The 63844-nt window shown below is 29.6% G+C and overlaps 2 protein-coding genes across 13 annotated transcripts in view; one reads left to right on the top strand and one right to left on the bottom strand.

Moving 5' to 3' along the window:
* The first annotated feature begins 3289 nt into the window (after positions 1 to 3289).
* Positions 3290 to 39957, top strand: LOC107444485 (far upstream element-binding protein 1). Of its 12 annotated transcripts, none has more exons than XM_071179678.1 (19): positions 3494 to 3701; positions 8920 to 8979; positions 11625 to 11715; positions 14257 to 14307; positions 16116 to 16146; positions 16228 to 16289; positions 16801 to 16930; positions 26474 to 26675; positions 27670 to 27768; positions 27877 to 27924; positions 30645 to 30683; positions 30780 to 30986; positions 31740 to 32126; positions 33276 to 33367; positions 34511 to 34629; positions 35241 to 35390; positions 36859 to 36968; positions 37683 to 37985; positions 39469 to 39957. In XM_071179678.1, exons 3-18 carry the CDS (start codon positions 11700 to 11702, stop codon positions 37965 to 37967), a joined length of 2028 nt encoding a protein of 675 aa, XP_071035779.1. In that variant the 5' UTR covers positions 3494 to 3701; positions 8920 to 8979; positions 11625 to 11699; the 3' UTR covers positions 37968 to 37985; positions 39469 to 39957. The 12 variants fall into 12 exon arrangements, with proteins under 12 accessions (XP_042912008.1, XP_042912007.1, XP_071035778.1 ...); XM_071179681.1 differs by having other exon boundaries at positions 8902 to 8979; positions 14257 to 14295; XM_071179680.1 differs by having other exon boundaries at positions 3505 to 3701; positions 14257 to 14295.
* Positions 39958 to 44862: 4905 nt separating this feature from the next.
* LOC107444483 (nose resistant to fluoxetine protein 6-like) overlaps positions 44863 to 63844 on the bottom strand; it is a 38715-nt gene continuing 19733 nt past the window's right edge. The window contains exons 8-15 of the mRNA XM_043056079.2: positions 62143 to 62238; positions 58666 to 58834; positions 58491 to 58570; positions 56266 to 56382; positions 54655 to 54784; positions 52453 to 52639; positions 51082 to 51224; positions 44863 to 47005 (exon numbers count right to left, since the gene is read on the bottom strand). Coding sequence (XP_042912013.1) covers positions 46844 to 47005; positions 51082 to 51224; positions 52453 to 52639; positions 54655 to 54784; positions 56266 to 56382; positions 58491 to 58570; positions 58666 to 58834; positions 62143 to 62238 — 1084 coding nt within the window. The 3' untranslated portion in view covers positions 44863 to 46843. The remainder of the gene's footprint in view (positions 47006 to 51081; positions 51225 to 52452; positions 52640 to 54654; positions 54785 to 56265; positions 56383 to 58490; positions 58571 to 58665; positions 58835 to 62142; positions 62239 to 63844) is intronic.

Below are 63844 nucleotides of genomic sequence, written 5' to 3'. Positions count from 1 at the left end.
AAATTAATTAAGAATCAGCACAAATGGCACTATTTCAAGTAACTTGGATAATTTTTTATTGTTGTTTTCCGAATTATATGGATACAGAAATATATACTATTCTATAACGAAGAAGAATATGCTATAACTATTACAATTCTGTATGTTCTGAATTCATATTTATTCACTGGAATGACGAAAGCAATTATTCGATACTGATGTTCTCAGTTGAATTGAAGATAGAAGAAATGCATTTTACCTTAATACACACATCTGTAACAGAATGTGATAGCGAAATCGGAAGTTATCAGTTGCAAGTTTGTTGATAATAGACGTTAAAAATTATTGAGAAATTTTTCTTCAAATATTCGGCGTGTTCTGGGTCTGGAAGATATCCCAATATTCTGGAGAGTTTTTTCAAGTTCTTCGGCTTTTCCTTAGGGAAATTTTTATTTTTATTTGCTGCTAAGAAAATGGCGTCTGATTCTGCCGATGATTTTGATGGAACTAAATGAAAACGTGATAAATTAATGTCTGATATTTACAGGCTCCTGCTAGAGGGCATACTCGAGCGTTGCGATAGCGAATAGAAAAGGTTATTTATCTTATAGCCAGTTATTAGGGCACGTGTAAGCAATTTGATAATAGTTTTTTTCACTGAGGTTGTGTAGAAGACTTTGTCATTATCATCTTCTCTCATCCTGCTATTTATGTCAATGAATAAAGGTTTCCAGTTTCAAGAAGGATGCTGAATGCTTACGTAATAAAACAACCTTACTGATGCTATTCGAAATTTTGTGATTGTGCTTCAGTAACTTTTTTTTACTGTTCCTGTAACCATTTCTACTGAAAACCATTCATTTCTAAAACTGAAACTGATAACATATTTGAGATCAACGATGACTAATGCCCGCCTATTATCTTTGGCACTCATTTCTGTTGAGGATGGTTTATCATCTTCCATAGATTTTTCTGTTTTAATAGACAATTTTCCTGTTCAAAAAGCTAGAAAAATTGCATTATAATTAACTTATTCTTATATTTTCTTTACATTTGCTAAATTTTGGATATATTTTTCCTATTTCTTGGCTATATTATTCACAGGGGCGGATTTACTTAAGGGCTTTTTGGGCTGCAGCCCAGGGCCCCGTGGATACAAAGGGCCCCAGTCCCCACTGAAAACAATAAATGATATTTTGAATTAAAAATATTTCTAATATTAAAAAAAAAACTATTATGGGGTTGGCAACCCTGAGATCAATCAACCCATGAATGTGCGCGTCTCCGAATGGAACGCTTGCTTTGGCTTGTTTTTGGTCAGTGTATTTTTTCGCGTTTATTATGGGGGTTATTAATCGCGGTTATTAATTTTTTTTCCCTGCACATCTGTTCTCGTCGTCAAAGTAACAAACTTGTTTAGTTTACTAATAAACGATAACTTAAAAGTTATAAAGACCGGACCTTTCTCTTATTTTACTTATAATTGAAAGTACATAATCAGTATAAGAAAAGATTTCCCACTCTTAGTTGGTAAGTAAAAAGAATTATAAATCATGTTTTTTTTGTTATTAATGTATTTTTTCAATACTAAACAAGCTTTTTAATCTATTTTTAATGATAATTTTTGAATTACTGCACTCATCACAAAGCATTAAAATGTGATGTGAAGAACATCGACTGTACTGTTTTTTGTTTGACTTGCAAACTTTTTTCTAAAATACCTTCTCAATACACAACCGGATTTTCTCAATACACAACCGGAAAATCATGAAAATTCTAATGAACAGAAGAAATCAATGTTAGTGTGTTTGACACGAAAGGAAAATAGATCTGTCTTAGACAAGCAGCTTCAGAAGCAATCAAGAAAAGAAACAGAATATTATCACAATGTCCTAAAACGGGTTATTGCAGTGGTCAAATTTTTTAATATAAGGAGCTTAGCATTTAGAGGTTCCGAGGAAGTATTTGGCTCTCCACATAATGGTAATTTTATGGGTGCTCTGGAGATATTGGCAGAGTTCGATCCATTCATTCGTGAACACATTGAACAACGAGAGCTGCGACCAAAACCGATATTATCTTACTTATCAAAAAAAGTATATGAGGAAATAATTGAGATTATGGGCCGACGGATAATTAAACTCAAATAAATAACGACGACACAAAGTATTATTCAATTGTGATGGATTCTACTCCAGGTCTATCTCACAATGATCAACTTGCTATTGTATTACGATACTGTTTTCGGGGAAAAGTTTATGAAAGATGTGTATCCTTCATTAAAATTAGTTGTCATACTGCCTTACATTGATTTAATATTCTACAAGACTTTTTAGAAACAAATGGACCACTACTGGATAATTGTAAGGGACAATCTTACGACAACGCTGCTAATATGGCGGGTCACTACAATGGTGTACAAGCACTACTAAAACAAAATAATAAATCCGCGGATTATGTGCCATGTGCTGCGCATTCCCTTAACCTAATTGGTGAAGAATCTGTTAGGGTTGCAACCTTTTTTGGAGCAGTGCAAAAAATATACGTTTTCTTTTCTGTTTCGACCCAGGTGGGAACTGCTAAATAGGGAAACAAAACTAAAATTTACGTTAAAAAGTTTAAACCAGACCAGATGGTCTTCTCACTATGATGCTGTCAAAGCTTTGAAAAATAATTATTATGACATTATGAAAATTTTCGACAGTTTCAGCGAAAATTAGGATGAGAAAGATGATTTACGGACAGAGGCACGTAATTTATTCAATAAAATGGCAAAACTCGATACTGCAATTTTGATTATTTCATGGGAAGAAATTTTGGGGAGATTTAATTTAGTTAATAAAAAATACAGAGCCCTGGTTTAGATATTGGTGAAGGCAAAAAGGGCCCCAAATTCACGATCCGCCTATGATTATTCATACTAGATATTTTAAGTTATATTTCCAAAATTCCAAATGTATCTAATTCTTTAACTGTTTGGTTTTCCTCGATGTTCTGTTTCATCAGGAATGTAATTTTTAAAATAAGAGCATGTGTTTTTCACTTATCTGGTTCTCATTCGCTTGCGATTTTTTCGCAGAAAAAAAATCACTACCAGCGGGAATGGCACTCTCCCTCGATCACTCTGTGGTGCGTGAATCATTTGCAGTAAGAATGCTTATCAGTAAAAGGCCCCACCCAATTTGATTTCACTGAACCAATCAGGTTGCCAATTACTTCTGTCTCCTCCAAAAGGAGAGCCTGATTGGAGCAATGTAATCGCACAGTAGTAGTAGTAGTAGTACTTCAAATTATTTTCTATTGAGCCATTGTGGCCTAAAAATTAAACTCATAATCAGCAGAACAAATTATCAATTTTTGTTCATCAAAGGCAAAGTTTTGCTCCGATGCAATTTTTTTTAAAGGAATAATAATTATAGAGCAATTAAAAATTAAGAAAAATAAAATATTTACTGCAAAGCGACCTCTGTGCAGTTATTCGATACTGATGTTCTCAGTTCACAATGCTAACAGCACATTTGCGCCATTTTACTTCCTGCGATTATTGAATAAAGTTACCGTTGCCATTTACTTCTACTTCGACTCAATGTACCAAACCGTGCCATTTTGCAGTTTGCACTATGTCGGATTCCAGTGTCAAATCTTCAGCTCAAAAATCAAATAATTCAGGTGGAAACGAAACAAATCCAGCTTTCGCGGATGCTGTACAGAGAGCACGCCAGGTATAAATAATGTATATTTGATAGTTTTTTCAATGTTCCTTCTCGAGATTTCTTTGTTGACGATATTTTTTTTATATCGTTTTATCCTTATTGCATGGCTATTGTTGTAAGTGCTAAGTTTCGAATGCTAGTTAAGTTATCAAATTTTATATTTTCATTGATGATTTATGAAATATGATTGCTTTTATTGCTTGTTTAATGTTTGTAAACAATGATATTTTATCAAGAAAGGATATTTCGAAATAAAACATTCCTTTGTTCGGAGTTACATAATTATTTCCCTAACCGTTGATAGCTTAAAAATTCCACTTGATTAAAGCATTTTAAAATGTTTAGACGTTATTACTAGTATTATTAAACTTTTTTTATACAGATTCACAGTTATGTTTCAAATTATGGATATCATTATTGCACTGTGCATGTTGAACCGAATTTGATAATAATTACAACTTAATTATTTTCTATGGTTAATTGTAAGAGAATTTTATTGATCTAGATGATTTGGGGGGGGATTTCCTTATCGTTATTTGCCAGGCCAACTACAATTGCCAATAAACTGGAAAATTAAAAAAAAACATGTTATGTTTGGGCTGGGGTGGCTGCAAGTTATACCTTTGGAGTTGGTTCCTTTCTGTAATAGTTTTTCTCGCTGCCCAGGAGTTTCCAAGGCTTGGTAATAATTCTGCCGCAGGGATATCTCCTTGTAATTTTAAGTAAGCATGAGGAATTTGGGTTATTCCAGATCAGCAACTGTTTATTCTTAAATTTTTCTATCTGCTACTGAAATTCAGAAACTTTTTTGGGAGCTGCTGTTTTAACTCTCATACTCCGAAACAAAATTCAATGGATCTGTTTCGTAGCAACAGTTTATTTCGTTCGAATTTTATATAGTTTTTTTTTAAAATGCTATAAGAAAACTGAATATTTGTCAGAATGGCATTCCTTTACTAAACATACTTTCCTATTCCCATCCTTTAACTCTTGATTTACCAGTGTTTTCATCATAGGAAATAAATGGGTGAGAATTTCTCACCCAGTGTTTTCACTACAACGCGAGAACCTCGCATATTTTCTTCTTTTCTGGCATTATAAAGTGATTTCCGCAAGAAATTTGCGCATTTTATTAATCAATTTCAAAATTCGCAAATTTCTCGCATTTTGGAAAAATCTTCGAATTACGCTCTTTAGAATAAAATCCATTTCACTTTTCTTCATAGATCTTTCATTATTTTCACCATCTGCCCCGTTATCTAGCTTCCCGAACTACCAGTATTGTTCAGAACCTTCTCGAACAACAGGAGACAACCACAGAAACCCTTTCAGAACACATTTCTCTGCAACCACATGTTTACGGTAGGTAAGGTTTCTTCATGTAAGACGGTCAAATTTCTTATGTGCTAATGTAATGTAATGTAAGGTGGACAAATGCCTTGTAAAGGCAAAATCTTCTATGATGATGCACCAAAAATATTCAATGCTTTAAAAAATGGAAGACGTTAAAAATGTATTATAATTAAAAAAAAAGATTTTTTTTCCAAGAGTTTTTGTGTTTTTTCAGTTTATAGAAATCTCACTAAACTTTATGAAATCTCACCCTGTTTTTGAGAAAGGGTGAGAAATTCACACTCTTTGAAAGTGAAAGGGTGAAAACACTGTCACCCTTTCTCAAGAACAAGGGGAGATTTCAAAAAGATAGGTGAGATTTCTAAAAACTCAAAAATCTCAAGAACTATTCTTTAATTATAACACATTTTTAACGTCTTCTGTTTATTAAAGCATTGAATGCTTTTGGTGCATCATCATAGATTTTGTCTTTACGTCCATCTTACATTTGCATAAAAAATTTGAACGTCTTACATGAAGAAACCTTACCTATGGTAAACACAGGGTTGCAGAGAAATTTGTTCTGAGAGGGGTTCCATGGTTGTGTTCTGTGTTTCGAAAAGGTTTTGAACAAAGCTAGAAAACGGGGCAGATGTTGAAAATAATGAAAGATCTAGGACGAAAAGTGAAATTGATTTTATTCTGAATGGCGTAATGCGTAGCTTTTTCCAAAATGCGAGAAATTTGTGAATTTTGAAACTGATTTATAGAATGCTCGAATTTCTCGCTATAATAATTTTTTAATGGGAGAAAAGAAAAAAACAAGAGTCTCGCGCTGCAGTGAAAACACTGATTTACATTTCTTATCTTTTGCTAATTTAATCTTACTAGCATTACTGCTTTGTAAAGCAGATCTAAATTATGGTTATCTTTTTTCTTTTATATTGTTTTGTGACTGTGCAGATACTTAATTTTTTTTAAATCTTACTATGATAGTAACATAGAAAACTGATTTTCGGCATTTAAGTTATATTTCACAACTAAAATAAAAGGATTTTTTTCTTTTATTAACATATCTTTTAGTCAACGCTTTTAGTATGACAACAATTTTAATGAACGAAATATTGTTCTATAAAGTGTTATTCTTTTTTGGTAACTTTTTCTGAAAATACAAAATCGTGAAAATCTTTCGTTAAAAATTAAGAACTATTTTTGTTTTGAGAAGAAATAGGAACTATATTAACTTTTATCTGTCTAGCTTTATTCTTTTTCGAAAAACTGAAACAAAAGGTATAAATTTTTATTTTAAGAATTAAGAAAATGCTTTTTTTCTACTTTTTTCCCCAATTTTATTGATTTCTTTTTCATTAGCTGTAAATCAGTTTTTTTTTCTGTTAAATATTTCTAATTATCTTAATCATTTCAATTCAATTATCATTATTATTATCTTAATTCAATCATTAATTCAATTATCTCTATAGTTTATTTTAAGTTTTTTCTCTTCACTACTCACTAAAAATACAGCTACGTTTTGATTTTTTTTTTCTATAATGACTAAACTTTTTTCTGTATAAAAATATTTAATAATGATTTTATTTTTGTTATTCCGCAGATTTTTTTTTGTGGCTGAATTATTCACTTTTCCGTCAAATAGTTTGTTACATCTCTAATACACATATTTAGTAATAGAATTGCTATCTACTATGTCACCCACAGTGTGATATTACGAAAGAATTTGAGTTAGAAATTCTAAAAAACAAAGCAGAAAAATCAATAAAATAAAAGATATGTCTGTTGTCAAGACAGCACTTCATCAGGGGACACACTGCCTGCCAACACACAGGAGCCATTCCTTCGTCAGTGAAAAAACCGAAACTGACCGTGCTCCGAAGCCCCATAATGGATAGAAAAATACTGAACGAGCTAACACATCTTAAAAGTACACCTAGTAAGACTTATAAGTGAAATGCTCACTTATAAATAAAAATAGTTACAGTTAGAATAAATAACCAAATCAAATATATATTGTCAAATCAGTAAGAAAATATTATAAATAAATCAAGTGCTAACCCCAATTCTAAAATCTTGAAAAGTGAAACAAAAAGAAATTCAATGAGCAAAATTTTTTTAAAAAGTATTGACATCTGCTTTGGAAAATAAGTTCTAAAAAGGAATTTAAGCTAATTGATTGTCCTTAATAACATGTTAAAAATATCGGAATCTGAAAAACTTTGCCTAAATTGGTTAAGAAATTACTTAATAAAGCTGTTTTTAAGCAACGAGAAGTTATGACGCAATAGTCGCGAAATGAATGCATAATTTGAAAAACCAAGTGAGAGAGGACTGCAAAAAAGGATAAATTACTTTGGGGGGGGGGGTTATCCTTCGGCTATAAATCTATACCCATCAAGCACATCTAATAGTAATAATTAAGATTTGAATTAAGTACATTTTAATAACAATGTATGAAACATTCAAAATTTGTTAAACCGCATAATTAGATTTAAAAAAATTATCAATAAACTAACATCAAATGATGTAAAATTAAGTCAAAATCATCACAAATTTATTGTTCTAAAAAAATTTTAGCAGCTTAAGCTGAAAATGGGTATGTTGTAGTAAAGTATTTAGTATATCAAAATTTGAAGAGCCCCAGAGAAACCGTTGGAAAGGCGATTTACTAGGACAGAAAAACTATTTTTTTTTCGGTTAATCAATCGTAAAACCACTTTGATTTTAAAATAAATGTGTATAGCCTGTTCTTTTCCTTTTTATGTGTCACATTGCATAATCAAGTTCAAAGGGAATGCTAGGCAAAATAAAAAAATTTTTTTATCAAAGCATTTAGCTTTATAAACTCTGTCTAGAATGAACCCTGTCATCAAGTCATATAATCCAGTGCTTTCATCATAGAAAAAAAAATGGGTGAGAATTTCTCACCCTTTCTCAAAAACAGGGTGAGATTTCAAGAGATTTCTATAAACTGAAAAAACACAACACAAATAGACTGGAAAAAAAACTATTTCTTTAATTGTAATACATTTTTAACATCTTCTATTTTTTAAAGCATTGAATATTTTTGGTGCATTATCATAGAAGATTTTGCCTTTGCAAGGTATTTGTCCATCTTACTTCCGTGCGTAAAAAATTTTAACATCTTACATGAAAAAGCCTTACCTCCAGTAAACACATGGTTGCAGATAAATGTGTTCTGAAAGGGGTTCCGTGGTTCGAAGGGGTAGTGTTCTGTTGTTCGAAAAGGTTCTGAACAATACTGGTAAATAGGGAAGGTAGATAAGGGGGAGATGTTGAAAATAATGAAAGATCCAGGAAGGAAAGTGAAATGGATTTTATTCTGAATGGTATAATGCTAAGCTTTTTCCAAAATGTGAGAAATTCGCGAACTTTGAAATTAATTTTTAGAATGCGCGAATTTCTCGCGGTAATAATTTTTTAATGCGAGAAAAGAAGAAAAAAAATATTCGAGATTCTTGCGTTTTCGCGCTGTAGTGAAAACACTGTGATCTACTAACCATACTTTATTGTGAGTGTTCTAAAATTTTGTCAATGAAAGTTGAAGTACATTTGTAAATAAATTGTTTTTAAGTCATGCTAATAATCCCTTAATATATAATAAGAATATTTTATTGTGAAAATATTAATTCTCTCACGTGATTTATTTTAAACTCTTTGCCTATTTGTTTATTAAACTTATTTTAAAATAATTTAAAATGAATGAAAAATTATCGTCTTTTCTGTATTACCTGATATGACCTAGTTTCAAAATATCTATGCATATTTAATGAATTTTATTTTTTATGTGTTATCCTTAATTATTGATTTCTACAATGTTTCATTTTTTTTTGTTATGCCATAGTAATTTTGTTATGTCCAGGGCCAGATTAAGACCCATGAAGCCACTAAGCACTGAAAGGTTTTGGTGTCCTTTTTATAGGTAATTCAAAATATAGTAAATAATAAACCATGAAATGAGTTTTTATTTGAGATAAAATGTAACTAAAGCGAATGAGAGAATGTATAACTGGTAAATTTGCTTTTCAATTAAGAAGCTGGATTTCTTTTTTTTTTTTCTTTTTTTTCCATTAAAGAAGGAATTGCTACTTTTAGAAAAATTATCTAAGTATGTTTTTTTTTTATTGGTAACTGTTTAATTCTTCTGATAGCAGCAAATGTAATAATTAAATAAACCATTAATGATAATAAAATTTATTTGAAGCAAAAGTATTTTAGATATAATTAAAAGTTTTATTTGATTGATGTTACTTTTTTTTTACTGATTTTTGTTCTGAGATAGACATGTTTTTTAAAAGCAAATAACATTTTTGATTCTAACTAATAAGTAACTTAAATTTTTATTATATGTGTTCCAATTTGTAAATTATTTTTTAATGGGATTTAATTTTTTAATATTTTTTGTTATTTCTAGGAATAAAAAATTATATTCTTTCTAGAAAAAAAAGGCACTTGCTAAGCTCGACCCTAAATTTTAAAATTGTCCTTTTTTACTGTTTTATGTGTATAGTTCACCAAGTAGTTCTTTCATTTATTTAAATAACAGAAAAATTTGAAACTTTAAAAAAAAAATTAAAAAAAAATTACAGCAAGCTGCATGACAATCTCTGTATAAATTTTCTTCATATAAAGTAAATTAAAAGAGAATTAAATTAAAATAGCATTTTTAAATTAAGGTGTTTTTGAGTAAAAGGTAAATAATAGTAAGATTTAAAATCACAAAAAAATTTATTTATATCTGCATCTCTCCGCCCAAAACCAGTTGAAGTTACTCAAGAAATTATTTGTAAAAATGATCAGAATTAATATTATTTAACATTAGTAAACTTTTTTGTTATATTCAATTTTATGTGTTTAAAATTAGGCTAATATTATTGCTAAACAATTTTACTGGTCATTTTTAGATTTTAGTTTCTGCTTTTTCAGTAAAAATCTTTGTTTTTTCCTTAAGAAATCCCAGCTATGGTTAACAATCTGTTCTAATAGTTCAAATATGCTAGAATAATTTAATCAAAATTAATAATTTCATGCGATTATCTGTGGGACAGGTTAACATGCAAATTTTAACAATATGAGAAAAATCTTAGTAACGAAATTTAAATTAAATGATCATAAATAACTAAAAAATCGAAAGTGAACTCTTCATTAGAGAAAATAACCCTTTCTTGAAAATATAAAAAAGCAGTGTTTAAAGGGATGGTGGTTTATATTTACAAAAAGGCATGGAGGGCCCATTTATAAGGATCAAAAAGCATTACGAACTGTCCATTCTTCTAAAAATGCTTTTGAAGAACACCTGTTATTCTAGGAAGACTAAGATAAAAGAAAAACTTGCACATTTTTCAGAAAATTTTGATTTTTTACACAACTTTAAAGATTATACTAATACCAGCATACATTTCTTGAAATTTATCAGTTTTTGAAAATAAATTTGTTTTACCTTATACTAGATCTGTATATTTGAAGTCTGTTGCTCCGATACATTTCAATGTAAACATTTAATAAATATTTTGATACAGAAAGATTCACCAGTAAGTTCTTTTAATATTCTTATACTACTCAATTTACAATATTTATACAAAAATAAACAGTATAAAAATAAATTGTATCAACAGATTTTATCACTGAAAAATGTAATCAAATTATGTACTTGATATTATACAACTCTTCTGTTTGAATTGAAGGAGGCTCACAAAATAAGAAAAAAATCTTTGCATTTATAACGATCTCATCTATTGATAGACAAAGCAAAGAATTTCAAAACATGAGAAATTTAAGTTCAAAATTAACTAACTCTTGAATGGGACTGAATTTTTGATGGCAGTAATATGGAGAAGTAGTAACAAATTCTTTAATCAGAATTATTTTCATATTCTTTTTCTGCTATTCTAGAATTTTTTTGCTTACTTTTGGTCTAAGAGTTGGTTTAAATTTTTACAACAAAAAACTCCTTTTGTCCATTTTTTAGTCTTATGATGGTGGCAGAGGAGGTAACATAAGCAGAACCAATATGCTAATGCAATGAATAATAGGAGGTGGTGTTTTGTAGCCATTGATGTCTCGTTTTTCTGTTAATGTGTACCTGATCAAATGTTTCAGCAGATTAAATATGTTCATCACTTTTAATAGTATTAAAATAAGCTATAGAGCTGGAAAAAAATTGCTTGACAATACATACTGTTTTTTGCTAACTTTTCAATACTTTTGTTTATGATAAAGAAAATTTCTTATCAATGGCTATTAAAAAATTTTAATTGCCATTAAAAGAATTTTTCATGTAACAAGATTTAATTGGTATTTTGATTAATGCTAGCATTTTTTGACTTTTTTCTTGTAATATATTTTTAGTTTTGTTGCCAGCTTCTGAGCTATCTCAGATTTTAAATAAATGTGTACTTGGACGCTCACATATTATTGATTTTACTGGTTTTGTAAGTTTTGCTCTTGTATAATATCTATCAAATCTGTTATTGGCTCTTCTATAATTTTAATTTGTTAATTTAATATTTTTACTTAAGATTGTTTTTCTGTTATAAGATTTCTTAAACATCTTTTTTTTCTTTCTAGCTTGCAGCAAAAATACAGTCCTCTGGTAGTGAAAATAGTGTAGCAGGTGGTACAAAAAGGCCGTTGGAAGATAGTATGAATGGTGTTGCTGGTAAATACCTTTAAAATCATTATTTTTTGAGACACCAAAATTGCTCATATTTCTGTAAGTTTAAAATAAAATGACTTATTCTGTCAATCACAAACACAGTCTGTTTTTAGTACATCCTGTAATGGAGATTTCAATAAATTTAAGATTGCAGTTTTTGTTAATATTTTATCTTGATAATCAAATCCTTTTTTTTCGCAGATTTTTCCATTTTTTATGCTAATTTATTTTTCCATTTTTTATGCTAATATAGAAATAAAGTAATTATATTTATTTACGATTTTCAAAGATAAACAGAAAATTAAAACTACGTCCTAGCTGCTAACCCTTCAGCCTTCTTACTTATTTTAGCTATTTTCTAAACCGTTTTTAACCTGCTATCCGTTTTTACGCACACAAAATAAGATTTTCCGTATTTTTATTCGCCCTTGCTGGATTCATAATTTAGACGTCGCTCTTTTTGTTTTCTGGCGTGAAAGCAAACAAGAAAAAACAAAACTAGTTTTGCGATTCTTATTTAACCTATTTAAATATCGTACTTTATGATTGTTATTTACGAGATTTAAAAATCAAATATCGCATTTCGTATTTATGCATTTTTAAAATCTCGATTTTATTATCAAACATTGATATTCTTATTTACTTGATTTCAAAATTGAACGTTTCGATTCTTATTCAAGCGATTTAAGTATCGTTCATTGTGATTCTTATTTACACGCTTTTAAAACCCTGTGTAGCGATTCGTATTCTTGCGAGCTTAAAATCCAATGTGATTCGTTTTTGCGTTTGTAATATCAAACATCGATTTTCATATTTATGCGTGCTTTAAAAATTAGACATTGGTATTCGTATTCCCGCAATTTAAAAATTATGTATCGTGGTTTGTATTTTCACATTTTTTAAATTCGATATAGAGTTCCGTATTCACGTGATTTAAGAGCCTTATATCGGGATTCATATTATCTCAATTTAAAATCATGCATGTGATTCATATTCATATAATTTTAAAATTAATCATCGGTATTTATAATCACATGGGGTACAAGTTTGAAAATCGCACTTTTTTGGTCAAATTTTTGGATATACTATATATATTCATTCTTGGATTCAAAAATTTACTAATACTAACTTTGTTGACAAGAAGTAATTTTACCATAGATGGTAGTAACTCTGCTGGACCTTAAAATTTACAGATCCTTAAAACATAGTTCTTCTAGATCTTTTTCTGTTAAGCGTGCTCAACTACTAAATTGAATTGTGTTTGAACACTTCTAAATTACTAGGGAACTTTGGTATCTCAACTATATACAGTACAGAACCCGTTATCCGGAATTCGGAAAACCAAAAAACCGGAACAAGATTCGATACATTTTCCGGCCACTTTAAAAAAAAAAATTTTTTTTTTCTCATAAAATTTTAGGATTTTTCTTTCTTTTTCGAAAGATGTTTACCTTACAATCATTTTGGAAAAAATCATTAGTGTTTGTATTACTTCAACGTTTTTTCTTCTTTTTAAGATTATTACCAAATATTATTTTTTAGTTGTTTAACAATAAAAAAAACGTCTTTTTGTAGCGATTCAGAAAACCGGAAAAATCAGTTATCCGGAATAGCGATGGTCCCGATCGTTACGGATAATCGGTTCCCTACTGTATTATATAGTTGTAGTGAAATAATTCAGTAAGCCCTGTGGCAGAATTTGTTCTGGTTTTCTTTGAAAAACCTCAGTAGCAGCAATATCCTTCTGACATTTTTAAAAGTATTAAATATGTTAGTAACCAATAAACAGAAATGTATAAATGTGAAAAAAAATTAACCGTAAGTTTATAAACGGAATTCTTTTTTATCAAAAAATAAGTAAAATGACTCATGAGAAATATAAAAAATAAACACATGATAATCAAGTAATTTGAAGTAAAATAAGTAAGCAATTGGCTTTTGTATGAACTTTGTTTACTAATTAGGACGTTAAACATTTTTTCAGAATCTTATTTCGGTAAAAATCTGAAAAATATACAGCAGAGATGCAGGTTACAGATTATTATAGGAATTTCTCTCCTTCCTAGCTTGTGCGAAAAGCAATGTTTTGAAAATGGTTCTGCAGAACAACTTTTGTTTCGACCGATTATGGGCTTAAAAGATAAAGCTTTTTGTTTCCCAAATGAAAATGCTTTCTGCAACAACAACTCTGTTTTAGTGCTCTGTCCCTGTGATTCTGACACATGATCAGTATGCAATTCTTTTGAAAGTTTTACCAGCACTTAAACACTTGAATATCAAATTTATCAGATATCTTTGATTAATTTAAATGACCTGATGGACAGAGTTATGTCAATGTTAATCAATAAAATGTTAAAGTATAAATTTGCTACTGTTATCATACTGATAGATAAATTTATATATAAAGTAAAAACTTTATTTTATCATTTGTCTTTAGTCTAAGTCACTATCTGTTAGCTTAAAAAACTAGAATTTCTTGGTAAATGGATAATGCTAATAGGAATTAATGCTAATGGATGCTAATAGGAATTAATTTACTTTTAGACGGCACACCAGAAATAAAGAAAATGGCCACAAATGATGGTGAGTACGATGGTAATAAAACTTTTTGCATCTTTCAATCTATAGTTATAATATACCAATGTAACGAGTGTTATTACATTGTCGGGTTACACCGATTAAAAGCTGTGAATTCCTATTCAATGTAAAATCAAATTAATGAATTTTGTTTTACAGAGTCTAAATTTGTAACAATCCGGAAGTTTGACATATCATCTATATATAATATAGCTGTATCAGGTGTGCAAAACTAGATCCCCACTGCTTTAACCACTTACATCTTTGCTTTCTTGGTTACATTGCTGGGTTACCTACTTACATTTGAATGTGTATGGCAACCCTTTAGCAAGCATTCGTGCTGAGTATAAGCATGTACTTAAGCTCAAGAACCGTTTCTAAATACTTGAGTTGCTTTTCTAAAAATAATAAATTTATAGAATAAACAAGTAAATAATAACTACAGAATTTTCCGAAAAATGCTTTGTTCAAAATACACTCTTCTAAGCAAAATGATGGGTTTTTAATTAAATTGAATTGTTTCTCGAAAAATTAGAATTGATTCACTTACCTCAAATAAATTTTCATGGATCTATTTTAAGTTCGTAACATAAATAACTTTTAAGTACCACATATTTTATTAGGTTTTTGAGGAGAAATACATTATTCTAAATTAACCTGAAGTAATATTTCGATGAATTCTATTCATATTTCATTTCATATTATAAAGAAACCAGCAAAATATAAGAGGAAATGACTAATAAAATATAACGAGAAAAGCAGTGGTGTCAGACATAAAAACAATTATATTAATTCATAATGAAAAATAATTATTTTTCAAACATCAATGTAGACAACAACTAAGACTTAGAATCTTGCTTTGAACAGAAAAAAAAAATTATCTTATTATGTTGAATCTTAGTGGCACAGTACAATTAACTATATATTTTGGTGTCTGACATAAAATATCTAAGGTATATCTTCAGAATGTTTTTGTAAATCAAAGTGTGAAATGTTTTTACTCATTTGTGCAAGATACCTGTTTTGATACAGTTTACGTTAATTGTTACTCATTCCTTTTTCTATTAGAGTAAATTTTTCAAAATAACTGTACTTTGAGATTTACTTACCGTGATTAAAAGTTACAAATGATGTAGCCTTTATTTAATAGCTTATTGATAACTGAAATTAATAAGTTAAAAGTTAATATTTCTAAAACTTCAGTTTTTTACCTTGAAAACAATACCTAGTTTGCTTAAAAATATTGATTAAAAAATTTTTGGTCATCTGGTTGACCTTATCTTAAAATTGCCCTACTTATATTAATTATAACTGATAAATTATTAATTACGTTTCAGGTAAATGTTTTAAGAGTCCACATTTGTTAGAAGTTGTTGACTCTGTTGTGAAAGTAAAAAAAGGCTCTACCAAATAATAAGAGATATTTATTATTAAATGAAAATATGTTTTTTTAACATAAAAATAAAGTTTTTTCTTTTTAATATTAAGAGTCAAGGAATTTTTTTGTAGTTAAATTACTCCTTGACTTGTTTAGGATAAGCTATATATTAACAGTAAAGGAATTAACACAAAACCAAAGAAATATTTAATGCTAGCTACATTTGAATCAGCAATCCTTTAAAAACAGGCCTTTAATAAAATTGTGCTATATATTCATCAGATTTGCCACAATTATTGCAGTTTTAATAATTTGCTAACCTTGATCATATTACAGCAGATGAAGTTCAGTTTTAGAAGAATTTAGATTATTAGTCTCATTGTTTGATTTTTTTTAAGAATCTATACTAGTTAAACTAATGTTTTTGAAATTTTTTTTCTACCTTCAGCTTACAGTCAAATTCAAGGTATGCCTCAAAGGTAAATGTCAATTTAGAATTATTTGTCTTAATTTAAATGAATTTTTTTCTCAATAACTTATTTCTGAATCATTTTGTATAGAAATGGAGGCGGTGATTTTATTGTTGAAGAATATAGAGTTCCAGATAAAATGGTTGGACTAAGTGAGTCTTGAGTTTTCTAATAATATCTTTTTAATAAGATTATTTTGGCAAGCTTTTTTACCTTTAAAATAACCTTTGGTTCATAAATTATTTGCATAATATTATATGTTGAAGTTTAAGCAAGGAAAAAGACTGTAATTTCAGAGATAATTCCACTTTTAGAATATTAATGAAGTTTTTAAATAAAAGATAATTTTACAGAAACGAAAAACTTAGAGAATAATTGTAATGAAATAGTTTAAGTGTTGAGACAAAATTGTTTTGTTTGAAAGTGAAATTATCTAACCACAAAGTTTCTTAAAGAATTCAGATTATATCTTCGTCCAGTAGTCACATGCCTCTTTAATAATTGGCAGATAGCATATTGAATTGAAAAATTACATTTAAAATTTAATGAAGAAAAGTTTTAAGTATGTAGTTTACCATAGTTTTCTTTTTAGTTACTGTTAATTTTCTTTTTAATGGTATTTTACTCCTAAATTGATTTGATAACTTAATGTATAATTTGTAGTTATTGGACGTGGTGGTGAACAGATTATTAGGTTACAGACTGAGACTGGCTGTAAAATACAACTTGCTCCAGATAGTGGTGGAGCTCCTGATAGGCCTTGTACCCTCACTGGAAGTCGAGAGTCTGTGCAGTAAGTGGATATTTGTTGTTCGCATATTTCAAATGTTAAAGGAATTCAGCCCTGCCTTTTTATTAGTTTTGTCCATGTGAGACATTCAGATTTTGATTTTAAAATCTAAGTATCTTGTGTTAAGGTAATGTTACTCTAAATTCTTTGTTCACTGAAAATTTGAAGTGATAATTTTTTTTTAATTATATACTTTTTATCTTGTTAATTACTTTGTTAAAAATAAAATTTGAAAGATTTCTTTTCTAGGTATCTCTTTTTATAGATATTTTTAGAGAATTATTTTTACATTAGACAGTCGACTTAATGTCCAAGACACATTATTTCACATTGAAATGTCCAGGACACATTGTAGATCATCCTCATTAAAAGAAAGAGACTATTTTAAATTAAATGAGATAAATTTAAAATAAATGTCTAAAATTTCTTCATTGCAGATTATCTTAAAAGAATTTAAAAATAAATTACTTTCATTTTTTCCCCTTTTTTTGTAGCATTACTTTATTTTCTACTTCTACAGGTGCTTCATTTTAACTGTTTGATTTTGCCACAAGCTTATATTTATTGATATTAAATCATTTAACCGGATATGTTCCGTCATAGTTGGAATTTCTATAAATTCACTTGTCTATATAATTATTATGATAATAGGTCTATTTCTTAACATCCAAGGGAATTCAGCTTCAGGTAAATGCAAGTTTCGGTACCTAGGTGATCTTTTTTCTTCAATTTTATTTTTGTATCATGGGAATGACATTTGAATTCATTCTATTGAGTTGGTAAAAGTGTTTCTGTTTGGTGTTATCTCATTTTGTCAGTTAACTTTGCATTTAATCAATTCTAATTTCCCAATTTGCAAATGAAACTAGTGTTTTTTTTTATTTCTTTTACATTTTTCTGAAGTTATATGGTTGAATCATTTCTCCTTAAACATAAAATCCTTAATGATTAGTTTTACCTTTTCTGTTTTTATGGTGATTAACTGTTTTACATAATGGGTGATACAACTGTAAGTGAGTGATTAATTTTTTTCTTCTTAAAAGTATAGGTAGGCAAAAAATGATTATGAGGCTAGAAATATTTAATTTATTTATCTTCCAAAAAGAAGCTTCTGTTTCAAAAATTTATTTGAAAATGCAATGTTGCTATTATTAAAGATATGCTGTATTCAAATGCACAAAGATTAATAATGAAGTATAATTTATTTCCATTTTCTTTTTTTCCAAAAATTGTATTTGAATCTTTAACTTGAAATCTTTTTAAGGGATTTAAATTTTTTATTCCAATTTTTGAGTTTTATCAAATTAAAAAACCAGCTTTTTATTAATTTTTATTTTAACATTTAATGAACATTTTAATTAAATGAAAGTGGAATTTGTGTAAGGAAAGGGGGGAATTTAAGTAGCTTTTAAAAAATAATTAACCATTTAATGTAGTTCTATTTCTTTAAATAATTTTAGTGTGATTAATGAAAGTTTTCACTTTAGTGTGTGTCTTTTGATTTTATAAACACATTGATTTAATTACAATCTTATTGATATTCATCTTTTAAGTGATTTTTAATTTGACCTATAATCTATTGACATTTTATTTCAATTTTAGTATTTTAATACTTAAAATTTTTTTTTACCTTTTAAGTGCTTTGTGCTTCATTTTTAAAGGAATCTTGCCAGTATTCTATTCTGTGTTTGATTCTTATTGTTGCTTTATAAAATATTGATATTTAAGTGCTTTTGAAACATAAAAGTATTGATTTAATGAAGAGGTAATTACTGTGAACTTATTGTTTTTGAATCTGCATTTTCTGAAATACTATTTACGACTTCTGAATATTAGAGAGATATAAAAGATCCTGTGTGTATCTATAAAAACTCCGTAAAATATTTTTCACACCTTTTTCTTATTTCTCTCTGAAGGACCCTTCAACAATGTTGTCTGGCAGTTAAATAGTGTCACGATGCCTTGGGGCCTCTGGAAAGTACGTGCTGTATCAGCTATCTCTTCGCCATGAGCAGTTTTTAGATTTCAAAACAAGATATGAAAACATTAAAAAATGCATTATTTATCATATATACTTAAAATATTATTTTTTTGGAGCACATTAATTGTTGGGTTTATCATAATTGAAGTTCATATAAAATCTATAATTTTCTGTCGTATGAATATATATAATAAATCATCTTAATGGTCGTGGTGATGTAGTTTAGAGAAGGGCATTGTTTTCATTTTAAAAACATAAATAATTTTTACTTAGCTTTAAGTGTCAAAATGAAAAGAAAGTTTTTATTGTTTAAAACTTCTTTTTGTGTTTTTGAACTGAAGAGGTGCTCATATTATGTATAAGTACGTTATTGTTTGGATACTGGTTTCAGAACAAAAATAGATATATATAAAGCCGATTGATCTTTAATAGTAAGAAATCGTATGAAAATATTTATAGAGTTTTTTGGTCCTTTTACTATAGATAAAATTATATAGTGGAGAGAGGACTTAAGGAAAAACGGTAGTTTCGCAAAATACTTTTAAAAAAGTGAGCTCTAAGATAATTGAATTATAAATTTATTATTTTTCTTTCTCCATAAAAAACGATAAATCCCGGGTTAATGACGCATTTCTACTTGGAGCATTCCATTGGATTGCTATTATGACCTAGTAAAAGAATTCGCTTGGTTTGTAAGAAGAGTGCTTTTCCTCCCAATGTCGGGATCCTGAAACGCTGTGGGAAGAATGGAGTGTCAGTCCCTCTGTCCCTTAATTGAAAAGACAAGTTCCACAGAACCTTGTTCTCATTGCAATCTATGGGAAAAAGAGCTGTTTTTTTTTTTTTTTTTTTTTAATGAAAGGATGTTGCACTCCCTTCGTATACTGTACAGGAAGTGGAAATTGGAAATAAACATTATACATTTATTTTAAGACCTTTATATTTTTAAGGAACATATTTTATTCCCTGGATGCGAGCAGCTTTATTCTTCTTTTTTTTTTGCAGAGTTTTTTTTTATGAAACAATGAGGCTTTCCCTCTCTAAACTTTACAGGAAGTAGAAATTAGAAGTATTATCTTAAACATTAATAGAAATTTACCAGTAGTGAACTTATTTTATTTCTAGTGACAATTTTTGAAGATATTTTCTTACTTTAACATATTTTTGTGTTGATTTTATAATATAAATTTTAATTTTCACAAATTATGTCTTCATTTTTCACAAAATAGGTACCTATTACAAAAACCTAAATAGACCCCAGCTAAAATTATTCTTTTTTGTTAAAGTGAAATAAAAAATAAGTACATAAAGGCTATAAAAAATATCAGAACACTACCATTGACACTTTTAAATTTTGGTTTGTACACAACTTAAATTTTCCATTCATTGGGAAAGTTTTACTTATATATTGATGCTTTCCTTGGAATTTTTTCTTAGAAGGATAATTTTTATGCAATGATCTAATTTTAATTCTTAATATTCTTCAGTTAAGATGTGTGACAATTTCTACCTTAATATCTTTTAAAATTGCATTATTTTTCAGTCGTTATTGTTATCACAGTGGGAGTATTGGATAGATGCTGCGTGTGTTTTTTAAAAATAATTCTCTTAGGATATTCTCTAATTATTAAAACAGTATTTAACTCATAAATATATGAATATATTTTGTTTTTCATTTATTAACGTTTTTGATGACACTTTTAAAAGCTTTCTCTTCATTTTGATATAATTTTTTTTTTTACTTTTATCGTTTAACTCTGCCAGCTTGACATTTATATTAATTTGATTTCTATAGTTAAAGATTGGTACATTTGTGTTTTAATATTTAGTATCTTTATACCCCACCCGATTTATGTTTTAATTAAAAATGCTACGTATCTTAAAATGATTGATATACATGTAGGAGTGTTCAAAAAATGTTATAATTTCAAAAAGTTTTAAGTGTTGTAGCAGTATCATTTACTGCGATTAATTTCAACATTTATGTGTAATTAAGATTTTAAAAATTCTTGTGTCATTTGAATATAGAAATGAAAATGCAACAACAGCCTATTTTTGTTTTCACAGAGTAAGTAAGGGCTTAAAAATATATACAAGCTTAAAAATTAATAATTTTATCAAGGGAATTTTAAAACCTTCTTCGTATTCAGAATATTTGATTGAAAAATGAAATATTTCAGTTTGATAGATTTTCATATAGAAGATTTGTAGCTCGCTAATAATAATAATAAAAAGTTACACTACTTTGAAGACCCTATATATCAGTAGTTTCATGTATAAAGGCTTGCAGCTAATTATTTAAAATATAATAGCTGCTTTTAAATGCTGCAAAGCTTTTTAAAAACCATTATTTTCTCATATTAGGAAAAAAAGCATTTATCTTGCAAAATTTTTTATTTTTTAAGGAAGGAAATTTTAACAATTTAGTTGCATTCACAGCATGTATTTTTATACATGTAAATGCATAAAGCTTTTATAGTTACATCTGAAGATAAAGAATAAATTATTTGAAAAGCAGTTTCTTCCTTTGTACCTTGCAAAAAATTCTGAAGTTAAATTCCTGGTCCTAGGGATAAAACCATAGTCATCTTTTTGAAAATATTTAATTGATGATAGGACTTCTTATTTAAATAAGTTATAAATCTCGTAGTTCTTGTTCTTTAATATTTGTATAAGTTTTGTTTATTTCATATTAACCTTTTTTATTGCTTGTTCTTAAGTGTCTTAAAGTTTGATAAGCATGACAAAGTATTGTGTTTATGAATATGTCATTCTTTTACTTAATATTTTTGTTTGCTAAAAGTTGGCAGATGCCTATTTAAGTGATTTTTTTTTTATAAATAAAATCCGCTAATTTATGATTAAAATGGTTTTTGTGTTCCTTCAATTGTGATAATCTCAATTAGTATAGCTTGCAAAAATATATTAACTTTCAATCAATAAAATATTCCTTCACTTTCTTTTTATTTAAAGTGTCAAATTAGTTATTCTATTTATGAAAAATAACTTAAATTTTGTTTATTTTATGAAAGCAAGGAATAGTAAATTGCTGGAAATGAAGCGTTTCGTAATATCTATTTATAATTAGTTCTTTGAAACTTTTTTATTGTAGATATGTGTGTAGTGCATGACTTTTTCTTCGTTTTAAATTCAATTGAAATTTTTCTGCTATTTTCAATGTATGAAACATTGTCTTTCAATTTAATACACAATTAGGTGCAAAATAATGATTTAATTGCTTTTTATAACATTTTAACCTGTGAAATATAATATCTTACTGTTTGAAGAACTAGTTCGCCATTTGTGGACTTTTTTCTTTGACCTTTTATCGTTCAGTATTGTCTATGTTTAACTAATAAACACTTAAATTTTATATCACATATATTTTTATTCGTCAACATTGTGTGCGTTATTTATTTTTTACATGATTGTTTTATAACTTTCTCTCTTTTTTTATCAACCGTTGTTTGTTATTCCTTTCACTTTCTAATGAGATTTCTGTTCAGTAAACTAATGTATCAAATTATATTTAAGTTTTGACTATATGGATCAATTTAAATGGAATTTTAACGCAAAGTCTATATTAGTCTTACTGTATTATAGTTTTATCTAAGGGTTACCTTGCATAATTTTTCTTTGTTTAAATTTGAAGACAGTATGCAATTTCTCATACCAATGTTTTTAAATAAAAATCTTACTCATTTACTATTCTAATTTACTATTTTAGATTAGTAGTCTGAGCTTTTTGTATAGGGAAGTTTTTATTTTAGGAATAGATCATGTGATTGCAAAAAAATGAAATATATACATATAAATCTTGTTAAATTTTGGATTGTGTAAACTTTCTTTGAGTTTCATTTAATTAACATGGTGCAAGGTGATAAAATTAATTATTGCTACTTACAATTGATCGTATATACCAATTGAGCTTTAAAAACTTATTTTTTTATACACTTTTATAAAATAGTAATTATTACTTATTATTTTGAGGAGACAAATTAGTGCATTTTTAAGTAAAAGTATCTAGGGTGAAGAGGCAGAAGATTTTTATTTTATATCTTAAAATTTAATCTTTTTTTAGCTAAGAAATGATGTGTAAATTTTTTTTTTAAAGATTTATGTATTTAACTCAAAAGTAGTTCAAAAAAAGATGGTAGGAAAATTTTATTACTTCAAGATTAAAGAAAATAAGTTAAATATAATTTATTTTTTTAAGAAAAAAAAATAGTTGCTTTGAAAAAAAAATTTTTTTTCAGTGTAATCCGTAAAAATCTGAATTCTTTAATAATAATTTAAAAAAAGCAAGTTTCAATTGGAATTTTTAAACAGTCGTTGGTTTTTTAGAATTTAGTAGCTTGTTAATTCTGTTTTTGTAAAATTATATTGATAGGTTATCTTTGTTCTATTGTTTTTACATAACATAAATTAATATTTATAAATATTTTGTTATGTTTTCACATAAATGAATAAAAACTTTTAATGTGCTTGTTTAAAAACTAAGTGAATTGTTATGAAGAATATTGAATGTTTTTCAAGCATTATAAAATCCAAATATTATATTTTATTGCAATATCTATTTTCAAAGTTACAATTTTATTTTTCAAGTCAGTCTTTTTTGATTTTGAAAAGTTGATAGTGTATTAATTTGGAACTGTGCATTTCTTTCGATTCAGTGCCTTTAAAGTGTTGGTACTTTAAAGCTGTTCATAAACATATCTCATTTGACAGGGCCTAAAATTTATTAACAGGGTGATAATGTAAGAAGGAGCACTGTGTGGCTTTCGGAGGATAGCTTGGAAGGTAAGGCCACACTGTAAAAAAAATTACTTGCTGAATTACTAAAACCTTTTATTTACAATATTTTACATTTATTTAAGTTAAAAATATTTCCTTTAAATTGATATGATAAAAATGCTGCAGCACAACTCATTATTTCTCTCCAGCTTGTTTTTAAAATTATTTATATTTAAATTTTGGCTGTTAGCCATAGCCATTTAGTTATAACAAAAAAGCTTACCTTTAAATTTCTTCAAATTTTAATATTTTGAATGCCTTTTTCCATTTAATATTAGTGGTAGAGAGCTAGGAATAAATGTGAAAATTTTAATCAATATATTGCCGCTATAGTATCGCTTTTTATAATGTGTAGCAATTGACACTGCCTGTGTTGCTTAACTGAAATTAAGTTTTATAAAATTGCTTGCTGTTATTGTAAATTGTTAGCTTTTTTAAATGTCTGAAATGTCTTACATATGTCTCGGACTTTTTTAAACATTTATAGTGAAGCATTGAATTAGTTTAATTTTGTGTTGACTAGGTGGTCATTTTATCGTGAAGTCACAGTGAAAAAAGTGAATTAAAGATTAGTCTATAATTTAAATTGCTATAATGTGTAATGCTAAATTTACAATCTCTCATGAACAGGTTTTAAGTTCAGCTTCTAATATCATTGAACCTTTTTATAGTTTAAAAACTGTTAACATGTCAAATTTCACATTGCTATCAGGTTAATGTTTATTTAGAGGTTTATTAGCTCTTGTGTTATTAAACTCACTAAATCTTATTTAGTTGTAACAGGATAAATCTTATTTAGTTGTAAATTTTTTAACAAAAATTTAATGTGCATTTTAATTGTAATTTGAATTAATTTATCGGGATTCACTTGTAATTTAAACCTGAAATGTCAAGGAAGTTGGAGGTTTTTGATAAAATGCTTTTATTAAAACTAAAGTTTTTATTTTGGCATGTTTTGTATTTTTAGTCAGTTTCTGTAAACATTCATAATTAGTACATGAAGGGCACATTTTTTATAATTCTGTAAAGAAAATTGTGATTACTGATACAGGACAGTGTGGAAGGCTATATTAAATATATATTTTGATTTATAATATAAAATGCTATAAAAACGTTAATTTAGCTTAACTAAATATTTGTCTTTAAGATGAATAATTTTAAAAAATTTTGTGTAATAGAGAAAATTGTCTATTGAGTTTAGGTTTTTAATCTATTTGACATTCGAGTGTATGAAGAATAGGATCTTTTCACAGCTCATTTGATATCCCATATGTTTATTTTCTTTTTCTTTAAATTATGATTATGTAGTTAAAGCCTTTTTTAATAGAAAATAATCTAATATGAATTTTTACACTGAAGAAATGATAACATTCTAAAATTTGGCTTTTAAAATCTCCCCATTGTAAATATTCTGAATCGATCACAAGTATTGCAAATAGTAATGAATTGAATGTATTTCAATATTTTGATTCTTTTTTATCGATTGTGTGCTGGTAATTCAATCAATGTAAATGATAATCAATGTAATTTTTGTGCCTCAGACTCTAACTTTTTATTTGTTCCTAATTTAAGAATCTTAAATGCTTTGAATGGTATCTTAAAAAGTGTCACATAGCATAACTTTTTGGATTTATTATGTTAGAGATGAATAGTTTTCGAAACTGATGGCTAAATAATGTAGTTAGTGCGCTGGTCCCACAGTGTATTGATTGTAAGACACTGCTCCTAGCAGAGCACAAAACTCTAGCATCGCTGGGAATGAGAGGGTGTGTGACCGGTTTGATCTGTCTGTGATGGGTATTGTGCAATTAACTTATTTATCGTACAGTGTTCGACTTTGCACTATTGGTTAAGCTACTAGAGTGTGACCCTTTCTGCTGAGGATAAAGATTTTTCCAATAATCTATTGTGCAGATCTAGCGTGAAGTATATATTAGGTATTTCACTGGTAATGATAGAAAAAAAAACATTGGGAATTAAAGTAATGTTTTACATTATTTTAATTTTATATAATGTTTTAAATAATTCTGGCACTTTTCCCCCTTAATTTCTTTTGTGTTGAAATATTCCATTGAATTTTGTTGTACTATTGTTATTCTAGTAACTCTTCCACTAACACCTAACTATCTCTAGATTGGTGTCTCCATTGATATTTTGTTTAAGTTGGTTCTATAATTTTGCTTTCCAAATGGTTTTCGAATCAATTAAAAGTTTTTTTTCTGTATAAGGAAATTTCTGATATTTTTCAACTTTTTCTCTAAACGGAATATTTGATCAAATTATTTTGAAATAACTTTACTGTTTGAGAAAATTCATTTTTTAATGTTGTCAAATCCATTTTTAACTAAATTTTCTCGAAGCAATTTGAACGCAGACTTTTCTTATTAAAAATAATGTATCAGAATTTCTTATATTTATAAGTTTGATAATTTTAAAGAAAGAACCAATGTAATATAAATATTTTTTAAGTTACTCTTTCTCGATTGTTCCAATTTCTTAGTGAACTAAATTGTCTTCGTACTGGCAAAAGTTTGTAAATTCAGTATTATAGAGTTATATTATTTCAATCTTCTTACCTATTTTTACACTCAATGGTTAAATCAATATTTATTGCTTGCATGTTGGTATAATTATTGAGCAGTCCTTAATCTTAGGTAAGTATGTTTTTTTTTAAAATTTGTTTTTCTAAAAATAGCACACAGGCAGTTGTGTAAGTAATATATTTTATAATTTATATTTATTTCTTTTAAAATAATATTTTCTGTATTTAGAGCTGTGAAAGCAATGATTGATCAAATCATCAAAAAAGCAAATAGTCCCTACCCTCCAGATTCTAATTCTGGTGGTGGTGGTGGCGGCGGCGGTGGAGGTGGTCATATGTCCGATGGTCAATATACAGCTGAAATGATGATACCAGGTCCTAAGGTTGGTCTACTAATAGGTAAAGGAGGTGAAAACATAAGGAATTTACAAGTAAGGCACTTGTTTTGCATCAGTTTTCTTATATATTTATTTGCTTTGAACTTATTGCCAAATTAATGCATGTAACAGTATTATTTTTACAGGGTGCATAGCATTTTTAAAAAGTGCTTAAAGGTGCTTATTTTTGATATAGGGTTTTTAAAAGCCTTCAGGTTTATAAAAAATGCGTACTTTTCTATCGTTTAAAAAGTATTTTTTCTTTGCCGTGTCAGTTGTCGTTTTAAATTACAAAAATTGCATGATTTTTACATTTTTCTCTGTATCAGAAACAAGTTATTTTATCTTGATTATGTAAGTTTTTAAAAATATTTTTGAATTTTATTGATTTTTTATTTATAAATTAACAACTTTGATAAAAATAATTTTTATTGATTCACAGATCTTAATTATGAATTTTTTTTTTGGAAGGTGATTAAAATTATTTTTTGAGTGCTTAAAAAGTACTAAGAAAGTGCTTCTTTTTTGTTGAAAAATCTGGCTACTCACCCTGTTTTAAGTAAACTCAAAATCCATTGATCTTTAGTTTATCAAACTTAATGTTTTTGTTATGCTACCTTAAATATGGATAGATAAAATAATCTCTAGTATACAGTCAACTAATCATTGTTTAAGCAATTAAATTTCTCCTAATAGGAGGAAAGATGTTTATGGATATATATATATTTAAAAAAATGTGTTTTCTATAATGGGTAATAATTTAAAGTGAAAAAATGGGCAAGAAAAAAAAACATTATTAACATGTCAATTATGAAGTTTATTTTTATAATTACTTTCCACTCTTATATTCCAATTTTTATTCTTAAGGATATAACTCTCTAAGTAGTGAAGCTAACCATGTCTAGCATAATATATATTTAACTGTATTAACAAATATATATAACCTGATCCCCTATTTTCTAAGGCTTGAAATTATTTTAAAGTTTGATGGTTTTATAAAGATCCAACTCACAATTTTCATGCAAACTTTTTTCTTCATTCTTTTTAGGAAAAAGGTGGTGTCAAAATGGTACTTATTCAAGATGGACCTCAGCAAACAGTTCACGACAAGCCTTTAAGGATATCTGGTGATCCCCAGAAAGTTGAAGTAAATTCTGTTTTATAAATTTTTTATCTTAATTATAAATTTTTTAAATTTATATTTCCTAAATAATAAATATTTATATTTCCTAATGAATTTTTTATTTTTTTCTAGTTTGCCAAACAAATGGTTATTGATCTATTAGCTCAAAAAGAAATGGAGGTAAGACTTCTTAGCTGTGAATACATGGTTGGGTTTTTGACATGACAGTGGTAAAAACTGTCAAAACCTACTGTTTTCTTTTTATGGCATATAGCAGGCAATATATTATTTTCACGTAATTGCCTTTATAAATGAATGTTGTAAATGATTGCTATTGATTTTGCAACTATATATACATGTATTCTTATTGCAGGATATACATTCATATAGAAATATTGTAATATACTTAGTGAAAATAGTGATACTTACTTTTATCATTATAGCTTGATTTGCGAAGGATTCAAAATTTTGCACTTCTTAATTGTTAGAAATAAACAAACAAAAAAGCTTGGAACTATTAATAAATTCAAGAACTAAAAAGAAGAATTTAAAATTTGGCATTTCTTAAATATTAGAAATAAGCTAAACAAAACTTTCAAAGCTTGTAACTACTAACAAACTCTAAGTCAAGAATGACTTGACATTCTTCNTGGTAATTTCTTTGAGTATGTTTTGATAGAATCATGTTGGGAAAATGCAAGAATCTGTTCTTAAATATCTTTTAACTACTTTTTTTCTAATTTCATTGCCCAAAAATGAATTAATTTTATATTATAAGCAGTTAAACTCAAACATACAGTTTTACCAAAACTATGGGTTTTTGACAGAGGGGTTTATGACATGACGGTAAAAACCGTCTTGTGTCAAAAACTTGCCAACCCTGTGTGAATACCATTACATTCTTTTTGCTCTAAGACTCAGTCTTATGAGAGTGTACTTTAAACTAATGTACCCTCTTTGACAGGGTGCTTAGCGTTTTTAAAAAATGCTTATTTTTGAATTTAGTTTTTTAAAAGCCCTTGAAGGTGCTTTTTTTCATTAGGTATTTTTAAAAAGTGCTTAATTTTCTCTTTTTGAAAATTAGATATTTTTCTTTACTATTTCAATTTTCGCCTCATATTATGCAAAAGCGTGCTTTTCACATTGTTCTGTTCCAACATTTCCATAATTCATTCTACCACCATCTATTTTGATGTACCGTCTGTCCATAGCGTATGAAAGCGCCAATCATTTTACTTATTTGATGAAATACTTGCTAATCTGCATATGTGTCTGAGCTGAGTTTCAGGAATTATTCCACTTTCATGTACAACTCTGCTGCATTTTGCAAGATATTCTCAATTTCAGGCTTTATTTTCCCCTGTCTGGTATCGAACCAAAAAATCTCATTTTAAAATGGCTAATAAAACCAAGAAAATAGTTCTTTGTCAGAAACTAGTTATTTTATTATGTTCATGTTAAGTTGTAAATTAATTTGCATTTTGTTAATTTTTAAAGTATTTAATTAATACCTTAATATAGTAATTACTATATTCATCTTGTAGAGTCCATGCTGAAAACATTTTTAATCTTGTCTATAACAAATTGTCACTTTTGAAACTACTGGCTGGATCAAGATGGAGCTGTTCTAATAATAACTTATAAACTTTTTATTTTGCCCATTATAACTTACTGTTGTGAGCCTCTGATTACGGCATCTGACTCTGTTACTGAATTGCTTGATAAGGCCCTAAATTAGGCATTACGGGTCATTACAGGGGTCATAAAAATGCCGATTTAAGCAATGCTTATGATGACTGAAAACAGGCAATTGATTTCAAGAAAATCCTACTGCTGACTGTACGAATAATAAAATTACCTGGCTACCTCTTATGATCAAACTCTCCTTGAGGGAGATGTTTGAAGACTGGACTTGGTTTTGTGCAGGGTGTCGTGGAACTACTTGATATAAATTTCTGTCCCGAGCAATGAGTCCTACCTTTGGATTCGTCTATCCATAAAGGTTTCTGGTACCGCACTGAACTCACCCAGGAAGATTTAAAAAAAGAACAAGACATCTCTAGTCTCTTTTAAATACGCTTACTCTGGAAACGATATGCACCCTGTATCCCGAACCCTATTGGGTACACATCTATACTGTTGGAAGCCTTTTGAGGGATACTGATAATGCAGGGGCTTATAGCCATCTTTTCTCCTTTTATTTTAAAATTTGAGGTTGCACTACTGATTTTGATTGTGAGGTTGCAACCATTCGTGTAGCCCTGTCACAGTTACACTAGTGCCTGAACAGTTTTCAAAGGGTTATGTTTTGTGGCTTAAAACCGGCGATTTTTGCTGTGAACTCAAACTCTACTCCTGCCTCTAACGTCTCCAAATGCAAAAAACTCCTGCAGAGCCTGTTTGGTTTCTCTAAGGAAATCATTCTGCAGTGAATCCCGGGACACTGGTATAGCTGGTAACGAGTCAACTATCTCTCAAATCAGGGAGCTTCTATCCTACAAGCATTGATATAAGCTGTCCATTTTGCTTATGCTAGGCGTCTAATCGAGAAAAGGATTAAGGGTCTCTCTTTAAACCAAATCACACAGAGAAATTCTAGAAAGATCTGGTGGAATAATCTCCAAAGACCTCCCTATGCCTCCAAGACGCAAAGCAGTCACCAAGTTTCGGCTATCTACTGGACAGGACTTGCCTCCTTAAACATCTTTATTGAATTCATGCTGCACAGGCCCTTTTCTGCACTAGACTTTTTCTCACCATGCCTGTTATGTTCCCTGTAGTATTTAATTTTTATTGACTATTAGGAAAATTATAAATCTTTAAATTATTAAAAGAGAAAATATGTTTACTTTTGAGAATTAGTTTTAATTTTTAAATATCACTTTTTCCCTTTATTTTAGCGAAATTATGCTAATGGTGGTCCTTCTAGTCAAGAAGAGGTATGTATTATTTAATTACCTGTTGAAATTCTATAGGCATTTTTATTCATTATTTAATGTTTTACTTTATATCTGTGAACTTAAACTATTTTAAAGATCATGGTGCCTCGTCAAGCAGTAGGAGTTGTTATAGGAAAAAATGGAGACATGATCAAGCGGATACAACAAGATTCTGGAGCTCGTGTCCAATTTATTCAAGGAAAAGAAGATATACCCGGGGATAAAATCTGCCAAGTAACTGGTACCATGGATCAAGTTCAAAAGGCTGGAGCTATGATTAGAGATCTCATCCAGAGTGTATTGGTATGTTTTTACCTAAACCTTTTGCTTATCATACAAAACTTAAATTAAGGCACATTATTCTTAGATTTTATTAATTTCAATGAAATATTAATAGCTCAAAATATTAAATGGAATTATAATAAATTTTAAAATGTTAGAGGAAAGAATATTGATTTTAAAATCGCTTAAAATATTTCTAGTAAGTCTTTAAAAAGTCTAGAAAGAAGAGATGCTCATACTACAAAAGTCTCAATTAATTATTAATTTACAGATAATTTGAATCAGTTTTTACATTACTTGTTTCAAACAGTTAAAGATAATTGTTAGGAAAACTTAATTATATATCTAAGAAATTAGATTTATTTTCAATTTCCCTGTAAACACAATGAAGTCTTATAAGCAAAATGCAGTAAGTGTAAAATTATTGGTATTGTGCTTGTTAATATAAAAGAGGCTGTTTTTAATGCTGCTTTAATATTGAAATATTCTTTTAATAATTACGCTTTTACTTTGTTAAATGGCAATTGCGAAAACTTAAATGGAAAATTTAGATAAATTTTAAGAGTTAATGTAATAGACAGCTTAATATGTTTGTAAAATTCGACATATTTATTTTCAAAATTAACTGAAATTTCTTAAATATTAATTTAATGTGCTTGAAATTTAAGAGTAATTGGTTATTAAGTGGGTTATTTTGGGATTTTGCCGCAATGGGTGCGTGCAAATCTTAGTGCAAATGAATGTAAATTTCTGACATAGGTTCGTGATCAACAGATGGGAGGTAATTCTGGTGGAGGAATGGGCATGCCTGGAGGTGGCGGACGAGGACGTGGCAGAGGTCGAGGAGGTATGGGTGGTCCTGGCGGCATGCGGCCTGACTTTGGACCTGGTGGACCTAGAATGGGTCGTCCTGGTGGTGGCGGCGGAGGAGGTGGAGAGGGTGGTATGGAAATCCAGTTTCCTGTTCCAGCAAACAAGTGTGGCCTTGTCATTGGAAAAGGTGGCGAAACAGTTAAAAGTATTAATCAACAGTCTGGAGCTCATGTTGAAATAGCAAGAGGAGCTCCACCCAGTCCTCATGAGAAGGTATTCACCATACGAGGGAATCCTCAGCAAATTGAACATGCTAAGCAATTAATAATGGAAAGAGTTGGCGGAATGGTAAATATCTTTTTTAATGTATTTCTTGGTTAATTTCATTTTAGGACTATTATTTTTTAAACGTTCAGCTAGTGTTTTAATCAGGGTTGATTGTGCTCCGTAAAAATCCAGATTTTCGCCAACAGTAATCCGGAACTTTCCGGAGATCGAAAGTCCACACATTTAAATAAATAATCATTGATCACAGAAGCTTCCGGAAATCAAATTTTCAAAGGTGGAACTTAAAAACACAGTTTATTTTATTTGTTTGTAAGGGAGAGCCAGATACTTTATAAGCTTATATTCATGATTAATATTCATTTTTTTTTATCTGTAAATAGTTATTACACAGGTGTGTGTAAAATTTTAAATATATTTTAAATAAACTAAGAAATATTGAGAAAAAGGAAAAAACCTTGCTTAATTTTTTTTTCAATTTAAGCTGTTTCTTTTTTTTTTAACTCAATAAATTTTCCGGAATTTTGACTTAGGCTAACAATCACCCCTGTTTAATATAAAGTGTAAAGCAATTTTAATTTTGAGTTGTTTGCATTTTTTTATTTTTAAATTTAAAACTCTGGGGGGAAAAATCGCTTGCGTTTTAGTAATGAGTGCGGTTTTAACACCCTTTCTAATGTAAAAGTGAAAGTTAGTGATTCAGTTATTTTTTTCAAATCTTGTATGGCGTTTTATATTTTTACGATTATAGATTTTTTTTCCATCTGATTATAAATTGTGAATTAAGGTATTGTCCATTAAATTACTATCATGTAATAAATGTTAAATAGCATACTCTGCATTTTTATTAGTAAAACTACTTTAATGTTAATTTGATTAAGGAAGTTTTGTATTTGATTACCAATTTTAACTATTTTCTTATGAAGGAATATAAACTAAATGGTACTAGTATAATTTTTTTTATTCTGGCTACCTGGAAAAGTCAGCCAATTCTTCTAAAATAAATATCCAAGTGTTAACAACTATTATCAATTTCCTATGAGAGAGTTTGTTTCCCAATTGGGAAGGAGCTATTTTAAAGTATTGAAATTCCAATTGTCAAGATTCTGGAATCATTTGTGTATATTTTTATTTTATCTTGAATATAATTCTTAAGCGAACGTGAGAATAATGCTTTTTATAAGTGTTACAATAATTTTCTTTTCTGAACAGCCTCCTGGTCAAGGTGGTCCTCCCCCTGGCCAAGGTGGACCTCCTGGTGGTCCTCAAGGACAATATCCTGGAGCTCAGTATCAACAGCAGTAGTAAGATTTATATTTTGTCAAACTTTTCTTGTAATATTTTTATTCCAATATTTAAATTTTTTATGCAGAATATAGCTTTCATAAAATCTTACTTAGATGCTTAGGCTCTTCTAAATTCTCTCACCATTCCTTATGGTAACTCTTCCGCAATCAAATTTGTTTCTTAAGGATGAACACATTGTTACATCAAAATAAAAATTCAATTTAAAGGCAAATTATATTCATCAATTTGTTCAAAAATTATTTTATTTTATTTTTTTGTATTGTAGCTCTGGTTTCACATTTTTAGCTTTTGATCCTATTGAGGTATATCTTACATTAAGTTGAATGAACAGTTTTATTTAAAATTTATTGTAAAAGTAAGTTTTATTTATTAAAAAATTACTATATATATTGTTTAATAGTTTTAAATTGATAGTTGTAATGTGACATAATAAAGTAAAATGCAATACTCACCTGGTAAAAACTCCTTAAGCTTGTTGAGTTTATATAAATATTATGCTAGAAAGTTCATTTTGTAGAATTAGGCGTACCGTTAGAACTTTTATTTTATATTGATAATACCATGAGAGGTATGAATCTTTGTTCATTTATTAATACATGATTTTTTCCTTTTTGTAGGAATTTGCAAAATAACAAAAAATGCAATTATCTTTTTATTATATATATATAGGTATAGAGTAACTAATAATAGATTCCTTACAAAGTCACATTCAAAGGAAATTTTAATTAAAGAATGTTCTCCATTTCTAATTTTAAAGTTAGCAAAATAATAAGGTAACAAATGAACTGAATGAGACTAAGCTTGAGTATCCTCTCTTACTAGCTTGTATAAGGAATTCATTTATTCATTCTTTAGTCCATTAGTTCTAAATATGCATTAAAATTTTGACCTATCTTAATAGTAGTTATTCATGCATTATATATATTTCTTATAATTCTGGAATAATAACTTTTCTGTACGCTTCCCTAAAAAAGTAAACAAAGTTTTGATCAAAGTTCTCATTGTTAGTGAAATTAAGCTAGTATTAACAGAAATGTAGAGTAAAAGCATCTAAGTAAATTCATACTTTTTGAAAGTTCTTTTGAACCCTTTTAGTTTTACTTTGTTATATGGCTCATAAGGCATATTTTTTATTTTAGTCAACAACCTGGTCCTGGTCAACAATATGCTGCTCCAGGATGGCCCAGTGGAGGCTATCAAGCATGGCCTAATCAACAAGCCTCAAGTGGTGTACAAGTGGCAGCATCTAATGATCCAAGTAATTACAATACGTATTTATGTAGAAAAATATCTTAAAATAAAGTTAAAAATACTACGGGAAGCTATGCTTGGGGGTTGTAATGATCCATACATCTGTTTAGAATAAGTTTTTTTCTACTTTAACTACCTAGAGTTATAAAGTTTGGTTTGTAAGTAATCTACGAGAATTTTTATTTGGAATTGCTTAAATTCTCTTTTAAAGAAATATATGATAGAGAGAAAAGAAGCAAAGAAATCATAATTTTATTTTTCCAACAATCTATTCTGAAATTACTCCTCTACTTTTTTAAATAAAGAGCAATATCTGAAATCCTGTGGGTTAATATTTTAGTTCTGCGAATGAATAATAATGAAACACTAGCTCTAATTAAACCACATAGTTTTTGTATATCAAAAACATACCTTGCTGAAGTTTGTTGATGTTCATTGAAAATTAATTTTTAACTTATATTTTGGTAATAGTTTATTTATTTTAAAATTACTCATTTAAAATATTTACGTTTGCATTGCGCTGGATTTTAATAAGTCAGCATAAATTTGAATCATAATTTTTTTGCTTAAGACATTTTGGTATTTGTTTGAGAAAACACATTTTTTGATTGATTTTAGATAAAGTTGCTGCTGATGCTAATGCTGCTGCATGGGCTGCTTATTATGCACAGTTCTACAGCCAGCCAGGACAACCTCAGGCACAACCACAGCCTAATGCTATTGCTCAAGCTCAACCTCAGGCACAACCTGCCTCTCAACCTCAAGCTAGTAAGTAACATTATTACTTCACCTACTGGCGTTTTAGCAAATTGAAAAAATTTGGAGAGTGTTCCTCACTATTTCCCTAACTAATAACATTGAAAAATCAGCTTTGCTATACGGAGTAGACTTCGGATTAAGGTATGACTTTTTACACCCAGAACTGTCTGTGAGTTAAAAAAAGAATTTTTCTTATATGATTCTTTAATTACGAAGCTTCTGAATACAAATACTATGTGCAGTGTTTTCATCATAGAAAAAAAATGGGTGAGAATTTCTCACCCTTTCTCAAAAACAGGGTGAGATTTCAAAAAGTTAAGTGAAATTTCTAAAAACTAAAAAAAAAAAACAAACACGAAAACTCTTGAAAAAAATAATTTCTTTAATTATAATACATTTTTAACATCTATTTTTTAAAGCATTGAATATTTTTGGTGCATCATCATAGAAGATTTTGCCTTTACAAGGTATTTGTCCATCTTGCATAAGTGCATAAAAAATTTGAACGTCTTACATGAAGAAACCTTACCTATGGTAAACACGTGGTTACAAAGAAATGTGTTCTGAAATATGCGAGATTCTCGCGCTGTAGTGAAAACACTGATGTGATATCTATATAACATTTGCAGGCATATGATTCCTCAATTTATATTCAAACAAGAATGAAAAAATTTGAAGCCCTGCTAATTTAAAATTTGTTACTCATTAATGAGCTATTTATTCCTCCCTTGACAGCTCCCTTTATTTTTTTTCTCAATCCTCATTTACGCATCATAAGTACTTTTTTGCATAGTTGTTAGAGAAAAAGTTTTTAATCCCCTTTAGATGCGCTTGCTTTGCTTTGATACCAATGTAAATCCATGCAATGTTTTGATAATTTTATCTGTTAATCATGCACCTGAGTATTCACTATTTGACGCAATAATTCAATTTTTAAATCAAATTTTCGGCAGAAGTTGATGAGAGAAAAACATTTCTTTCTCTCATTAAGTTTTATAAATGTTATTGTGCATAAAAATTTGTCCTTTGTTCATTTTCTATGTACTGAAAGAAAACTACGCATCATTTATAGTAGGCCAGCAAATGACCATCACTATACCTTAAATTTTCAATCATTCATTGTATAAAATCTTACAAGGATTGATTGATTTATATCACATATTTTTGAGATTTTTTATTGACTTCATAGTTACGAAATATATTACTGTGTTTAAAAGTTTCTGTTAACAAAAATTTTTATAATTAATTACAACTCTTTTGAAAGAGTAAAGAACTTTAAATTCTTTTGGATTTAAGAAGGTAGATGAAGAAAGGAAACAAAAGTCAAAAAGTTCTCAGAAATTCCTCCTTTTTAAAATTTTGTACTGTTTTCTTGCTTATTATCTTTGATGTTTCAGATGTTATTATCTGAAATACCAAAACTGTGATGTAATTTTTTTGATGAATGCAATTTGTTAATTTTCTACTTTATCTGTAGGCTCTGGTCAAGCAGATTACAGTGCTGCCTGGGTTGAATATTATCGTTCTCTTGGAATGTACAGGGAGGCTGAATTGATTGAGCAACAGTCTAGGGGTGGTCAAGCTCCGGTGAGTAGTTAAATTCTTTCTGTGAGAAAACAATTATAAAGTTAAATGACAGTTTTTTTTTTTTTTTTTTTTTTAAGTATGAACACCAGAGTTTGCTTATAGTCAGCCTACTATAGCTTAGTTGATTGCTGGGTTTTTGAATGTGTGAGACCTAATATTTAGAATGTTCCAGAGAATTTAGTCACGTTTCTATAAAATCCTGTAGTATATTAAGGAATGCAATTAATTCCTTTGCGATGTTGTTAACATCTTTCTTATGCTATCTTAGTTATGCTAGTTTCTTCAATAAATTTTTTAAAAAGACTGGAAGGTAGCAATCATTCTTGTTCTCGATAAAAACTAAAGCAAATATTGGATTGCCCCAGCTCTATTATCCAAGCTTTAGCCAAAGCAGAGTTCATCGATTTGACTGATCGCAATTCAGCAGATTACGTGATGCTTCCTTCTGAATGTTAAATTTTGAAAATTTAATTACTTGAATTTGATATTATGTTCTAGTAAGTAATTGATACACTCTTACGTTTAACGTTTGAATGTTCCACTCTATTTCTGTAAATAAAATTTATAAAAATCATTCTGTTAAATTTATTTTGAAACTTATTTAAAATTATAGAATTTTTCCTTTGCCCTTTGTAGAATGTGCCCCTTAGTTATAAAACCTTGTGCAAATATATATTAAGTATAATTTATTTCTAATTTTCTTAATTTATTTAGTCTGTTCCTGCTGGACCACAAGGTCAACCTGGTGCACCAACACCACAACCTAGTATGTCACAGCCACCTAATCAACCAGCAATGCCTACCCCAGCTGGTACACCTGCAGCACAACCTGCATCTGCACCTGTTGCAGCAGCAGGCTATCCTGGAGCCTATCCAGCACCTGGTCAGCAACCTCAGCCAGCTCAGGTACCTTATGGTCAACCTGCCCCCTACCCTGGATACAGCTATGCTGCAGCATATGGAGCACAACAGCCTTTCCAAGCTGCTGTTCCTCAATAGATCTTCCATAAATAATGAGTATGTAATTGATTTATTAAATAATATTGTACATTGACATTGGAGGAATGCATACAATTTTCAATATTGTGTAGTTTCTCCTTTCAATCTAGTGATATTGGGGTTGTTCTACTGTTAATACTTTCTGTTGAAGAGGAACCTCCACTTGATTGTTATTAATATCTACTGATAGCATTAATAATCTCAAATAAGACAAACTTTTAATTTCTTAACATTTGATTTTAAGCTTTAGACTGATAAAACTGCTTGTTTGTAATCTATAAACCAAAGCTGCTGACTCACTTGTTTGGGATTATGAATTTCAAAAACTGTATGATAAAAACCACTATTACTGGAGTTTGGTCGTTATAGTGCTTTGAACAAGACCTTAAGTAATTGCTGAATTCTACAGGTATCCTCTAAAATAAACAAGTATTCTAGTAGTATTTCTTCAACATTATAACAATTTTTGTGATTAATAGTTTTACATAAAGAATTAACCTAATTAGATCTATATCTAATTATGTATAAATGCCTACAAAGTAATAGTACAGAAATTAATTATATAAAATATTTCACTACTATTGCTAACAAAATTAATGCTGTATAGAAGTGGGTGCTGTAAATTTGTTTTTGTTATAAATATTAATATCTAATCACAAGCTCTGCCGAAAAATCTTACTTTTTCATGGTGTTGTAGATCAAAACAGGTTTCTATGCTAATTTCGTCTCTTTTTTTTTTGTGGTGTATCTTACAGTTTTAAACGCTTTCTGCTTGCAAGATCATTTTAAGTAAAAAAAAAAACTGTCTGGGTGTATAGTTAGTTAATTGTAGGAAACTAACTTTTACTATTATAATTTAATTTTATTATGCTTAAACTACAAATTGCTTGTTTTTGAACAGTTCGCGCGTTTTTGAATAGTATCTGTTTTGCTTTTTAACTGAGATGAGTGCACCGTGGGAACCCGGGTTTCTTTTTTCTAGGAACGGGAAATGTGCGGAATTTCATACAATTCCATATGTCTCGAGTTTATGGACTTTCTGGCGAAATTTTTGCTAGAGCCCTTTAACCAAACGTTTACATACATATTCTTTTGTCTTTTTTTTTTCTTTCTTTTTCCGTTGGTTGGATTTTGGATTCATTGAACTGCTCAAGAATTCGCTACTATCGTCATTCATACTCATGTGATTTTAATACCAAACCTCTCTTTTTGATATCGCAATTTGTATCTACGATTTTTTAAAATCCATTATAGCATTGCAAAGAATGTGATAATTTTTGTTAGAGGTAATTCAATTATGAATCTTAGTTTTAATTTTTTTAAAATTAATGTGTTAAGCATGAAACAAATATGGTATATAAGTTTGTACCTTGATATCCAATTAGTGCAGTTAAAATTGTGTTTTTAATCACGTTTGTGTCTCATTCACTATTGTTTTAAATTCTATCTACTTGTTTTATATTTATTGCAAATAAGTCTGATTTTATTTTTTTTCTTCTAGGCTTTTAACATGTTATTTTGCAGTTAGATCGTCACGTCATTTTGCATCTTAGTGAAACTAAAATTGGAAATGCCTTCCACGTAATTAGACTTTACATGTTCCGATCAAGAAAGTGTGCAAGATTGTACAGGTTTCACTAAACAAAAACACCCTAAAAGATACTTTTGTGTATAGATTGCATTTTTTTCTCCCTTCATTGATCTTTAATTCTCATTTGTAATATTTTTTGACGAATATTCTTTCTGGAAGTGACGGAACTCTTAATTGTGTCTGCCTTAAGAAAGGAAGTTGTTTGTAAATCTTTGGTTATAATTTTTTTTGAAATTTTTCAATTGAATCATCATTGTGGGGGGTTTCACCTTTCGGGAATTTTCAATCTCAAGTGTTCACTTTTCAGTGTTATAAAGCTATTCTTAGCTTGTTGTAAAATACTTTTATGTGAATTTTAGAAGATGCTGATTGTCATAAATAAATTTTGTTTTCTTTCTAGGGTGTCTGTGATTTTTTGTTTTCAAATTTCATTTACAATTCAGGGAGATCTGGGATTGCCAGGGAATTTTATTTTAACACCAAAAATCAGGGTGTGTTGCAATTTTTTGACAAAAATATGGAACATTCCAATATCATACCTGGAAAATAAGTCTTAAAATTGTCAGTAACAGTAATCAGTTACTGAGATTAGAGTTAAATAATTCTTACATCTATTACAATTATTATTTTTTTTATAAAAATTTCAAAATTTAATCAAACTAAAATGTTCCCATCCTCATTTAATATTTTTTTACACGCAAAATCTAATATTTCACAAAACAAATAAAAGAATCTAAGTTTTCTGATGAAAATATGGTCTAAATGTTCATTGAAAATTCACCTGGTATACCTGGAACAGTCGGGGAATTTTTTTTTTCGCAAATTGAGTGGGAACTCTGCAGTATATATAAGTATAACAGGGTTGGTAGTTGTCCTGATTTTCCTGATAAAAATATTTGTCCAGATTTCCAGTGATATGTTATGGTATTTCTGGCTTATCCTTACCCATAAGATTTATTGGTTTCAACCTCTTTGGGATTCTATGAAATTGAATTCTGTTATCAATTTTGCTTAATCAAATTTTGATATGATTTTTAAGGATGATATGCTTACTTGTACTTTCAACAAATGCTGTGAAAAATCTCAAGAAAAAAGTTGTGTAATTTCACAGTTACTAATGTCCCTTCCATGTGAATTTAAAAATGATTGATTCCATTCAACAGTTCAGCAATATCATTGAATTTTTGTCTGATTAGTGATTGTCCACTATACTTTTGTTTCCAGATTATTGAAATTCTACTTTAAAAATATTTGAACTCTATTACAAAATTTAGTTTATATTATTTAGTATTAGGGAATGTGGTACTGTTTTTTTCTCCTCCTTACTGCAACAGTGCTAAAAGAAACTTTATGTATGAAATTGAAATTATTAAAAGTTGTTTAGGATTGACAAAATGATTCTGGAAACTTTCTGTTTTACACAAAGTAATTATGGAATTTGAAAATAGTAAGTTTCATTATTCTATTGTGTTAAATTTCATTTTACCTCTCTTAAGTAGACAGGGTGCGTAGCGTTTGTAAAAAGTACTTACAAGTGCTTTTTTGGTGATTTCGTTTTTAAAAGCTTTTAAAGGTGCATTTTTCAGCTGGCATTTTTAAAAAGTGCTTTTTTTTCCCCTTCAGTGACATCTGGTGGATCCCATGCATTTCACGAAAAATGGGGTGTTTGCTACGTAATCATTCCCGCGGACTTCATGTTGTACGGACGTTATGACTTGCACATGCACGCACACTTAAAACTGAAACCAGATTGCTCCAATTCGGATGGAGAATATCAGATCCTTATGAAATGTTTTTCTTTTTAATTTTATTATTGTTTATTTTATTTTACTTCTAACACTGCAACTTCTCTTCTGCAGTCACTCCTAATTATATAACCTTTTGTGGAGAAACCCCGAAACTTTCAACTAAGGTAATTCATTCTTGCATAACTTAGAAAATCCTGATCCGATCGCTTTGAAAAAGGAAAATTTTTGTCGGCAAGAATTTTGCCTACTTATTAATAAGAAATACATTGGGGGTTATTTTCTCTCAAAATAATGTTAGAATTGCACAATTTTTCTTATTGAAATAATTTTTTAGTGTCCATCTGAGAAACTTAGCCACATAAATTCAGATTAGTATTTACAAATTTGTAACAATCTTTAAGATCCACATAGATATTTTAATTTTGAAAATATATTTGAATTCCCCATTTTTCAAAGGATTCTCTTTGCTCTGGAAAACTTATATTTTTTCTGGTAGAATAATAAATGTGATTAAAAGTATACTTGTGCATAATTATTTATTTAAATTATGCTGAATATAAATTTATTTATGAAATGTGTCATTAGTGATTTTACTTGAGACATTTTCCGGATTTTTGAGTTGGGCTCACAATCACTCCCTGGTAATTATACCGGAAATAGATACATTTTCTGTTCCAAACAAATTAGTTCTTAAAATAAAAATTTTACATTTTATTCTTATGATTTAATGCAGCAAATTATACTTTTTTCAATTTGCCTTTTTTAAAAGTAGTCTTGCATAAGCATACTGCTCCTAAAATCCCCCCCACTTTTTTTTAAGTGTTCTGATTTGATTTTATTGATGATCCTTATTATTAAATTATCCTTCAATAACTTCTCTTTGTACTTGAATTACAGTCAAACCACAATAATGCATTTAATGACTATGGAGAAAAGCTACTCATTTTCTCACTGTTTTTGACAAAATAATCACCTTTTTTGAAGTTTTCATGCACTCCTTATTTTTCGAAGGAGACTTAATGCATGGATCGTTATAATGGGCTCGTAAGAGACTAGTATACTGTATAATATTTTTATGTAGTGAAATACTAACGTGATTGTTTGAATTTCAGTATTTGAGGACATGCATTGTAATATTGTTTCATATTTTTATTCAGGTTCATAGATAGACTAATTTCAGAATATAATGTCATAACCCCAGAGTATCTGCTCACCTGGAAATTCATGAATTTCAGTATTGAACAAAATTTTTAACTATTTTTTTAAAAAAAATCAGGAAAAGTCATGTATTTAGGTCGCCAAAAAAATATTATTTTTAAAATGGAGTTTACCCCCCCATATTCATGGTGTTCCGAATATCTGAATTTGTAACAAAATCCCCACTCACAGTCATATTTGATTAAAATATAAAATGTTTTTATCGTGCTCTTTAAAAATTATGGCGTTCTTTCAAGAAATGAAAGAAAAAACATTTCTAGAGCGAATCATCTTTTAAACTTCTGTGATTTCAGAATTTTATTTTATCAATTTAAAATTTTAGATGCAGCAAGCTAGTCATTGGCGAATTTTTTTATTCCGAAATGAGAACTGAAAAATCGGGAGTATTTCTTTCCTTTCCGATGAACAAGAAAAGTATCTTTAGAATGTGATTCTGCAGAAGAAAAAAATTTTTTTTTGCTCTTGTATTTTTTTCAGCTATTTTATTGCTTCAACTCTTTCTTTACTCTGTTTTTTAAATTTAAAATCTTTAAATATCAAGATGTAGAGTAAAACAGCTTTTTGGTTATACCAATCATTTCAATGAATGTTATTATTAAGGCCCGGATTTTGATGACATTTGCATTTTTGGTCCTTTAGAGCATTTTCTTTAAATTTTGGGGCGTATTTTGCATTTTAAAGCATTTTTTGATAATTTTTATTATTACACTGGCTTCCAAACAATGAAGAAAATCTCTAGGATATTAAAAGGTGAAGCAACATCTTTTCAAATTGAAGAGGAATTGTCAGTAAGTGTGACCGTCCTTTTCAAGTACGCACCAATAACATCAGTAGACGTTGAAAGAAGCTTCTCCTGGTATAAAAATTTGCTTTCAGACAAGAGACGCTCGTTTACATTTCAAAATATTAAAAAAAAAATTTAATAATCCACTGTAATTCTGATATTTAGTAATATTATGAGATGGAAGTTGTTATATTCATTTAAGTTTCTATACAAAATGAAAATGTTTTGGAGTCAATATATTTTCCTTTTTTTTTGTTGCTATTTTAGGATATAAAACATTTTTCAAACTTTAATGAACGTAGAACAAGTATTGCATTGCTTTATATTTTTGAAACGACTCATAATAATTTTAAAGAGTAAAACATTGTTTTAGTTCAATATTTTTACTTCTATTTAAGTCATGCCATTAGGCATTTTTAGCTCAATTTTTGCATTTTAAGGGCATTTTTTGCACTTTTTAAGGGCATTAATTGAGATTTTTTAGGTCATCAAAATCCGGGCTCTAGTTATTATAATGCTTTTTTAAATTTATTGTTGTGTTTTTGTCTGAGAGAATAGTAACTTCGTTAAGTCATGAAAAATTCTTGGAATTAGTCATGGAAAGTCATGAATTTGAAAATCTAAAATGTAGCAGATGCCCTGTAACCTTCAATTTAGTTAACTCATAAAATTTTAGCAAGTTATTTTAACTGTTTTATATGTGTAACAAGATCTTCTGCTGTGATGAAAGTGTAATAAAAAAAATTCTCAAGTTTGCTGTTTTAACTGAGGAAGAAATTTACCAATTTTCCCAGTTATTTCTCAAAATATATACATCTTACTAAATCTTTTTATGATAACTTCAAGAAACAAAACGTTTATCAAGAAAACATTGACTGATTGGAAGTAACAAAATTTTTATATGTTTACAGTCTTGCGTCAATTAGCAGCTTTACAAGATTGCAATTCAAATTGAGGATAAAAGACTAACAATCTAATATACGGTGCAGAAAAGTTTATTTGCGCAATTACTTTATCAGTGGAATAAACTCTTGGAGATGCGAAGTGTTGTTAGCAAAGTGGTTACGAAACTTGTACTGTGTATGCTACACATTAATCTGTCAGCAAAGTTATAGAATGATTATGCAAATAATTATATATGTATAGTAATTTTAGCTGCCCCTTCTAATCCTATGAAAAAATTTCATGCTAAGGAGTTTTTTTATGATCAGTTTCATTTCTTTAAAATGAAAAAAAAAATATTTTTAATTATACATTTAAAATTTATAAAAACTTAAAAATGTTTTAACTTGTTCCTTAGTAATTATACTTCTAAGTTGTTATTTCAATTCTGCAAGCAAGTTACAAAATAAACCTGAAGCACGAAAATTTCCTGATGTAAGAAGATGTTGCCTATCTGTAAAACTCTTGGAAATAGAAATTGTGTTAAAAACAATTGTAATTGGTTTCTCTGAACGAAATATGAATCATAAATTCCAAATTTGTGTTAAATATTCTCCGCAAAAAGGGTGTGATTTTTTTTTTTTAAAATAAGCAATCATTAAGTCATGCAAAGCAAGTTAGATAACAATTTTATTGTAAAATAAATCAATAAATTAACAGAAACTTTTTTAACTGTCAGGAATATCATATTTAGAATAATAAGTGTTCCTTTGACAAATTAATCACATTATAAATTACAAGTACTTGCTCTTAAATTTAGCACGTGAGAATATCATGCAATGTCACTCACAAAATTTGAGAACTAAAAAATGTTTATAAAGGAAAGTAATCCCCTCCAATATTGTCGTATAAAGAAATGGCGGATTTTATATATAAGCCAGCATACTTTTTTGTGGCTGAAAAATTTATCAGCCAAATTGAGTAACTTAACATTGACTACCTACTGAAAAATTTTAATTAATTTGAAAGTTCTGCATTTTATAAAAATAAAATAGCCATAAGTCTAAAAAATGACTATTTTTTCTGTACCCAACTATTATATAAATTCAAATTTTATTTTGTAGATCATAATAGAGCATAGGATAAAGTAATAGTTTTGAATCATTTTATTTTGTACACCTTTAATAAAGTTTCGTATACAAGGATTGAATACAAAATTGTGCATTATTATAATCCCTTGCCAAAAAGAGGTATTTAAAGGTGTCCAAATATAAATAATTTTGTACAACATTTACTCAATTCTTTTACCTGCTCCTATGTACAGGGGAATCGTCAAATTCTATTAGTTGGTGAGGGTTCTCTTGTTAGAGCAAGACAGCTTCTTGGAATGCATTTCGCATTTAACTATCTACAGGGAATATTTTATTACAGTTATTAAAAAATAAGATTTAAAAATATACACATTTAGGGTCGTAAACTAATATTTATTAGACAGAAAAAAAACTTAGAATCTAATTCTTAAAGAGGAAGATAAAAAATATTAAAATCTGAATTGCTGGTGGAAATGAGAGTTGAACAGCGATTATTAAGAACAAATTCATCGATATATTAAACTGATCTTTGTACTTTTATTTACTTTTTTCCATAGAGTAAAATCTGATTTTAATAACGTTTTTGTCTTCTAAATGTTATTTGAGACTCCTAACTCAGGACATTTATTATTTTATGCTCTTTTGACAAGGATTATAAAGAGCCATGATTGTAGTCTACAATTTGTATATTTCCCGGTATGCTCCATTAAAATTGGCAAGGTTTTCAGTTATATGTCATGATTCAAAATATACTTTGTAAGTTTTTGATAGCATGATGAAATATAATCAATTTTGATTATAAAAAAAGATTCTGCAAAATATCTCCCCATTGTGATACTTTGATGTGTGGTTGAAATTGATTATGAGAAGTTACTGGAAGCAGGAGATCTCTTTTGTTTGAATGGAATATAATCAGTCTTGGTTATAAAATGTTTCTGTAAGACAGGTACCCGTTGTTTATGATGAAATGTGATCAATTTTGATGATAAAAAGCTTCTGGAAGATAGATCCCGTTTGATGTCCTGAAAAATTGACTATGAGAAGTTTCTGGAAGACAGATCTCCTTTAATTAAATTAAATGTAATCAGTTTTGGTTATAAAATGTGTCTGGGAGACGCATCCCTTTTATTTATGTTGAAATGAGATCAATTTTGATTATAAAAAGTTTCTGGAATTTGCGGATTTCCGCTGTGATGGTTTGATGTCCTGATGAAATTGATTATGAGAAGTTTCTGGAAGCAGGTGATCTTTGTTTGGATGGAATCTAATCACTTTTGATCCTAAAATGTTTCTGGAAGACACAGATCATCTTTTGATTATGATGTAAAGTGACCGCTTTAAGGACACAGATCGCTTTTGAGACGACATTATGAAATGTAATCAATTTTGGTTACAAAAAGTTTTTGAAAGACACAGATTCCCTTGGATTGTGATGGCATGAAGATATATGACAAATTTTGATGAATTTAAAATGTTTGTAGGATACGTGGATCAACTATGATTGTGATGATGAGAATCTATCATATTTGAAATGTTTGTGGGAGACACTGGTACAGGCTTCACTATTGCCTGTAATTATGATTCACACATGCATCTTCTTCTTTGGGTTTCTTTTTGGGTCTAAGTAAGATCTTCTCCATGACTACAAAAGGTGATTCATATAGTAGTGATAAGACTAGTGATAGTACATATGTAAGGAACATATGTCCTATGAACATATACAGCTGCAACAACATTAAATCAATATTAAAATATATTCGAAGCAATTGAAAACATAAATTTTGAAATATTTGTAAAATTATTAGATGAATTTTATTAGAAAATTATGTAATTCAACGGTTAGAAAGAATTGTAAAAAATAGAGGAAAGTTGGGTTAAGATTCTAAGTTTTATTCTCAATGGAGATTCTAAGGTCAGTTAGAGCGAGACTGTTCGACTTAATCGAGATATTCATTGTTTAGTTTTGTGTAGTACATCATTCCTGAAAAGTCAGATTTACTAATTTTTTTTATGTATGTAAAGCGTAGCGTTTTTAAAAAGTACTTAAAGTTGCTTATTTTCGTTTTTTAAAAGCCCTAAAAGGTGCTTTTTTTAATGGGTGTTTTAAAAAAATCCTTAATGTTTCCTTTTCTAAAATGAGATGGTTTTTTTTTTATCATGTGGGTTTTTGCCACGAATTATGCAAAAAGCTATTTTATTTAAATGTTTCCACAATTCATTCAACCACAATAATAATAATATTAGGATATGCACACTAATAAAAAAAAACTTTCTTTCTATTATTAAAAGCTCATATGTATGTATATATAATATACATACATATGAACTTTCAATAATCGGAAGAAATTTTTTTTTTATTAGTGCGCCTTTCCTAATTATATTTGGGGAGATTTCCGTATCGTGATCTGTAGCAGAAGAATCACCAAGCCTTGGCAACTTCCGGGCAGCACTGACCGCGAGAAACTAAAATACACATCACAGAAAGGGACCAGCTCGAAAGATATAACTCGTAGCCCAGCCCCGGGCAAACATTTACATGTTTTTTTTTTTAAATTTGCAAGTTTAAAATCAATTTTTGGCGATTGTAGTTAGCGAGACAGATCACGATGCGGAAATATCCCCTTATATTTATTTAAAAAATAAAGAGTTAAAGAATATTCTTTGAATGCTTGAAAGGTGCTAATTTTTTTCTTCAAAAAATTGGCTGCGCACCCTGAATGAATTTTTAAAGAAAAGTCAAACAGTACCGAGTCAGGGGTCTGTCCAGACATTTTGTGAAAGGTCCGTTTTTCGTGAAATTGTGAAAAAATTACTCACATTCTTTCAACCAGGGTCCGCTTTTATGAATTTGTGCAAATAGGGTCCGTTATTGCAACAACAAAAAAATTTTTCAAGGAGTTTTTCAATTGTAAAGACATACAAGATTATGCTCAACACTGTAAAATTATAATTAAAAAAATTAAATTTTAAAAAATAAACAACAATTGCTGCTTCTAAATTAGAGATGCAACATACAAATATTTGGTATTTAGCCTATATTGCTGAACGCAGAATATTCATTTTGGACGAATAATGGAAGAATCGTCTGCCGAAGACAAAACTTAATTCGTTTACATCCATCTTTCTTGTTTTCTGGCCTGGAAAGGGTTTATTCGATTAACAAAATAATAATGAAAGTACAAATTTGTGAAGGGTCCGATTAAAGAGAAAAATCATTTTGTGAAGGGTCAGTTTTTAAGTTAAAATATTTTGTGAAGGGTCCGTTTTTATGAAAAGATATTTTGTGAAGGGTCCGTTAACGGACCCAAATTTCTTCTAAACAGACCCCTGCGAGTACACGTATTAACTCTAAGGGAAATTTAGAAATACAATTATACAATATGACAATTTAAGAAAAATTATGCATGTGATGTAGTCAAGATCGTACCCAAGGAGAGAGTTGTCCCACGGCTGCCGACGGCCCGACCTAAATTTCTTTCAAAAATAGTGTTTAATTATAAGTTTTTTTTAAAAAAGAAAATTGCAAAGAATTCCATTATATCTATATATAAACTACAAATTTGTATAAAGTGTTTTGTAAAAATATGAAAATAAGGCTTTTTGTGCTTTTAAGAAGGGATTTGTAATACATTTTTTCCTGGTGTCCGTGATACCTTGGATGTAATTATCTTCATCCTAGGCTGCACTGCAGCTTTCGTGGGCCCAGCATTGATACACATCAAAGATAGAGAGGGCAAAACAGGATATTACTCGATCTTATCCCGAAGCAGAGGCTTTTCTTTGGCGCAGTATAACCGATTATGTCTCTTCTATGATTAAAAATATATTCAACTCAATTTGTACGTCGAATTTTCTTGGTAGCTAAAATTTTTCGTCCTCAAAGCATCACAACAAAAATGTCTAGAAAGTGAGATATTCCTTAGTCTAATTCAATCGTCAATACAGCACGGCTAAAATTCCAGAAAACAAAATCTGCCACGCATACCGTACTTGCCAACTTTTGCTCATTCCAAAAATGATTTTTCCAAGTTTTAGCAAAAATATATTTCTATTTTTCCAAAGCTACATCGTAAAATTAGCATATGTATATGTGTTTATTTATTTTTTTTAAGTGAAAGAAAGGTTAAAATCATTCTAAATTAAGTTTATAAAATCTAAGAATAAAACTAAAGAAACAGGTTTTGGTATCACTTTAAATGTAAAAATAAAATCTTCCGAGCAAATTGACATCAATGACTTACCGATTGTTGAAAGTATAATGTTTATAATCATGAATTTTAGTTGTAAAATATTCAACACATATATGTGTCAAATGGAAATCCGAAATCATTTTTTTAAAATTAACGGAAGAATATTGTAGAAGATGTTTCGTCACATTTTAGTCAATTTAAAAATATCCTACATATGTTGAACCAAATAGAAATGCGAAATCCTTTTTCAAATTTAATGGAAGAATTTAGTAGAAAAAAATAATTCGTCACATTTCAGACAAAATTAAAATATCAACTTTAAAAATTACTCCAATTGCTTACAATATATCTTTTTTCATTATTTTTCATTCATTTATTAGAGAGAGAAAAAAATTATGTTATATATTTCAAATTAGATTTAACTCAGAAATGTGTGTGCTTGATTGTTTTGAACTATTTTTTTTTTTATAAAAGTGCCTTTAGACAATCTTGTCTTCCGGCATTTTCCTCATTCTCTCAGAGAAATTAAGAGCCATAGATCACAGACACGATAACTAATAAATTAATGGTGTTTATTTAATCTTTATAAATTTATCATGGCCGTTTTCCTGCACGGTTTCCACTAAGTGACATTTCATGGTCATTCGGAATGCGTATCGCCAGTATTATATGTCATCACAAAACATATCCGACTACTCAAAACAACTTTGGCTATACAAATACGTTGAAAATATTCTTATTGATAAAAAACAAAAAGAGGAAAGTATGTAATTGCAACCTGTTTACATAAAAATAAAGTGGACATATCTAACAATCGAGAACGAGCAAAATGCGACCTACTGAATAAACAAAAATATATTCAATGTCAGTTTTCTTTAGCGAAATTATTCTTACAAATAAAATTATTGCTGAGCGATTCTAGGCTTGAATTGAAATGTTGCTAATAAGTAGATTTGCTGTAAAAATTATATAAGAAAATAGAGTTTAACATTTAATAATTTTTTTAAATAAAATTCTAACAATAAATTAATATTAAAGGGACCAAACTATTCATCATTCTTCAGATTAAATTAATGCAACCATGTTTTCCAGATACCGGCTGCCCCTCTTCCCATAATTTTTTTTTTTTAATCAAATAAAATCCATAGAAAAAAAAAGTTTGTTTACGCAGGGAAATTGCGCTTCTTTACCTAATTTCATGATTTTTTAAAATTTATCTTCACACATTATTGTATAATGGTGAGTGTGCGGGTGGGTGATCACTTGGATCAGTCTGCGTAGGGACCGAGGGTGTGCGGTATTGATCCTCGTTTAACTGTTCTACCGTAAAGTGCTCGACTTCGCGTGCAGGTCGTCGGGCTACCGAAGCGAGAGTGCCATCCCCTCTGCGGAGGATCAAAATTGTGATGACATGTCTTCGGATCATCCTCAGGAATGCTTCCCAGTCGGTCGCCAATAGCCCATTGTGCAGCTCTTGTGCGACGTAAATGAACAAATCAATCACACATTATTAATCTTAGTACTTATATCTTAATACTAAAAATCCTATCATTAAATCAAAAGTTATGAAGATGTTTTTTTCATTTTGAGAAACATATGTATGTACTTACCATAAAATCCAAAGAGAATTCTCTTGGGCTTTCGATAGAACCATAAACGGCACTTATTATTACTGGATGAATGAGATATGCTGGAAATGTTAAACGACTAACTGGGACCCACAAAGACCACGATAGAATTGTATTGACGATACCTATTGAGAAAAGAAAGTAGAATGTAAAAACCCGAGTACACGATATTTATTGAGAAGAAAAAGTATGCAGTAACTACTCGATTATACAATATCTATTGAGAAAAGAAAATATACAGTAAACATCTAACTATACGATAACTATTGGAAAAAGAAAATGTACAAATATCTGTAGCCAATGGTATTTTTAATAACTCCTGTTACCAAATGTTGTTTTTCAATATTATTGCCAAAAAGGTTCATCGAGTAATTAACACATTGTTAACCACTTAAAGAGCGTGATTCTCCCTTAAAGGCCCACTGTATAATATCTGAAACGAGACTCTGACTTTAGCCACCCAAGATCACATGTGCTTGATCTCATACGGAACTCTAATAAGTATGCGTACTCTTTCGTACGTGAGGGCCAGCGGAAGAAGCGCTCCTTCCTCTGGTCTTGAAGATGCTAACTCTTTCCGCCAGTCTGGCAACATATAATTCTATAAAGTTACAAACCACTAGAAATGTAAAACTATTTGCTTCCAGACGTACAGCAACCACTATTCTTCAAGCAACAAAGAGATAAAGTATGCCTCTTCAATAAAAATACTATGTCGAAGGTCGCAGTTGCTAGGGCTGCCTGACTAAAATTTGCAACCGAAATTTGTTGTTCCTCAAAGGGTTGAAGGAACTTCAAAACTATCTCTTCCAAAATTATTGCCGCTAATGATGGGAGATAGTTATAATGGGATTTAGAACTCTATATTGGATGTAAAGTTGTATACACTACCCTAGATTAATTAGGAGCCATCCTCCTCATCCTGAAAATCAACTTGTTCAGCATGTCAGAAGAGCTTCTTTAGATGTTATTTTTTATGTTCCTCCAGACTTTCAGATCAACGAATAAATTTAAATCAACATTTAGAACCATTTCCCAAATTCCCATTACAAGAAGACGAGTGAACCAAAGATGAATGACTTGCTCTTTGTCTGGTGTAAAGGTAGCCAAAGCTAACGAAGATAAGGCGGCCAAGATTTTTTTATGTTATAGTATCTAAAACTCTTTTTATTATAAGTATAAGAACGATAACTCTGTTAAACATTTAAAAAATATATATTAACCAAATACTTCACTGAATATTAAAACATTGAATGGGGAAGGAAAATGTAGATGAATTGACTAAAGACTAGAATTTACGAGATTTTTCTTAATTAGCAAGAATTCTTTCAGTATAACATTGGATAACAATACCTCCATATCCATAGTAGCAGGCAAAAACAAGCCAGGCTAGACAGACACCCCAAGCAGTTCTGGCCAATGCACTGTAGGCAGCTGCTTCGGCATTGGTCGGCAGGATACCTTGATTAGCAGGCCACATGAGGTATATGATAGTCAATCCAGATCCTATGCTGAGTAGCCAACATACTACTACCAGTGACTGTGTTAGAAAAAGGATTACGATTAAACAATTTTAAATATAGGTTTACAAAGTCGTTCAGTGTTATTTATTTATATTAAATTCAAACTGAGTGTTGTATTGAAGAACATTGAACTAAGAAATTAAATAAAGAAAAAAATATTAATAAAAGCTTCTTTTTAAAACTACCGCTTATATGATATAATTAATAAATATTAGAATTATATAATAAATATTACGAAAGAAGTTCATTTTTCTTTTAGTTGAAATTTTCGATACAAAAAAGGAAAGCAAGGACTACCAGTGACTNATACCTACTGAATATACATATAAAATTTCATCAAAATCGATCCAGCCGTTTAGGAGGAGTTTAACCACTAAAACTGTGACAAGAGATTTATATATATATAGATTACGAAAGAAGTTCATTTTTCTTTTAGTTGAAATTTTCGATACAAAAAAGGAAAGCAAGGATGTCAGTTTTTTATTTTTATCGAATTCTGTCCAAATCCAAAATTCATAAATTAGTGATTGAATTTTTTATTTATTCAATTTATATGAGACTAATTAATAGTAGAATATCAAAAAAGCATGATTTAAGTTGGTTGGATAGCGATACGTAACGTTAAAATTTGATAATTCTCGAAAATGTTATTAACTAGATATAATATAATGAAGCTCTGGATAAAGATGGTTTTATGATAAATTTTTTTATTCCATTTTATAACTAGTGTCAAACAACAGATCCATAAAGACTTCGTGCAGCTAATAATGCTCAGTACCAAATTCTTATAATTTTGAACCAACGAATCGTCAACGATTGGATATATTTTGCGTCAGTTTTATAATTGGTGAAAGCAGGGAGCTGTATATGATTATCATATACAGCTCAACATATGATACCGCCAACATATGATTATCACTAAAGGTTCCACCAGCATATTATTACACAATAATGATTCAAACTATATATGATCTATACGATTAATAAGTATGATTATATTATTAAATAAGTTTAATATGATTATATAATAAAGAAGCCAAGTAAAGGATTATCTAGCATGTGATAAGTTAAAAGAGATGAGGGGTGCCGTCAACTAGTGAAGTCATAACTAGTAAAGAAGATCTGAAAAACACGCTGCGTCACTATAAATAGTTTACAAAAAAAATAAAATTTCATCGATGAAAAAATTTATTAAAAAAATAAAAACTTTAGGATTAGTTTTGCATTTATTGCAGTACATTGGAGTTGGCAAATATCCCATTTCCAAATTATGCAGCGACTCAAAAATGTAGGCTATTTAAAATGGGTTATTGCAAAATTTTAGACCTACAGTAAATTTTGATAATAATGTTTTAAAAAGATAGCTACAGTAATGTTTGAAGAAGATAGCTAAAAAAATTTCATGCCCCACTTTTAACTCTTAAGTACATATTTAGGTTCCAGAAATGACCTAAAAAATGATTATTTGATGGCTTCGCAAATAAATTTTGTTTTTCGTTCAAAAAATGCTACATTCTTGGTGTCATATAAACAAACTTTGTAAAAATTAAAAAAAAGGAACAATGCTGGTCATTTGATTGAGTAATTAATGGCTACTTTTAATATTAAGAATAGTTTTTGGACAGATTCGTGAGGTGTTTCACCAGATTGGGATACTATTTACCTCTCTCAAAAATGCAATTTAAGAGGGAAAAAATTAAATTTATGGCGCTAAATTTTAACTAAAAACTTCGTCCATTATAGTTTTGAAAGTCATTCGAATGTCTTTAATTTTCTATGCAGGAAATCCATTTCACATGAAATGATAATTTTTCACGAAAGGAAAGAAAAAATAAATCCCCTCAAAAATCGCAGTTTTTGTTCCCGCATTATTATGCAATCTAAATGCCAAAAATGGAGCCATTTTATTTTTTGGCGTGATTATCTTTTCAGTTTAAAAAAATTCGAATCAAATAAATCGAAAGTCCTGGTCTTTTGGCAGTTCCTAATTCTTATACTATTAGTTAAATTACATTTCCAATATGCAACTTACTTTATTAAGGACGCATTCCTTTTTCTTATACATGAAATATCCGATAGCCATTCCAACAATGAAAGGTCCCATTCTGCAATATGGTTTTATGTACACGTTCTTGTAATACTCATTCACCAAGTCTAAAGGCCTACAGAGAAAAATTAAAACAATTCCATATAACTAATCAAACTTAATGGCAAAAACACAGACATAGTATTTTATACAGAGGTTGGTCACATTGTAGCTAAAAAACATTGTGGTATAGTCACTTTTCGTTTAATAGATCATGTTTTAAATACTGTTAAACATTTTTTATGTCCTGTAAATTTATATTGATGAAAGCAAAATGAAAGTTTTTATTAAGTATTCATTGTATGGAGAGCAAGAAGTCGAATACTCCAAAATTGAAGTGCTTCATTCTCAAAAGCTAGGGAAAATGCTACAAACAGGTACCGATGAATTCTTAAATCACATGCAAAAAGGAAAACGTTTGTAATTACAATTGGTCCATTTAATAGGTCGTGGGAATAATATGGTTCTAACGCCTAAAGAATTAATTCTTACATACTTAAATCTAAAAATAGAACCAAATGGATGGGAATAAAAAATGGTGAGAAAGCGTTTAGTTTTGAATAATAAATTAAGAAGGAGAATTTAGATAAAGAAATAACATAAAAAAGATCTAGTTAAAGCTTTTTATTACGCTTATATAGACTAAGTCACGTCTTAAAAAGCTTTCTTTTTTGCAACTAAGTTTATTTAAAGTTAAAATAAGTGAATTAACTAACGAACTTCATTTACAATTGAAAATATTATACCAATGTACAAATGATTTTTCAAAGTGAACAGTCTCATTGAAAGTTCATACGTCGTTACCTCGAAACTATGAAATAGATTGTTGGAAAAATTAGCAGGTAAATGTACTTGTGGTGAAATATCTTACGAATTTATTCAACACAAATATTGTAACCATTCGAAACATGCTTCATGACTAATGTGGTCAAAACTCACCAATTATGATGCATCCCTACAAATATTATCTTTTACTAGATGTGATATTTATATTGAGTTAGCAGCTAAATTCCACCCGGGATTTTTTTTAAACTATTTTTATTTTCATAGTTTAAATTTCGGGAGCATTCCATTTTCTCTGCCAGTTCTTTCCTAGTTTGGTGCGAATTTTCAAGCAAAGGTTGGTTTAAACGCTCCTCTTCGAACTCAATACTCAACTGGACAGGCAGAACAAAGTTAAGGTCGAAATTTCCATTTTTTAACTTTGGCGTACCAGTCATGAGCAGTTTTATGAGCTATGGAACCCTCTTCAGACACAACACAAATGTCAAGAGCAGCTTTTACTGCCTTAGAGCCTTGATTAAAATCAAAAAGAAGGAGGTATCGAATGCTGACCAGCTGACATTCAATTTTAATAACCTGAAAATCGATATACATTAATTCACACAAAAAAGAAAAAAAATAGATTCCGGTAGAGCAAAACATTCTCTTTAGAATAATCTAATATATTATACCAAAAAACATTTAATGAGAAGCTGAATGTTGAAATTAAATAGAAAGAAGGAGGGAACGTAGAATACAACTCAATAGTTTAATTAAAATTGCAAGATTGCTTACACAACGTTGTTGATATATGGAATTGCAGGATAATGATTCTGAGCTGTGATGACTCCTGTGGCAATGGTGGTGGCGAGAAGAAATGCAATCATTGCAGCGATTCCAGCTTTCAAGTTCCTGTTAAACAAACATAATATATCACAATGAGAAAGAAAGATTGCTACAGTAACGAAAGAACGTAGTGTGTGACATAAAAACACTGTGTCATATCGTTTAAAAACACTGTTTCAAACAGTGATTTTATAAGTGTTTAAAAGTACTCAAGTAATGTACACACTGTTTTATATCATTTATTTATATCAGTATGGGGCATCAGTATGCATGTACCACAGTATGTTTTGATCAGTTGTGGTATAACAACTGATGTTAATTATACTACGCCAGTTGTCAAATCTTTACATTTACAAACAGGAAAAGGGATACAAGTAACAATTGTTTGAATTGCTGACATCATCTTTCTTCAGAAATAATTTATATAAAAAAAATTTTTTTCTCCAGTAAATCGGAAAATATTTCCTCCGAGCTGAAGTTTTCAAATTAGGGTACATGTACCCCTTGAGATACAAAGAGATCTGTGGAATCAAAATATGTAATAAAATTGAAATATCACTAAAATATGTCGTGAATTTACAATTTTTTTCTGGCAATGAATCTGCAACATTTTTAAAAAAATTTCTGGGAGTGTATGATAAAAAAGTTTTTTTTTAATATTCCGTACAGTTCGTGTTACATTGTATTTCAAAAGAATTTCTCTTCATCAGTATTTAGGTGATATAAATAATTATCCTGCAAATATATTTTATTCTATTTTCAGCAATATACATATACATATATATATTTTAATTCAGAACTTGTAAAATTACTATATATTTTTTTTAAATTTAGAGGTTGTAAAATTTAAAAGAATACAGTGTATTGGGTTCTTTAATTACATTGTTTTTTATATGGAAGTAGAGGATTTATATGTTAGAAATCATTATAAAATAGGCAGCACAATTTGTATAGTGTGTAACCTTTTCGCCATCTATGGCTTTACCGAGGTTCGACTCCCCAATGGTAAAGGCTGAGTATATGATCAGATATTGACTTAGTGGTTCGGAATTCACTATGATATGATGTTCTCGGCAGCTTATCTGAAAAAATTCTAGCTTATTAAATGATTTTTGTGTAGAAACTCGGTGATGACAATCATTTGCTCTCCGCTCTAAACAGCGGTAGAGTAGTACGCATATGTGTTAGTCGGATCATTACCAAGGATGAAACCCGAATCCTCAATTATAAATCATTGGTGTCAGTGCGGGATAACAAACCAAAACATGATAAGATACAAAATTAATCAAATTGTAAGCATATAAAAGTTAGAAGTCAGACAGCATTTGATACAATGCATTAAACAAATACCGTCATCAGTATCACTGTCTGTTATTCAACTATTATATATATTTATGCTTTTACCCGTTTCTATATTATTACAGTCTAGAATAGTGATTCTCAACCTTTTTTTTTGTCGAGGCACACTTTTAACGATTTCGAAATTTGACGGCACACAATGAAAAAAATTAGATTAAAATTTGTTTAATTACCTATTTTACACTGCGTTAAATAGTTTGTGATAATAATTTTGAATGTGAAATAAAATAATATGTATTACAAAAGCACATTTATTAAGGAATTAATTATTTCTTTCAACCAATTTTTTATTAGTTAGTAACAGTTATTTATTTTTTTGTTATTGATTAATTCTTAGTTTGTTTTCTATAGTTATTAACTGTTATTTTTCTTTTTTTTACATTAACTGTTATTTTTTTGTGATTTCTTGTTAAATAGTTTTTTTGCTAATTATTGATTGTTAGCTTAATTTTTGCTAGTTATCCTTTGTTAATTTGTTTTTTCTATATTTGTTTTTGTAGTTATCCTTTGTTAATTTGTTTATTAATTGCATAGCTTACTTTAATGATTAGCTCTTACAACATTTTTTAAAATTGTGTGTCATATACAGTTTAGGCACTTCCTCCATCTTATTTTAAGATTGTCAGAGATAAGACAATTGCCGACAATGATTTTCACGCGGTTAAAGCATGGAAAAATTATTAAAGAACAAAAAACATTAGAATTTTTATTGTATCATTTCTGATATTTGGCGGCACACAAAAGTGCCGCGGCACAGTGGTTGAGAATCACTGGTCTAGAACAAAGATAACTTTATTTATTTTGAACATACTTACCAGACAAGTGGAATGAGTATTAACGGAGATACAAGGTACATTTGCATATCCGCAGCCAAATACCAAGTGTGGCTGAGACACTGAAAAATAAAAAAATAATACAACTTTTCAGAATGAAAAACTCACTAAATCCAAATTTAAAAGAAATTAACAATTAATGTTGACTGAATCTAACCATTTCATTGGTGTTGTAGAAATCTTGAATAAAAAGAGCATTCACCCACCACTGCTTACGACACCACGCATCATACATCACGATACTGTTTAACCAGTTAGGACCTGAACTGAAATATCTCAGAAGAAAGGCGCAGTTAAATACGACAGCCATCATTAAGGGAGCCAGTCTGAAATAAAAATACTTGTAAGTAAACTTCTTTTTTTTTAACAGTCGGTTGAACAGCAGACTCAATTTCGGATTCAACTCTGTAGTCCTGCAATTTTGAACCCATCCAGAAGACAAGGAAACTCTCGAATAAGCACCCCCAGAGGTATGATTTGTTATGGGTACATAGAGGACTTTGTGACTTGTGATCATCAGTCACCACTTACTACATGGGGAGTCTTCATCCAGCGGAGATCGAACCCATGACCTCTTGGACATGGACCCAGTGCTCTACCTACCAGGCTATCCCAAGTTAACTTTTTTTTATATCCGTCGTTGAGCAGCCGACCAAATTTTGGGTTTACGACAACTAATGTTCAACTCCGTGGCCATGTAATTTTGAACAAATCCAGAAGACAAGGAAACTCTCGGATCAGTACCCCCAGAGGGACTGATTTGTGATGGGAACATGAAGGACTTTGAGACTCGACAGATTTAACGTGCATCAGTCACCATTTACTACACGGGGAGTCTTCGGCGGGCAGAGATCGAAACCACGAACTCTTGGACATGGGCCCAGTGCCCTACCAACCAGGCTATCCCGGTCCTAAGTAAATTTTTGTGCTCTTATCCCATTGCGGACTTTTACCTGGGTTATGCCACATGGATAATACACATAACCAGGGCCGTTTTATCCATTAGGCACTGTAGGCAACTGCCTAGGGACCCCGCCACGTTCAGGGGCCCTGTGCTACAGAGAAAAAAATTGACAATGTTTCTTAAACAGTAAAAATTTAATTCGAAATTTCAATGACGATTGTCTTGCTCTGTACATTACATCGACGCTATTTTAGTACATTTCTGAACGCATTCCAAATTAGATATTAATATTATGGTAGTTAGTTCATATATAACGCAGTAATATAATCGCAAGCAATTTTATCGCGGTAATTTTAACGCCGACTAATCAGATGACTATACAGCAAGAGCAGCTTTTTTAACACAACACGCTTGAAAAACGCGCAAAATTCTACGTTGTGAATGCACACTTACTGTTCTGGTACCTACCATAGGTATGTATATTCTATGGCCAAGCTACCAAAGAGTATGTAAAAATAAGGTTGGCAGTACTGGTTCTTTCGTCGCATGACTGGGGAATTCCCCGATCCGCTAAATACATACGTTGTATTGTGTCATAGACAACATTTTTGAGACATTTTTAATATAATCGTTGAATTTTCACTTCGTGCAATTGAATTTTCATTTCGGCTGAACGTTTCCTTAAATTTCTTCTCATACAGAACCACAAAGGGGAAGAACTAGCCACCGAGAATTGAAATTAATTAAAAACTGTCTTCGTTCAACTATGTCTCAAAACCGTTTAAATTCGTTGGCCATAATGGCAATTGAAAATGATGTATTGGAAAAGGTTAACTTTCAGGATGTTTTGTAACAAAAAAAGTTAGAAGAGTTAATATATAAGCTTATTGTATGATTTTTTTAAATGCATATATGAATTACTTATATTCTTTTCGTTTGATTCAATATTTTTATTGAATAATGTGATAATATACTATACATAATATACTGTGATATATAATAATTAGGGAGTTAGAAGGCGGTAGGGGAGGGGGCCCGAGACGAGCATTGCCTAGGGGCCGCGACATGCATAAGTCGGCCCTGCACATAACACATAACGGCGTCATACACATAACACATAACGGTTCACATAAACGGCGCATGTTATGAAAGGCATGATGAGATTAAATGAAGGGTCAAAATCGACCTTAAAGATTCTCTAATCAAGACAAGAATCGGCATGAATGGGAGTGTTCACTCCCATTTTTCGCCGTTTCTTGACCGTTTATAAGTAGAATTTATAGTCGATCTAAATTTCTACCACTTCTTAATTAGCTAAAATGCTTAAAGTTTAATTGGAGCTTAGTGCTTTATGACAATACAAAGCTTTAATTATTTTTAGTCGTTACAAGCAGAATTTGCATCGCCTTTTTTTCTTCTCCAAATTTAGAATTTATTATCAATTATCGATCCTTTTCCATTTAGCTAGAGTACTCAAATTTCAACTGGAGCTTTGTGTTTGATATTACTGCTTCGTAATCATTGTAAGTGAAATTTGCGACTATTTAATCAAAATTCAGACCGCCTTCTGACATCAGCAAACTGACAGTCACTGAATTGAAGCGAAGAAAATAGTAAAATAAAAAGTGATCATTTTAGAAACTAACTTTTTCAAGTAGACGAAATAGAAAAAATATAATGTTGTTTCTGTCAGATACAAAATGAAAAATATCGGGTGCATCACTTCTTAAATTTTTATGTAAGTGAGGGAAGTTTTAAGGAATATAAGTTTATTGCGAACTACGGCAGCAATAAACCCCAAATTTTTCTATCCAGTCTAGCAAAAATAAAGCTATTTTCTCCTTTGTAGAATACTTTAAATCACTTTTTAAAAATTTTATTTTATTTTTATATACACTATTAGGCCAAAAATATCTTGATACCTACCTAAAGGAAAAAAACAATGGGCGTGGTGGTTTTTTTTCCTCCATGGTATGACCTGTGTCCCCTAGTTCATGCAATTAAAAGTAAAGCATTCCCTCAGCAACCCGTCGTGGGCCATGGGGAGGTTAAGGCTCCACTTCATGACCAACGTCGTGGTAGTGATAATGTGATGACATAACACACAGGCAGCCTTTACAACCCAGACAAGCTAGTTCCCATCGATCTGAAGCTGGGTGGGCTTCAAGCTGCCACTGAGGACCGAACCTCAGTCCTTAAGAGTGACAGCTCAGTGCCTTCACCACTGAAGCCAACACGGCTCAGTTTTTGTAATTAGAAATATGATATCTCAACATATGTGAATATTCTGAACAATACTGCTCTTCCAACTCTGGCAATATTTCGGAGACGGCTCGTTTCTCTTCCCCAGCAAGGAAGTTGCTCCATTCACACACAATGGGTGCTCAAAAACTGGACTGGCTTTTTCAGGGCCCCGATCTAAAGCTCATAGATCATCTTTGGATGGAATTAGAATGCAGGTTACGTAGTCAAGCCAAATCGAACATCCTTACTGCCAGCACTCACTTGAGCTGCGATGAACACCTGGAACTCAATCCCCATGTCCACCTATCAAAAACTGTTGAAAAATCTCTCCAGACGTTTGCAGGCTGTTATAGATGCAAAAGGGGAGCAGAATCATATTAATGTGTGTTTTAAGACTCTCCAAGTCAGTACCACTGCTTATCCGGATAATTTTGGTCTGACAGTACAGTTATAGTAAAGTCAGAAGTACGATTTTAAAATCCTCACCTTACATATCTGTGAACATAGAAAACCAACATCCACGACCACTTCTTTTTAGCCGTTTCCAGGGTTTTAATTCCAGCATAACATACTAAAAGGCCACTAAAATAGATATTAGACATGATCAATATATGATATATCGGATATATTGGAACAATTATGTTTTTAAAACTATTCAGTAATTAATATGACTTAGTATGAAGTAATAGAAGAAGTAGGCAGCTTGTCCAATTTCGAATATTTACTAACTTACATATTTACAGACCTGCCAACTACTACTCTTTTTGCAAAAATTTTCATAGAGTGGTTATTTAAAAACCTTGGCTTTCAGAATTTTTGGCAATTTTGCCAGCATTTTAAAAGCCTCAGCACAAGAGAGGTGGTATAAAGTGAGGCTGCATATGAACTTTAAAATCATTTATGTGTAGTGGTGTGGAAAATAAGTTTAAATGAATAAAAAACAATGCGTTAAAGCATAAACATAGCTAACACTGGAATACATTTCTATAAAAAGTTATACATAAATAAACTTTTTAAAAAAATTTGGTAGTTCTTTATTTGTATTTTTACTTACTTATCGTGAATGTAAGCTCATAGGACATTTTTTAAATCTTCTTATAGCTTAAAAGGCGAGATATTTTTAAAATATTAAATGCAAAATTCATAATATTTTTCGTTAGTTAATTTTTTCGTTAGTTAATTTTTGCATGAGGAATAAATTAAGGTATTAAACGTTATTTATTTAAAAAAGTAACTATTGTTAATTTCTGACTAAAATTAGATGTTTAAAAAATAAATACCTGGATGCGAAGACTCAGCCATATTTCCAAATGCGTGCTTAAAAATAATATATATAGCTCAAGAGGTGCGTTGAAAAAAAGGAACATAGCTTGAAATCCGGTTTTAAAAAATATAGTGCAAAACACGTATTTAATGAAATGCATACATAGTCATTGTTTGATATGCACGTTTGAAAAAAATTGACTTCACTCAAAATGTCCGTTAATGAAACTGGATATAGTATAAAATGCGCCTTCTTAATGTTAACCCTTTTCTGTGCAGTGTATCCAGTTTGGTAACACTAATTCAATAAATGTTGCTAGAAATGTGAAACTAATTGCTTTTAAACTTTTTGCAATCACTGTTCTATAAACAACAAAGAGCCTAACTTAAAATGTATTATTTAGGGTTGTATTTGCGAATGCTCTGCCTGGCTAAAACTTCAAATCGAAATTTGCTGTTCTGGAAAGGGTTAAGTAACTGTCTTTTTGGTGTTTATGCTGTGGCCAAATTATTTAAATATTAACATGAGATATCGTGAGATTGGCTGAATTGGCTTTTCTTTCGGCATTGTCCTTTCACGTTAATGCGCCAATAATGGATAATACCACTGTTAACATGGATTTTGACTAGGCAAGTCATGGTGGATTTATTTCCCATGACCTGTCCTTATTGATAATATCATGCAAAATTAATTATTTCACTTATCAAGTCTATTCTAAATATTCTTCTGATTTTGTATCTCGAGCTCAACAAAAGTTACTGAATAAAAATTTTATTATATTTATGATCCTGTTTCCAAATTCAACTGTCATTTTCATTGCCCTGTTTTCATTATTGACTTCAATTATGCCATCTGCACCAGCACATCTCCAATTTCGGCATTATAGGCAGTGCTAGAAACATTAAAATGCTGTAATGTTTGCAG

The sequence above is a fragment of the Parasteatoda tepidariorum genome, chromosome 4 (assembly GCF_043381705.1).
Source record: "Parasteatoda tepidariorum isolate YZ-2023 chromosome 4, CAS_Ptep_4.0, whole genome shotgun sequence".
NCBI lineage: Eukaryota > Metazoa > Arthropoda > Arachnida > Araneae > Theridiidae > Parasteatoda > Parasteatoda tepidariorum.
This window is presented reverse-complemented; position numbering and strand designations above follow the sequence as displayed.

What these genes read in the sequence shown, in the direction of transcription:
- LOC107444485 (XM_043056072.2), top strand. Translation starts at nt 3,600, where the DNA reads ATGTCGGATTCCAGTGTCAAATCTTCAGCTCAAAAATCAAATAATTCA. An exon ending in GGAAGTCGAGAGTCTGTGCA is followed by an intron (nt 16,931 to 26,473) that starts GTAAGTGGATAT and finishes TTCTGTATTTAG; the next exon opens with AGCTGTGAAAGCAATGATTG. An exon ending in TGGAAAGAGTTGGCGGAATG is followed by an intron (nt 32,127 to 33,275) that starts GTAAATATCTTT and finishes TTTTCTGAACAG; the next exon opens with CCTCCTGGTCAAGGTGGTCC.